The sequence below is a fragment of the Malaclemys terrapin genome, chromosome 16 (genome assembly GCF_027887155.1).
Source record: "Malaclemys terrapin pileata isolate rMalTer1 chromosome 16, rMalTer1.hap1, whole genome shotgun sequence".
In the NCBI taxonomy this organism is placed as follows: domain Eukaryota; kingdom Metazoa; phylum Chordata; order Testudines; family Emydidae; genus Malaclemys; species Malaclemys terrapin.
The window spans coordinates 14165388-14226075 of NC_071520.1; the positions used below are offsets into that span (position 1 = coordinate 14165388).

Genomic DNA, 60688 nt, shown 5'->3' on the forward strand with positions numbered 1-60688 from the left:
TTAAAGATTTCCACAGCTCTGCTGCTGTGTCCCAACAAAACCAGTAACATAACTGTCCCGGATGGTCTTTTTCGATCTGGCTCCTTACTCCTCTTAAGGCAGCCTGTTCGAAAGAGCCATACGAAGGCCACCTCATCTCCGGGTTGGCCAATACCGCGGTATACCCAGTCCAATTCCTTACACACAGTGTGTACAACTTTCTCCTAGACATTCCTGTCTGTACTGGGAGTTTCCCTTCGTTCCATAACTTATTTACAATCCCCAACGGACTCTCAAGAGGCACGCTAGTCCCTTGACCCATGGTGTCTGACAGGAGCCCTCCAACTGGCGTTTACCCTGCTGTCCAGTACACGACCCCTCAATATTGAATTGGCTGGGAGAAATCTCCCGTGGCGCCTGCCAATTCGTATATGAGTGGTCTGACCACTGGACAGAGGCACCGCACCAGAAGGAAATCCCGGACGAGCCCCCAAATTGTTAGGTAAAAAGCAAGTCCTCTCTCACCTCTCCAGCACCCGAGTTCGTGCGGAGTTGGTATGGGGCTCACAATCTGTCAGAGACCAGACAACAATTCGTTGATCAACGGGCTCACACTATCCTTAGCCTGAAAAGCTTCAGAGTAAGTGTGGCAAGTTTATTAGGGGTGAGCATCAATATTTATACACAGAAGTAAACAAAGTGATTAACAGATCATAATGGTCATGTATAATCAATCAAGATTCCACAGGATAAAACAGGTTAAAATGTAAATTCAAAAAGAGATAAGGGGAGATGGCTACTTAAGGAGAGGGGGGGTGTCATGAGTAGTTCGCAGGTCAGAGCTTTGATTAAAAGTTCAGACAGAGACATCAAGTCTGGGTTAAGTTTAAGCTCATCAAAAGTTCAGACTCAACATGAGGAGTCACAGGAGTTCCCAAGTCCTAGCTATTCCCACATGTAAATATTAGCCCAGGGCGTGAGTTGGAGGGACACAATAACACGCAGCCACACTCACAAATGGCAAACTGGGCTGAATGTAGCTGGGACCTGTCATGAATCTCTCCTTCAACTCCAGAGATTGGAGAGAATTCAATGGGATGCGAGAAGCAGCTGGATTTTCCCCAGGTGCTGTAGGGCAGTATAGCAACATGATGCAGCTATGACTCTGGGCACAAGAGGGCGCTGTCTCCCTGCACTTGTGAACTGTTGGTAATGAACTACAGTAACTGTTTAATACACATTTACCTTCCAGGGTGTGTGCAACAGGCTGTGGTGATCAGAGAGCTGCATCTGTTCAAACCCCTCCTGCAGACACACTGGGTGGGGGAGGGATGAGACAGAGGGTTGACGGAACGCAGATGTATTAACTTATGTTGTAGATTTATGAACCACTTCTCAGTGTAACGATGGGATTTATATATACTCATAAACCCAGACAAGTCTGGAAACAACCGTTCCATCAGCATGTCAAGAATTGGTGAAATTAGGAAGATATGAGCCTGTTGAATGATCAAATTAAACAAGGCACAAGGGGGTTAATTCACCCCTCAGCCAATACAGAGCTACTAAGTGTGGGGGTATGAACCATACAGGCCAGAGTTCAGATAGCCTTAGATCCCATGGGGAAAAGCCCCTTACAAATATCAAAGGCAGAGCAAGGCAGCACATGGTGTCTGGGGTTGAGAGGAGCCTTTTACACCTGAAGCAAACGTGGTTCAGTTTCTTTTGAAATAACAAGGTCCAGGCCACGTTAGGAAATTGTGAGCCTGCCAATGATTGTGTTAATGGAGACCAAAGCCTCATTGAGACCCACTGAGTAGAAAGAACCTTCCTCTGCACACCCCTTCCCTCCCCGGACCCTGCCCTGTACTTGTCTGATGAGCTACAGGGGGTGCCTGGGCCCTTGATGTCCCTTGATGCAAAATATTAGAACACAAGGGGAGTCTGAAGGCAGCCACGTTCATAAGGGTAACCCTGAGCTGCGTGCAGCTGGGAACTGGAATGAATCTCTCCTTAAACTCCAGAGACTGGAGAGAATAAAATGTGATTTGAGATGCACCTGGATATTCCCCATGTACTCTTCTGCAGATGGGAGATGTGGTTCAGTTCTGACTGGGCACCAGTCTGTATTGTGAATAGTTTCTAGGGATTAAAGTAACGATTTAACACACATTTGTCTTCAAGAGCCTGGTGCACAGACCGTGGTGTTTGAACAGCTGCGTCCTTTCAGATCCCCCATTCAGACCGAGTGGTGGGGGAGGAGGAGAAACAAGAGGTCCGAGGCACCCAATTGTACTGATTTAGGTGGCAGAATTATGAACTATTTCTCATTGTAATTGCTGGATGTGTATTTGCAAAGTGTTTTTTTACTTGTATGTAATTTAACGGAGATTACATTTAATGCTGAACATCTCTGCAAAATCTGGCCCAGGAATGTCCACTAGAGGCAGCTGCATCACTGTGATTGTTATGTATCTGTATTTCTGTAGCCCCCTGGGAAGACAGGTCATGGCCCAGGTCCCCGTTGTGCTGGGCTCTGTAGAAACACAGAACACAGAGACGGTCCTATGGGTGGCAGAAGACAGCAATGAGACAATCCTGGCAGCGGGATGGGAAGGGTCTCAGCACACCCATGGCCTCACTGCTGTCAGTTTGTTTCTAGGCATCACGGCAAAGGGGAGCTGGAGGGAGGCTGGCAGGAGGGGAATGAGCTAGTTCTGGGGGTTTTCCCAGGGTGCGTGTCCACGTGTGAGGGGCAGCATGGGGGACGCTGGCCCGGCTGCACTGCAGTGGTGGCGGCAGTGACCCCTCTCCATGTGCACGTGATAGAAAATATCTGTGTGCCCAGCGATGCAAAGCTCGTCCACTGCTCTCTACACGTCAGACGTGCTGCGCTAACGTTACGCTAACGACCCCTCCCAGCAGCCCCGTAACGGCCGTTCACAGAGTAAAGGCCAAATTCAGAGCTGAGCATCCCTAGCTGTACCCCCATGGAACCGACATCCCCTTCCGCCCCCCGCTGGATTTGGCCCAGTGAGGCTGACTCCAAGGAGGGAGGGAGGTGCTGGCAGAAGCAGCTAGTGAGCAGGGAGCAGATTTGCATGAAGGGGCCGTTCTCCAGCGCTGGGGGGTTAAGAGAGAATCGGAGGGTCCCAGCCAGAGACCCGTTTGCCTCAGGAAGCCGAGCTCGTCTGGATTCCCACCATGGCCTGGGCCCCTCTGCTCCTCGCGCTGCTCACTTACTGCTCAGGTGAGGGAATTGTTTCTTCAGTGACAAAAATATGAAGGAGACTTGCAGGTGAGGAGGTTTGTCTGTGAGGATCCAGAGTCCTTGTGCTGAGTGTGTTTGTAATGTTGATTTCAGGGGTCAGTTCGCAGCCCGTGGTGACTCAGGAGCCCTCGATGTCGGTGACCCCAGGAGGGGCTGTCACTCTGTCCTGCAGCCTGAGCACTGGAGCCATCACCACCAGCAACTATCCAGGGTGGTACCAGCAGAAACCAGGCTCTGCTCCTCGGCAGCTTATATACAACATTAATAACAGACCCTCCGGGATCCCTGCCCGGTTCTCTGGGTCCATATCCGGTAACAACGCTGCCCTGACCATCACCGGTGTCCAGGCAGAGGATGAGGCTGACTATTACTGTGTTGTGTATATCGGTAGCAGTAGTAGTTGGACTCACAGTGATCCAGCCAGATGGGGAACTGAGACAAAAACCTCCCCTGTCTTCCCCCGTCATCTCCTTCTGCCTGGGCTCTGCACTGGCTGCACAGTTTGGTTCCTGCCTGCAATATGAGTAGGGCCCTACTAAATTGACGGCCATGAAAAACGGATCGTGGACTGTGAAAATCTGGTCTTGCCCCTATGAAATCTGGTCTTTTGTGTGCTTTTACCTTATACTCTACAGATTTCACAGGGGAGACCAGCGTTTCTCACATTGGGGGTCCTGACTCAAAAGGGAGATATAGGGGGGCTCACAAGGTTACTTTGGGGGGTCGGGGTATTGCCACACTTACTTCTGCGCTGCCTTCAGAGCTGAGTGGCCGGAGAGCAGCAGCTGTTGGCCGGGCGCCCAGCTCTGAAAGAAGCACCCTCCCACCAGCAGTGCAGAGCATAGGTGGCAATTCCATCCCCTGCCACCCTCACTTCTGTGCTGCTGCCTTCAGAGCCGGGTGGCCGGAGAGTGGCGGATGCTGGCTGAGGGCCCACCTCTGCAGGCAGCAGCACAGAAGTAAGGGTGACAATACCATACTAGGCCATCCTTCCTTCTGCTGCTGGTGGCAGCGGCTCCGTCTTCACAGCTGGGCTCCCGGGCAACAGCCGCCGCTCTCCTACTGCCCAGCTCTGAAGGCAGCACCGCCGCCAGCCGCAGGGCAGAAGTAAGGGTAGCAGTATCGCAACCCGCTCTACGATAACCTTGCAAACCCTCCTTCCACACAACTCCTTTTTGGGGCGGGACTCCTACAATTACAACACTGTGACGTTTCAGATTCAAATCAGTGAATTTATGATTTTTAAAATCCCATGACTGTGAATTTGGTAGTGCCCTAAATATGAGACAAGAATTGCTCCTCCTTAGGAATTTCAGCCACCCCTTGCCATCAGCAGGGGGCGCTGCTCCACCACTCCCCATTCACTCCCCCTGGGGGAGAGATCAGCCGCTCTTATGCTCTTTGCTCCGTCTCTCTAGCAGGAGCAGCTGTTCTGCCTGATAGATCCGTGTGTCACAGACCCACCACTGCCTGGGTCAAGCTGGGAGCAGACGGCCACATGTTCCTTGGGTAAAAGGACACGTCTCCCCTAACCCAGTTCCCTTGTTACCCCACCAGCCAGAGAATACCTTGAATGGTCTGAAAGTGAGAGGAAAGACCGATGAGATCATTTAGTGCATCGCCATTCCTATGCCTGGATGAAGTGTCCAGTTATACACCGCTACCTCGATATAACACGACCCGATAGAACACTAATTTGGTTATAACGCGGTAAAGCAGCGCTCCGGGGGGGCGGGGCTGCGCACTCTGGTGGATCAAAGCAAGTTCAATATAACGCAGTTTCACCTATAACGCGGTAAGATTTTTTGGCTCCCGAGGACAGCGTTATATCGAGGTAGAGGTGTAGGACATATCAGACAATAGAATACAGCAAAATCTTATTTCTTCTTAACCAAAAGTTACACCAAGAGGATCTAGGGACTGTTCAGGGTCTCTAACCACCAGTCCTGGACTAGCCGTCAGAGACACACACACGGGGGCAGCAGGGCATAAGGAAGCTGAGGACACAGGTCAAGACCATCTTGGATCCCAGACCCCCACTCCTAATCCTGGTGGCACAAACACTGCCCGTGAGACCTGGGAATTTCCCACTAACTTTCCCACTCACAGGCCCCATGGTGCTAACACAGATCTATTCTCCCACAGCTCAGGGAATCGCGTCTGGGCTTAGGTGTAAACTTTCAGCCCTGCATTACCCAGCAGGAAGAAGCAAAGCAGGGCCCAAACCCCCGTTTGAAAGCGCCCCTGGCTGTTTGCTGTGCAGTGTGGAGGGAGGCCCAGAGCCCAGTAGAATGCAGGTTTCACCAGGAAGGGAGGAGTTCTGGAGGGAAGGGAATGGTGCCATCAGCTGCTTCAGCCATTGGGTTCCCCGGCTGCTCATTGTAGAATCAGGCAGAATTTTCCTTCTTCCCATGCCAAAGCTCAGCAGTGAGGGCAGCTGTCAGGCCCCGAGCACTGGCCTGTGCTCCCCAAGCAGGGTTATAAATTGCCAGGAGCCCAGATTCCAGGGGACGAGAGATCCTGGTCACACAACGCGGCGTTGAGGTTAGAGACAATTATAAAGCGCTGAGTTAGTGATTGCTGGGAACCGCTGTAAATGTGACCTTCCCCACTAGGGGGAGATCATCGTATACAATGTCCATTGTCCAGGCCAGAAGAGCATAAGGCTACCAACAGCTGGGATACAGAGGCCTCTCTGGGGTTCTCGGGTGTGTTTTTTATCTATACAAAGAAATCTCCCATTTGCAATAGTGTGAAACCAGCCACAGGCATCCCCCCTGCCCTCTGCACTCCAGGGTCCATCCCCTCCCCAACCTGCTTCAGATTCCAAGCACCCCCCTCACCTACTTCCTGGTTTGGGGAAAAGGGCAGACAGGGGTGAGCAGCAGGCAGGCCGGTGCAGATGGGGCATGTGCCCAGAGCGGGTACGAAGCTAAAAGTCAGTGACTTTTGCAGGAACAGTTTAATTCAAAGTTCTCCTGGGACCCAGCACATGTCATTCTCGGGGGTGACACTGACCTGTCCCTCTGCTGGGATCTGATCAGAGCAGGAACACGAGCTCCCAGCAAGAGTTGTTCCAGATGGGACCCCACCAACTTTCCTCCTCCCGTCCCATCTCCACCTCCTTCCTAACGTGTCAGTCACCAGAGCTGTATCCTGTGTCCTAGAGTCTGAACCAGTCAGTCCAGGGCTTCCCCAGAGGACACGCAGGAGAGGGATGTGATGGCTTTACCCAGGGTTACTGGGACCAGAGACGCTCCCTGGTAATTCAGTGCCAGTGTGTGTGTGTGTGTGTGTGTGTGTGCGCGCGCGCAGGATGGGGTGGTTATGAAATCCCATCATTAATCCATGTGCTCCATGCAGGTAAATGAGTGACGGCACATTTCCCAGTTGGAGCTCTCCGCACTGGGATCACATTGGCTTCCCCTGAGCAAATGATAAAGCAGAGGGGCCTTTCTTCCTTCTGTCACATGGGACCTTAGAGAGCGATTCTGCCCAGGCAATCTGCAGGGCTCAGCTTCGATATGAGAAACCACCAGCATCAGGCAGATTTGCATGAAGGGGCCGTTCTCCAGCGCTGGGGGTTTAAGAGAGAATCGGAGGGTCCCAGTCACAGACCTGTTTGCCTCAGGAAGCCGAGCGCGTCTGGATTCCCACCATGGCCTGGGCCCCTCTGCTCCTCACGCTGCTCACGTACTGCTCAGGTGAGGGAATTGTTTCTTCAGTGACAAAAATATGAAGGAGACTTGCAGGTGAGGAGGTTTGTCTGTGGGGATCCGGAGTCCTTGTGCTGAGTGTGTTTGTAATGTTGATTTCAGGGGTCAGTTCGCAGCCCGTGGTGACTCAGGAGCCCTCGATGTCGGTGACCCCAGGAGGGGCTGTCACTCTGTCCTGCAGCCTGAGCACTGGAGCCATCACCACCAGCAACTATCCAGGCTGGTTCCAGCAGAAACCAGGCTCTGCTCCTCGGACACTTATATACAACACCAATAGCAGACCCTCCGGGATCCCTGCCCGGTTCTCTGGGTCCATATCCGGTAACAACGCTGCCCTGACCATCACCGGTGTCCAGGCAGAGGATGAGGCTGACTATTACTGTGCTGTGTGGGCTAGTAGTGTGAATCACAGTGATCCAGCCAGATGGGGAACTGAGACAAAAACCTCCCCTGTCTTCATCCCCTCCAGCTGGGCTCTGCTCTGGCTCCACAGTTTGATTCCTCCCTTCAATACATCAGACACTGATTGCTCCTTTTTAAGAATTTCAGCCGTTTGCTGTCAGCAGGGGGCGCTGCTCCACCCACTCCCCATTCACTCTGTCTGGGGGCGATGTCAGCCACTGTTATGCTCATTGCTTGGTCTGTCTGGCAGGAACAACTATTCCTGCCTTATAGATCTCTGCGTTACACCCACTACCTGGGTCAAACTGGGAGCAGACGGCCACATGCTCCTTGGGTAAAGAGACACGTCTCCCCTAGCACAGTTCTCCTTTGTTACCCCACCAGCTGGACCACACCCTGAATGTCCTGGAAGTTAGAGGAAATGTAGGAAAGATCTATCAGATCCCTTAGTCCATTCCAGTTGCTGGGGTTGCATGAAGTGTCCAGATACAGGGTGTAGCACAGAATGTTTGATATGATATGATATGAAGTGTTCAGATACAGATAATATACGATATGAAAATGCCTCCTTCCTAGGACCTCCTCCCTGGCCCTGTCCCAGCGGCTTTGCAGCTTCTCTGATTCTCCCCAGAAGTTCATTAGTGCCTCCCTGGCCCCTGCTCCTCCTGGCCCCTGCAGCCCAGCAAGCCACTGGCCCGTGTCCATGTCCAGTTCCCTGTGGGCCAGTCTCAGTGCTCAGGTACCGCAGTGATGGGGGCGGCATAAGAACCTCAATAGAAAAGTTCATCTGCTGGCTGCAGAGTTAGTGTTCTGCGGTGGGAAGGGCCGGGGCTGTCCTAGCCAAAGCAGGAGTCTTGGTAGCTGTGTCCCAAACCTTCCCCTCCCCTCCTTGGAGAGACAGGAGTCTGCCCAGCAGTGGAGCTAGACATTGAAATACAGGGTCAGATGAACAAGCGGAGGGTCAGCTAGTAAGAGACCTTCCCGGCCTGTATTTATAGATAGAGACTGGCCTAATGTGATGTCCCAGCCCTGTTACAAGATGGGTACTGCATGGACGAGCTGATCATAGGACGACCCTCACTTGGACACGGGCTCTTGGGCCAGGGGCTCAGAGGCAGGGCCGAGGTGCGTGGACTGGACAGCTTGGGGCAGATGGTTGAGAGAGTTGGGCAAGAGATGCCAAGTCGAATACAGGCCCTGGAGACACAGTTACAGGCGGCAAACCGAGCGCTGGGGGAGGTGAAAGCCTCATGCCAGACAATAATAGAGGAGGCTGCAAAACCAAAGCGAGAACTGATTCACACAAGACCAGACCTGGTACGAAAAGGACTGTGGGCAGCAACTCAAGCTGGAACAAGCTGCACTGTTCAACTCTCCTGCACCATCAGCAGTGGGTACCCGATCCCACACGCCACCTGGCACCAGCCGAAAATTGGAAATACTCCAAAATATCTTCTGTGGTACAAATCCAATGCTGCCAAGCACCAGGGCACTGGGGTCCCCAGTCACTTCTCCGGGTCCAAAGATGCGACTAATACAACTAGCAACCTAATCATCACCATGACCGATGTCCAAGCAGACGATGAGGCTGGTTATTACTGTGGCACAGGGAGTGGGGTGCAGCACAGTGATGCAGCCAGACTGAGAACTTACACAAAACCCTTGTGTTCCAGCAGCCCGTACGGCGCATGGCTCCAGTCTGTGTGTGTCTGGGCGCGATGCTCCTCCACACAGATGTGTTGGGGTTTAACTAGGCACATTCCAATCACCAGTGATGGCCACTACTAAGGACTATCAAGATCTGTACATTTAAGGTCAAATCTTGGGTTCCGTGACACAATGGGCATTTGTCATTTATTGTCCATGGGATGAGGATGAGACCCTTTATGAAAACTCACTGTGGTACCCAGATCCAGTGATAATCCCGAAGAAAACCCTCCAATGTTCCCTTCCCAAGTACATGCCGTGGGAGGAGAGACTCCTGTCCGTGAAATACCAGGTCACCCTGCAGTGCCAACCCAGCGAGATTCAGAGCCCAAACAGCCGGGTGTTAGGTCCCAGAGCCCAGGCATTTCACACACACAAAGCCAGGGCAGGAAAAGAACAGAGACAGGGTCCTGATAAGAACAGCCCCATTACCAAAGGCCAAGCCTGCAAAATGATCAGGCTACACAACACACAGAAGCCACATTGAGAGCAAGTGAGTAGTAAAGCCCCCAGCATTTTCACTCCTCAGTCCTGCTATCCACGTATCTGACAAGTCACCGGGTGTTCCTAAGTCCGGGCTATCTCTATTCTGAAATAGTAGCACGGGAGGGGAGTTGTAGGGACATATTAACACACAGCCACATTCATAAGACAATCTGGGCTGTCTGTAGCTGGGAACTACAATGAATCTCTCCTTTAACTCCAGAGATGGAAAGAAAACAATGGGATTTGGGAGGTACTTGGATTTTCCCCATCTACTCTTCTGCAGCTCAGTGACGGGGATCGGTTACGACTGGGCACCAGAGGGCAACGTCTCCCTGCATTTGCACTGTGAACTGTCTACAATGGAAATAAGTAACTGACACATATTTATCTTCACCTGTGTGTGCACCAGTCTGTGGTGTTCAAACAGCTGCTTCCTTTCCAATCCCTGGTGCAGACAGATTGGGTGGGGTAGAGGTGAGACAGAGCATTGAAGGAACCCCAGTGCATTGAGTTAGGTTGGAGATTTATAAATAACTGCTCTGGTGTAGCTGCTGGACACTGATTTATAAAGATTTTTTTTAACATGTACATTTAATGTCAAACTGTGCAAGAAAAAGTTGCCCAGGAATGTTCTGCAGAAGTGGCTGCATTGCAGTGGTGGGTGAAGTAATCCTGCCCATTTAGAGCTAGTATAAAATGTCTCTGTGTAATAATGCTGAGCTCTTCTGTCTTGCACTACAGAGAGTAAGAAGTGAACAGGTTTTTTCTGGTATAGGATCAGCTGTTACAAAAGAACCATGCCGCCAAGATCTAACAATCAGTTCAACAGAACTTGTAGTACTCGCTGAGATAGGCCCATCTGGTGACTCTAATAACACCTCCACTGGTATCAGTTAAATGGCCGTGAAAACTGAACTCCCCTGTCCCCCAGCGCTAACCCAGGACAGTCTGATGGCTGAGGAGCAGGTTCTACAGGTCACTCTCTGTAGGTAAATCGAGTGTAATTGTCGCCCCCTGCTGGGGTGGCTGGAGCACTGTGAGAACCAACCCTTTTTCTGGGACAGCACATGGGAGCCAGGTGGCCCACGACTCGGAGACAGGCGCTGAGCTGCAGCTACTAGGTCTTGTAGATTGTAGCACCTGGTGGGTCCCAAGAATGGCTCTGACACCCGCCTCCAGTGTCACACTCCTCCCAGCCCCCCCCCCCAGCCTCCGTGCGTCACACGTCACAAACCTTCCGCCTGTCTGCCATGGAACCTCCCGCCCTTCAGCTGGGCCCGCGGCTGCTCAGCAGACTCATCCCCCTGGGGTTTGTTCTCCCAGCCGGCAGCCGGCAGCACTGAATTCAGAACAAACCCCGACCACCCCGGGACCTTTCATCCCTAACTGTTACCACATAAACGTTCTCTCTCTTCCCTAGCCGGGGGAGGTACAATCACTGTCCCGCTGCTGCTGAGGGGCTGGGAAACAAGGAATCCACACCCATGGCAACTTATAGTAAAAATGCCACGTTGGCTTGATACAGACCTGATACAAACCTGAGCAAATTATCAACAGGAGTCGTCCCTTTAGAGACTGTCCCTGTCAGTCATTGTGTTTGGCCCCATCGTATTTGAAGTGTTCAAGCCCCAGTTTATTGGGGTCTACAAAATATTAGCCCAAAACACAAAAGGGAGAGGGCTAAAAAGAACCCAGGACTAAAAGGAGCTTAACAGAAGGTAACTAGCCAGCAGTGTCCAATAGGAGGAAGGAAACGCTCAGATCAGGAGGTGTTTGCAGTGCGGAGGCTGAGAACGCGAATGAGAACTACCCTGGTGCACACAAACTCTACAGCAGCAGCCAGTGAACAGGGAACAGATTTGCATGAAGGGGCCGTTCTCCAGCTCTGGGGGTTTAAGAGAGAATCGGAGGGTCCCAGCCAGAGACCCGCTTACCTCAGGAAGCCGAGCTCCTCTGGATTCCCACCATGGCCTGGGCCCCTCTGCTCCTCACGCTGCTCACTTACTGCTCTGGTAAAGGGGAGGGTTTCTGGTCTCAATTTAATTTAAAGTGACTTTTGACTGAATTCCTGCATATTGCTGATTCCCAGACTCCTGGCTCAGCAGGAAATGTGCAGGTGTTAACTCCAAGCCATGACGATCATGCAGAAGTTTCTCTTTCTTTCCAGGTTCCCTCTCCCAGTTTACTCTGACTCAGCCGCCCTCAGTGTCAGTGTCCATTGGCAACACAGTTAAACTCTCCTGCGCCATTGACAATAGATACACACTTGGAGGTGTCCCCTGGTACCAACAGAAAGATGGGAACAGCCCAAGATACCTTCTGAGATACAACAAAGAGTCTGACAAGCACCAGGGCTCTGGGGTCCCCAGTCGCTTTTCTGGTTCCAAAGACGCCTCTAATACAACCTGCTACTTAACCATCACCAGCGACCAGGCAGAGGATGAGGCTGATTATTACTGTACTGTATGGTCTGGGAGTGCTTCACGGTGACACAGCCAGATGGGGAGCTCAGACACAAACCTTCCCCTTCCTCCTTCAATGCTGTATGAGTTCATCATGTGTCAGCGCTAAGTTATGATCATTCACCCAGTCTGAAAGCACTGAGGTGTCCCCATGCTCTGTCCCAGTCCCCTGTGATGGCAGCTCACTAGAGTGACCAGACAGTAAGGGTGAAAATTTGGGACAGGGTATGCGGGGGTAATAGGCACCTGTAGAAGAAAAAAGACCCAAATATGGAGACTGTCCCTATAAAATAGGGACATCTGGTCACACTACAGCTCACTAACTTGTTCTGGAAATTTAAGGCAAAATGTTTGTCCCACTGAACTGAACAACAGTTTTATCATCACCTTCACTGGGGGCCAGGATTTGACACCTCCCCACATCCTCCCTCCCCCCCCCCCCACTCCCCGCCAGTGCAGTCCGGCTGCAGCAATGAGATTCAGTTATAATCCTAAAGAAAACATTCTAAAATCCAGTTCCCAGATCCATGCTGTGAGAGGAGGTAGTTTGTGTCTATTAAATACCAGCTCATTCTTCAGTGAAACTCAGAGTCTGCGGAGCGGGGTGTTAGATCCCAGAGCCCAGGTATTGCACACACAAGCCGAGCCAGGTAGGAAAGGGACGGATCTGGCCATGATACAATCTAACCGGTAGGAAAGGGTTAACCTGCCAAATGACCAGGCGAAACAAGACTCAGAAGCCACATTGAGAGCCACCTCCTAGTAAAGACCCCACCACTCGCTCCAGTCCTGCTGTACGTGTATCTGAGGAGTCACAGGGGTTCCCCAATCCTAGCTATTCCTACATGAAAATATGAGTCCAGGAGGTGAGTTGGAGGGACACAATAACACACAGCCACACTCACAAATGGCAAACTGGGCTGGATGTAGCTGGGACTTGTAATGAATCTCCTTAAACTCCAGAGATTGGAGAGAATTCAATGGGATGCCAGCTGCTGTGGGGCAGGACAGTGATGTGGTGCAGCTCTGACTCTTGGCACCAGAGACTGGAGAGAATAAAATGTGATTTGAGGTGCACCTGGATTTTCCCCATCTACTGTTCTGCAGATGGGCGACATGATTCAGTTACGACTGGGCACCAGGGGGCGCTGTCTCCTTACACTTGTATCCTGAACTGTTTCTAATTGAAAAAAGTAACTTTGCAATACAAATTTGTCTTCAAGAGTCTGGCGCACAGACCCTAGTGTTTGAACAGCTGCGTCCTTTCAGATCCCTCATTCAGACCGAGTGGTGGGGGAGGAGTGAGACAAAATTGGGGGCACCCAAATTTACTGATTTAGGTTCATGAACCACTTCTCAATGGCGTTGCTGGGTATTTCTTTGCAAAGTGTTTTTTTCATTACATGCAATTTAACCAACGTTACATTTAATGCTGAACATCTCTGCAAAATGTTGCCCTGGAATGTCCTTCAGAGGTAGCTGCATCACTGTGATTATTGCGTATCTGTATTTCTGTAGCCCCTGGGAGGACAGGTCACAGCCCAGGTCCCGGTTGTGCTGGGCTCTGTACAAACACAGAACACAGAGATGGTCATGGCTAAGGAGGGAACAATCTCAGTATGAGACAACAGACAACACGGGGCGACAGACCGGCCTGTGGGTGGCAGAAGGCAGCAATGAGACAATCCTGGCAGCGGGATGGGAAGAGTCTTAGCGCACCCATGGCCTGACTGCTGGCAATATGTTTGTAGGCATCACGGCAAAGGGGAGCTGGAAGGAGGCTGGCAGGAGGGGAATGAGTTAGTTCTGGGGGTGTCCAGGGCCTCTGTCCACGCGTGAGGGGCAGCATGGGGGACGCTGGCCCGGCTGCACTGCAGTGGTGGCGACAGTGACTCCTCTCCATGTGCACGTGATAGAAAATATCTGTGTGCCCAGCGATGCAAAGCTTGTCCATTGCTCTCTACACGTCAGACGTGCTGCGCTAACGTTACGCTAACGACCCCTCCCAGCAGCCCCGTAACGGCCGTTCATAGACCAAAGGCCAAATTCAGAGCTGAGCACCCCTAGCTGTACCCACATGGAACCGACATCCCCTTCCGCCCCCCGCTGGATTTGGCCCAGTGGGGCTGACTCCGCGGGAATGATCCAAGTTTGTTTCTCTGTCACTGTGAGGGGCCAGGAGGACAGGGGAGTAGCTAGAAAAGCCAGGGACAAGGGGGCACAGGGAGGTGCTGTAGCATCACCCTCATTCAGGGTGGCTCGCGCTTCCCCGTCTGTCCAGAACATGGCGCAGATACCAAGGACAGGACTTAGAACCCAATTTGTAAAGGGATTTAGACGCATAAAGATTTAACTAGGGACCTTTAAAAATCTTCCCCTTAGTCCTTTGGCTCAAGATATAGATGCTCCTGTTCAGCCCTACAGCGCTCCTGTTCGATCTCAGGGGGTGATCTAGCTATCAGTCACTACAGAGTGTTTGGCACCAGGTAATATTGATGTTTGCATCCATGCAGGTAGTTGCAACTGCTGCCTACAGACTAAGAAATTGGTCAGGGAGTCTAAGTAGTGATCAGATTTACTCTGCAACATGCGCAGCTTTTAAAAGTCTGTTTCCCCATAACTAACAATAAACATTTCTCCGAGATCCAGCTCCCTGCACAGGCAGTTAGAGAGAACCTGTGAGTCTGTGTGATGGCACCATCTGGTTGTGTTAAATATTATTTAAGAGTAGGTTAAAGTAAGGACCCCTTACAATAAATAATACTAGCAAAACCTATTTCAATTTGAACTTGAAATAATCATTGAAAATGTACAAATTTATAGGGAGGTACTTTTTAAAAAAAATAACAAATCTTATTTAAAATAAAGCCTAATCTAGAAGTTATATTTGAAATGTGAGTGTCTTTGTTGTTAAAACTGAGGATTAAGATTTTTTAAAAACCTGCAGGGAATGTACAGGGAGTAGATTTGCATGAAGGGGCCGTTCTCCAGCGCTGGGAGTTTAAGAGAGAATCGGAGGGTCCCAGCCACAGACCCGTTTGCCTTAGGAAGCCGAGCTCGTCTGGATCCATCATGGTCTGGGCCCCTCTGCTCCTCACGCTGCTCACGTACTGCTCAGGTGAGGGAATTGTTTGCTTTAGTGGTAAAAATATGAAGGGCACTTGCAGGTGAGGAGGTTTGTCTGTGAGGATCCAGAGTCCTTGTGCTGAGTGTGTTTGTAATGTTGATTTCAGGGGTCAGTTCGCAGCCCGTGGTGACTCAGGAGCCCTCGATGTCGGTGACCCCAGGAGGGGCTGTCACTCTGTCCTGCAGCCTGAGCTCTGGAGCCATCACCACCAGCAACGCTCCAGGCTGGTTCCAGCAGAAACCAGGCTCTGCTCCTCGGCAGCTTATATACAACACCAATAACAGACCCTCCGGGATCCCTGCCCGGTTCTCTGGGTCCATATCCGGTAACAACGCTGCCCTGACCATCACCGGTGTCCAGGCAGAGGATGAGGCTGACTATTACTGTATTGTGTGGACTGGTAGTGTGAATCACAGTGATCCAGCCAGATGGGGAACTGAGACAAAAACCTCCCCTGTCTTCATCCCCTCCAGCCTGGGCTCTGCACTGGCTGCACAATTTGCTTCCTCCCTTCAATACATCAGACGCTGATTGTTCCTTCTTTGGAATTTAAGCAACTTCCTGTCAGCAGGGGGCGCTGCTCCATGCACTGTCCATTCACTCTCCCTGGGGGAGATGTCAGCTACTCCTATGTTTTCCACTCAGTCTCTTTACAAGGAGCAGCTTTTCCTGCCTTATAGATCCCTGTGTCACAGACCCACCACTGCCGGGGTCAAACTGGGAGCAGATGGCCACGTGCTCCTGGGGTAAAGAGACACCTCTCCCCTAACCCAGTTCCCCTGTGTTACCCCACAAGCTGGACAACACCCTGAATGGCCTGGAAGTTAGAGGAAACATAGGAAAGATCTATCAGATCCCTTAGTCCATTCCAGTTGCCGGGGCTGGATGAAGTCTCCAGACACAGGGTGTATCAGATAATAGATTATAATCAAAATCCCTCCTCCCGAGAACCTGCTCCCTGGCCCCATCCCAGCTGCTTTGCAGCTTCCCCAGTCCTCTCCAGAAGTTCATTAGTGTCTCCATGGCCCCTGCTTCTCCTGGCCCCTGCAGTCCAGCAAGCCACTGGCCCGTGGCCCTGTCTAGTTCCCCATGGGCCAGTCTCAGTGCTCAGGTACCTCAGTGATGGGTGCGGCATAAGAACCTCAATAGCAAAGTTCATCTGCTGGCTGCAGAGTCAGAGTCTGGTACACAGACCGCGGTGTTTGAACAGCTGCGTCCTTTCAGATCCCTCATTCAGACCGAGTGGTGGGGGAGGAGGAGAAACAAGAGGTCTGAGGCACCCAAATGTACTGATTTAGGTTGCAGAATTATGAACTACCTCTCACTGTAATTGCTGGATATGTATGTAACTTTAGCACCCTCATGGCCAAGATGGAGTCTACTCTGCTGGCAGCTCTGGCCAAGAGATGGCGCGTGCAGGAATGCAGCAGGAGAAATCCCTTCCACCCCAGGGGCACCTGTTCCACATACCCCAGAGTGAACACACACACCCACAGGAAAAGTACAGTGGATGTAACAAGGGAAATATTTATTTACAGAGGGATGAGAGGAGAAAAACAACAAGGGGAAATATAGGGGGAGCAGTAGAACAGGGCTGCCTCCAAGCCAAGGCCCCACAGGCCCAGTGGTAGCACAGTCTGGAAGGGCAGACACTGAGCAATGGGTCTGCATACAGAGTTCAGGAGTCCTGAGCAAAGTTCCAGTCCAGTGGTGAGTCTTGGGTGCTCCTGGTCGTCTTTGGCGCCAGTGAACTTTCCCCCAACAAACCCTTCCGGTGCCCTCTTCTGCCGCTCTCTGCAAAGCCACCCAGAGCGACCCCCTCCCCACTTAACTAGCTACAGCCTCCCTCCTTGTCCCCAATGCAGAGTCACAAGCCCCAGTACTCACAGCCCCATGCATAGGGTTACCATATAAATAATAAATAAAATAAATAAATAAAAGAAGAGGACCCTCCACGGGCCCTGGCCCCGCTCATTTCCCCACCCCCAGTCCCGCCCCTTCCCCGCCCTAACTCCGCCCCCTCCTCCCTCCCACTCCCAGCCACGCGGAAAGGGCTGCCCCAGCGCTACCGGCTTCGGGCAGCCCCCATGCTTCCGGACCCTGCGCCGCTGGAGCCCAGGAGGGGAAGTGCCCGGCCGGCGGCTGGGGTCCGGAGGCAAAGGGGCTGCCTGAAGCCCATAGCGCTCGGGCAGCTCAGCTCTTGAACAGAGCCGAAGAGTCAGGGGAGGAGCAGAGCTGCCATTTTCCCGGACATGTTCAGCTTTTTGGCAATTCCCCCCAGACGGAGGTTTGAGTGCCGAAAAGCCGGACATGTCCGGGAAAAAGAGGACGTATGGTAACCCTACCCATGCAGCTCTGGGCAGCCGTGATACTGGGTCCAGCTCCAGCCTGTCCTTCTCGGCAATTCCTCCCTGGCACAGTGCTCCTCCTGGTTCCTGTCCTGGGTGTCCCTGATCGGCCTTGTCCGTCTCAGGCCTCAGGCTGGTTCTCTGCTGCTTTTCTTTTCTAGAGCCTGCAGGCTGCCTCCCCCTCTCCTTCCATCTCCAGCGCTGCCCCCTGGAGTTTCCCTCCTTTTTCTTACTCTCCCCCTCCCCCTTAGGAAAAAAATTTAAAGGGCCATGCTCTCTAAACCCCAAAGGGGTTACATGTATTTGCAAAGTGTTTTTTTATTTATATGTAATTTAATTGACATTACATTTAATGCCGAACATCTCTGCAAAATGTTGCCCAGGAATGTCCATCAGAGGTGGCTGCATCACTGTGATTATTACGTATCTGTATTTCTGTAGCCCCTGGGGGACAGGTCACGGCCCAGGTCCCCGTTGTGCTTTGGCTCAAGATATTCAGGCTCCTGCTTTAGATCTAGAGTTCTCCTGTTCGATCCCTGGGGATAATCTAGAAAAAATGCCAGGTTGGCTTGATACAGACCTGATACAAACCTGAGCAAATTAGCAACAGGACTCGTCCCTTTAGAGATTGTCCCTGTCAGTCATTGTGTTTGGGCCCATCCTATTGGAAGTGTTCAAGCCCCATATTATTGGGGTCTAGAAAATATTAGCCCAAAACACAAAAGGGAGAGGGCTGAAAAGAACACAGGACTCAAAGGGGCTTAGCAGAAAGTAACTAGTCAGCAGTGACCAATAGGAGGAAGGACACGCTCAGATCAGGAGGTGTTTGCAGTGGGAAGGCAGAGAACGCCCAATGAGAACCCCCCTGGTGCACACAGACTCTACAGCAGCAGCCAGTGAGCAGGGAGCAGATTTGCATGAAGGGGCCGTTCTCCAGCTCTGAGGGTTTAAGAGAGAATCGGAGGGTCCCAGCCAGAGACCCGTTTGCCTCAGGAAGCCGAGCTCATCTGGATTCCCGCCATGGCCTGGGCCCCTCTGCTCCTTGGGCTGTTTGCTTACTGCTCAGGTAAGGGGGAGCGCTTCTGATCTCAGATTTATTTGAAAGGACTTTTTCATGAATTCCTCCATATTCCTGATTCCCAGACCCCTGGCTCAGCAGGAAATGTGCAGGTGTTAACTCCAAGCCATGACGATCATGCAGCAGTTTCTATTTCTTTCCAGGTTCCCTCTCCCAATATACTCTGACTCAGCTGCCCTCAGTGTCCATGTCCATTGGCAACACAGTTAAACTCTCCTGTGCCATCGACAGTGGATACACATTTGGAGATGTCGCCTGGTACCAGCAGAAAGATGGGAAGAGTCCAAGATATCTTCTGAGGTACAACAAAGAGACTAACAAACAACAGGGCTCTGGGGTCCCCAGTCGCTTTGCTGGTTCCAAAGACGCCTCTAATAGAAACTGCTACTTAACCATCACCAGCGTCCAAGCAGAGGATGAGGCTGACTATTACTGTGGCACAGGGGGTGATGGTGTTGCACAGTGACACAGCCAGATGGGGAACTCAGACACAAACCTGCTCTTCCCTTTTCCAACGCTGCATGAGTTCATCATGTGTCAGCGCTAAGTTATGATCATTCACCCACTCTGAGAGCATTGAGGTGCCCCATGCGCTGCCCCACTCCCCTGTGATGACAGCTCACTGACTTGATCTGGAAATTTAAGGCAAAGACTTTGTCCCAGGGAACTGAACAGCAGTTTTAACATTTCTTCAAAGGGATCAGGGTTTGAGCCCTACAATGCAGTGTTCTGGCAGCAATGAGATTCAGTTATAATCCTAAAAGAAACATTCCTAAATCCAGTTCCCAGATACATGCTGTGAGAGGAGGTAGTTTGTGTTTATTAAATACTAGCCGATTCTTCAGTGAAATCCAAGTGAAACTCAGAGCCCAAACAGCTGGGTGTTAGATCCCAGAGCCCAGGCATTTCACACACAAGAACAAAGCCAGGGTAGGAAAGGAACAGATCCTGGCCATGATCGAACAGCACCATGAGGATCAAACCAGCCTGCGAAATGACCAGGATAAACAAGACACAGAAGGGTCTCCCCCTGGTGGGGATATTGAGAGCAATCGAGTAGTAAAGACCCCACCACTCGCCCCAGTCCTGTTATTGGCGTATCTGACAAGTCATGGGAGTACCTAAATCCTAACTATTCCTCAAGTGGATATGAGCCCAGAGGGACTAATTGGAGGGACGCAATAACACGCAGCCACACTCATAAATGACAAACTGAGCAGTAGGTAGTTGGGACCTGTCATGAATCTCTCCTTAAACTCCAGAGACTAGAGAGAATAAAATGTGATTTGAGATGCACCTGGATTTTCCCTGTCTACTCTTCTGCACATGTCACCATAGTTCAGTTATGACTGGGCACCAGGGGGCACTGTCTCCCTGCACTTGTATCATGAATTGTTTACAATGGAATAAAGTAAATGGTCAGTACAAATGTGTCGTCAGGAGTCTGGTGCACAGACCGTGGTGTTTGAACAGCTGCATCCTTTCAGATCCCTCATTGAGACCGAGTGGTGGGGGAGGAGGAGAGACAGGCGGTCCAAGGCACCCAAATGTACTGATTTAGGTTGTAGATTTATGAACCACTTCTCATTGTAATTGCTGGGTATTTAATTGCAATGTGTTTTTTTTAATTATATTTCAATTAACTGATATTACATTTAATGCTGAACATCTCTGCAGAATGTTGCCCAGGAATGTCCATCAGAGGTGGCTGCATCACTGTGATTATTGCGTATCTGTATTTCTGTAGCCCCTGGGAGGACAGGTCACAGCCCAGGTCCCCATTGTGCTGGGCGCTGTACAAACACAGAACTATGAAGGACACTTGCAGGTGAGGAGGTTTGTCTGTGAGGATCCGGAGTCCTTGTGCTGAGTGTGTTTGTAATGTTGATTTCAGGGGTCAGTTCGCAGCCCGTGGTGACTCAGGAGCCCTCGATGTCGGTGACCCCAGGAGGGGCTGTCACTCTGTCCTGCAGCCTGAGCACTGGAGCCATCACCACCAGCAACTATCCCTCCTGGTACCAGCAGAAACCAGGCTCTGCTCCTCGACTGCTTATATACAACACCAATAGGAGACCCTCCGGGATCCCTGCCCAGTTCTCTGGGTCCATATCTGGTAACAACGCTGCCCTGACCATCACCGGTGTCCAGGCAGAGGATGAGGCTGACTATTACTGTGTTGTGTATACGGGTAGCAGTGGTAGTTGGTCTCACAGTGATCCAGCCAGATGGGAACAGAGACAGAAACCTCCCATCATCCCTCGTCATCTCCTCCAGCCTGGGCTCTCCACTGGCTGCACAGTTTGGTTCCTCCCTGCAATATATGAGACACCGATTGCTCCTCCTTAGGAATTTCAGCCACCAGCTCTTGCTGTCAGCAGGGGGCGCTGCTCCACCCACTCCCCATTCACTCCCTCTGGGGGAGATGTCAGCCGCTCTTATGCTCACTGCTTGGTATCTACAATGGAGCAGCTTTTGCTGCCTTAGGGATCCCTATGCTACAGACCCACCACTACGTGGATCAAAGTGGGATCAGACGGCCACATGCTCCTTGGGTAAAGGATGCTCCACAAAGCTCCTTCAGCCTTGTCTGAGCCAGTTCCATCTGCTCCCCACTCCCAATCTCTGAGGGACTCCAAAGGGCACTGGCCTCGTCCCTGCTTCTTCCCTCTCCACCCCACTCCATGTGACGGGTTGGACCCCTTGGGAAGCCACCTGATGTGCTGAGATACCCCTGAGTCTACCTGTTCTGCCAGCCTGGGCCTCCTTTAACCTGTCTTGCTGAGCCAGGCCCTGAAAACCTCCTCGAACACACACACAGGCAGGGCCACCCCCAGCTGCAGCTCAGCTCTGGGAAGACTCAGCTTCAAGGACTTGCTCCAGCACTCAGCTGTCCCCACCTCCCTGGGAGTGCAGACCCAGAGATATAGTAGGAAATTCACCCCCTCCCTCAATGTGGAGAGAGGGCTGCACACTTCTTACCCCGCCAGTTAGAAATTACAGAAACTGGGTTTAATAATAAACAAAACTAATTTTATTAACTATCAAAGGCAGATTTTAAGTGGTAAAAGGGGTAAGAAACAGAAGAAAGCCGATTACTAAGCAAATGAAATCAAACACGCAAACTAAGCTAGTTTCACTAAAGAAATTGGTTACAAATCGTGTTTCTCACCCTAGATATTGTTGCAGGCAGGTTGCAAAGTTTCGGTGGTTCAGAGTCCCCGTTATATTCCTTTTCAGACTGGGCCCCTGTCTCAGTCTGGACTCCCCCCTTGCCTTCCCTTTTGCAGTCTTTCTTCTTGGGCAGACAGCCATGGAGAGGAGGAATCCTGTTTGCCTTCCTCCCCACCCTTAAATAGGATTTACATAAGGCAGGAGTCCTTTGTTTCCCAAACATGACCCCCCTTCCCTTACAGTGGAAAGTTACAAGAAGTCCCAGGTAATGTTTTAGTATCAGGTGACAAGACCACCTGACACTGTAGGGTCACAGCGTCCCTGAGTCAGGGGCAGTGTGGAGCATCCACAGGAGGGCCAAGCTTTTCCCAGTCTATTGTCCTCACTGATGGGCCATCCGCCCTGTCTGGCTGTTCCACTGTTGTACCTGAAGTGTTAGCAGGGGGGTCACCGAAAGTAGCATAGTTGGAATAGAGACACACAGTCACTATTCGTAACTTCAGACACAGAAATGGTACAGGCACACACACTGGATAATCACATTCAGTAAATCAGAACCTTTCCAATGAGATCTCACATGAGCCATCTTGGTAAAGTACATCTCAGTTCTGTCATATTCATATCATAAGCATCTTTTCATAATGAATATGGAGTGACACGTCACACTCCTCCTCTCTATGGGACTCCACAGGGCTCTGGCCTCATTACTGCCTCTTCCCCTTCACCCCATTCCCTGGGTGTGCGACCCGCCCCCATTACCTCACACGTCATTTCTGTGCTCGGGACTCACAAATCTCCCTCCCCTCGTGTGACTCGTCCCCCTCCAGCCAGCACCATGCATGTGGCTGTCTCTGTCTCTGACTGTTGGCTCAGGTGGTTCATTGCCAGCTCCAGCTATGCACAGCCAAGCCCAAACTTCTCATTGTAACTCCTCAGCCCTCTCCATTTCCTGCCTTCTCCAATGCCAGCAACCATCTGGGGATCATCTCGGACTCCTGCCTCCCCAACACCACCTCCTGCTCCTCTGCTCATTCAGCCTCATCAGATCTCACCACCTCTTCCTCCGCAGCACCTAGACAATCAGACACTTCCATCCTGTCCTGGAGCAAGCTGCAGGGAAGCTGGAGGGGGGAGCTCAGGCTGCAGGAGGAAGAGTTTGGAGGAGGCATCAGGAGGCCAATCTGTGGGCACATGATTGGAATGTCAGCAGCAGCTGCAGCGTCTCTGTCACTAGTTCTCTGAGTGAAGAGCCGGTTTCATTTTGGAGACATGGAATCTCCTCCTGTTCTTACCCAACACATGGTACATGAGACATGACCCAGTGGCTAAAACATGGGACCTGGCCCTGATCCGCTGTCACCCTGATTCCCGTGACATCCTCTGCTTTGGCCGCCCTGACTCTGACGTCCCGCACCTGGAGTTGATGCGAAGTGCAGATACTGAACTCGTCTCCCCTTCCTGAGACTCCGACCCCATCACTCCTCTCTTCTAATGCCGTCACCAGCCCCCTCTGCCCCCGGGGATCCCACAGGAGCTTTGTGTCAGGCTGACCTGTTCCTGCGCAACTCTGCTGCAGCCGACACGTCCAAACCTGTCTCCCATCCCCCGTTTTGTTTTGCCAGTGACACTAGCCCCAACTCCGACACCTGTCTCCGAGCCGACTCCCTGCTGCCCTCAGTCTAGGTATGCAATGATTTCCCAGCTCCTTCCCCACCCGCTCCTGTGTGTCCCCAATGCAACGTGACCCTCTCTGTCTGTGCCCAGACCAGGAGGGGTTTCCCTGAATGCTTTGCCACGTTCACACCACTTCCACCCCGTGCCCAGAAAGGACAGACAAATTCTCCCACAGTGCACTGGGAAAGAATAAACAGAGCAGCGCTAAGGCCCCTGGGACGTGCCCCAGAAGTCTCAGCACCACACACAGTGACTGCAGCTCCAGGGCAGATGTAGCAGCTCGGCCTAGGCTGGCAGTGAGTGCAGTGTTACTTTGCAGTGTCTGTTCTCAGCCAGGCGCTCCCGGAGTACAGATCCCCGGAGTTCACTGTGCAGTGCAGACCAACCTTACGGGAGGCTCTTCAAAGGGGAGAGTGTCTCTGCATCGGGACCCGTTCAGCAGTAAGCCCATTGCCACCGATAAACAAATAGTAAATGTTCCTGATTGCTCAGCCAGAGCGCCTCATCTCTGGGGCTCTGCATTCCACGCCGCAGGGAAAAAGAAACCCAGTCCCCCCCTGCTTCTGGACGGAGGGTGATTTATACAGAGAGGTTCTCCCTGTGCCTCTGCCCCTCGCATAGCAGGAGGGAGGTGCCAGCAGCAGCCAGGGAGCAGATTTGCATGAAGGGGCCGATCTCCAGCCCTGGGGGTTTAAGAGCGAATCGGAGGGTTCCAACCACAGACCCATTTGGAAGCCGAGCTCGTCTGGATTCCCCACCATGGCCTGGGCCCCTCTGCTCCTCGCGCTGCTCACTTACTGCTCCGGTGAGACACTATTACATTCCGAAGTTTCGGAACAAATAGCATTAGGTGTTTCCTTCCAAATCATGCACAGGAACAGCTCTTCAGTTTGTCAGCACGGTGGGACTTCAGTAGCAGCTAACCGGTCTTGTGTGCACAGGTAATTTATAGTCATTTATTCTCATTACAGGGTCCAACTCACAGCCCACCCTGACTCAACCATCATCAGCATCAGTGTCTCCGGGAAACACCGTGAAACTCTCCTGCACCGTCAGCAGTAGCATGAACACCATAGCCTGGATCCAACAGAAACCTGGGCAAGCCCCTCGCTTTGTGCTGTACGGTACCACTGACAGAGGCGATGGGATCCCTGATCGGTTCACTGGTTCCACCTCTGGCAATGTTGGTTATTTAACCATCACCAATGCCCAAGCAGAAGACGATGCTGATTATTACTGTAGCATGTGGTACAGCAGTGGTAGCGTAGCTCACAGTGATAGAGTCAGATGGGGAACTGAGACAAAAACCTCCCTTCCCTCAGCCTGCATTCTGGCACCGATGCTCTGCAGAGTCTGGTTTACAACCGAGGCAGAGGAGAACGTCTTCCCCTGCATGTATGTCCAGGTGGGCTCTGGTTCCCATCCCAGTAAATGAGGGGAGGCAGGAATGTAGCTATCTTAGTGGTACTAGGGGAGAGGCATGTGCTGTGGTCCCTGAAGACCACAGCAGCAGAGAAGATCACCTGGGCAACAGGATGTGAAGGTCTTTGGAGCTGGCAGATGGGATGTTCTGAGCACTGAGATGGCCAGCAGAGCACTCACAGCGTGTTCCTCCTCAGAAGCCAGAAATCAAGCTGCCAAGTGACCTTTCTTCTCACACTCAGCCCTGGGAGGTGTGATCTGAGTGTGCCCGTGACCAGAGCTAGTCTTCAATTCATGCAGGGCGTGTTCTCAGCCAGGGCACTCCTGGCGTCCCTCACACGAAGCATCAGCCATGTCCAAATGCAGCATCCCCCCAGTCAGATAGCAAACCAGCCCCGCACTGCATTGCAAAGTGCATGTCCACTGTGATGGGCTTCACCCCCATCACCTGCAAGGCGAGCGAATGCACCCAGCGAGTCACGCTCTGCACCTGGGTAAGTGAGCAGCCAATTGGCTCCCGGGCTGAGGGGGTGGAGCTAAGCCATAAGAAGCAGACTGAAGGGGCTCGGTTGCAAAGGAAACAGCAGAGGAGGCAGGTCTCTGGCAGGGAGAAGCCCAGATCCAGGGTTTAACTGGAGGATAAATGGGGGAAGCAGCTCCAGGGGCAGGGTTGGCTCTTACAGGGGCAGCCCTGAGATTGGGTTTTTGAAGGAGCCTGAGGGGGCAGAGGAATTAGGCAGTTTCATTTGCACATGTTCATGATACGCCGGGAGGGGTTTGAACTTTGTGACTTGTCCGGAGGCCTGAGGCCTGAGCCACAGCAGGTCTGGGTCAGAGGCAAACAGGCAGAAGGCAGGCCAGGACTCGAAGAAACCAGCAATGTTGCACCTGAACGCAGGGGACACTCCAAGGATGAGTGCGCCCCACCACATCTTGGTGCCAGAAATGGGGTTGGGGGACCCCCCTCTGAGGAAGGGGCAGACTGCCTCAGGGGGGTGTGTTGGCAGACACACTCAGGCTCTGTTTCTCCTTTGGGGAACATGGAGGGTGTAGTCCCCACGCTGGCCGCCCAACACGGCAGCAAGAGCAGTGAGACGTGCAACAGGCTCAGCAGGAACATTTCCTGCCATGCCCAGGGACGTGGACCTCAGGGACCCAGGTAGTTTGGGGAGAAGAAAATTCTGCCAGACCAGTGCCTGGCCGGGCAAAATTAGGCCCAGGTGACAACTCAGAGGCGTTTTGAGAGGGTAGCGAATGCAGCAGGAAGGGCAGATGAGGGGAACAAATGGGGAGAGCAATTCTTAGGCAATCCCGTACCTAACAGAGCGGAGGAGGTAGCAGCACCTCAGTTATCACGGGACAAGCCCAGGAATCAGTCAGGAGAACACGCTTGTGTGTCTCCAGTGTGGTCAGACGGGTCGGCTAAGAAAGGACTGTCCACTCCTGGGGTTCGGGTATTTGCATTGCTATCACAGCCAAGTCTGTGGCTTGGGATGTTCCCTCGGTAGGGGGCGCACTCCACTGCTAACGTGGCTGGCCGTGAAATGAGAGGACTGATTGACTCCAGGTGCGGGCAGGCGCTAGTTCGCGGGTGCAGACTCCCAGCTGTCAGACTAGATTGGCATTTGCTGGTGCACGTTTTTTGTGCACATGGAGAGTCAAGGGTGTGCCCAGCAGTGGAGTTAGACATAGAAATACAAGGTCAGATGAACAAGCGGAGGGTCAGTCTATCAAGAGACCTCCCCTGGCCTGTAACTGTAGGCAGAGACTGGCCTCATGTCCCGGCCCCGTTACAAGATGGGTACTGCTTAGACGAGCTGGTTATTTCTGTGGCACAGGGAGTGGGATGCTGCACAGTGATGCAGCCAGACGGAAAACTTAGACAAAACCCTTGTGTTCCAGCAGCCCGTACGGCGCGTGGCTCCTCCACGCAGACGTGTTGGGTCTGGGCGCGACGCTCCTCCATGCAGACGTGTTGGGATTTAACTAGGCACATTCCAGTCACCAGTGAGGGGCACTACTAAGGATTATCAGGGTCTGGACATTGAAGGCCAAATCTTGGGCCCCTTGACCCATTGGGCATTTTGCCGTTCGTTGTCCATGGGACCAGGGTTAGACCCTTTATGGAGCCTCACTGTGGTGCCCAGATCCAGTGATAATCCCCCCAAAACACTCCAATGTCCCCTTCCCAAGTACATGCCGTGAGAGGAGAGACTCCTGTCCGTTAAATGCCAGTTCACACTGCAGTGCCAACCCAGTGAGATTCAGAGCCCGAACAGCTGGGTGTTAGATCCCAGAGCCCAGGCATTTCACACACAAGAACAAAGCCAGGGTAGGAAAGGAACAGATCCTGGCCATGATACGAACAGTACCATGAGGAACGGCCAAGCCTATGAAATGACCAGGATAAACAAGACCCAGAAGGGGCTCCCCATGGTGGGGACATTGAGAGCAACCAAGTAGTAAAGACCCCACCACTCGCGCCAGTCCTATTATAGGCATATCTGACAAGTCATGGGAGTACCCAAGTCCTAGCTATTCCTAAAGTAAATATTAGCCCAGAGGGACCAATTGGACCAATTGGATGGACACAATAAGACACAGCCACACTCATGAATGGCAAACTGGGCTGTAGGTAGCTGGGACCTGTCATGAATCTCTCCTTAAACTCCAGAGACTGAGGCCTTGGCTACACTTGCAGCTGTACAGCGCTGTGAGTTTAACCTGACTTCGTACAGCTGAGTAGGGAAAGTGCTGCAGTCTGTCCACACTGACAGCTGCCCAGCGCTCCGTCGTGGCCACATTTGCAGCATTTGCTGCGCCATTGGGAGCGGTGCATTATGGGCAGCTAGCCCACAGAGCACCTTTTCCCATTCTGGCGCTGTGGGTTGCGGGAAGGGGGCGTGGGTGCGGGGCATTCTGGGTCCTGTCCCAACGTGCTGTGATGCATCACTTCGCATCCCAGAAATCTCTTTGTTTCCGTCCACCTTTGGCCCCATCTTTCAACAGTTTCTTTGCAGCACGATCTGTCTGCGGGAAATGGAGCCCGAACTGCTCAGGCGTATGCTGACTTATCTCGCCAGCACGTCACGTTTCGCTGTCGAACTATTCCTTAAGATCCAAAGTGACACTGAGAGTGAGGGTGAGGAGTCCGACGATGCTATCGAGACGCGTAACGTGTACGACACGAAATTGCTTGTGGCATTCACGGACATGCTCAGCACCGTGGAATGCCGCTTTTGGGCTCGGGAAACAAGCACCGAGTGGTGGGTTCACATCGTTATTGAAGTCTGGGATGAGGAGAAGTGGCTGCAGAACTTTCGGATGAGAAAAGCCACTTTCTTGGGACTGTGTGAGGAGCTCGACCCCACCCTGCGGCGCAAGGACACGAGATTGAGAGCTGCCCTGCCAGTGGAGAAGCGGGTGGCTATTGCAATCTGGAAGCTGGCAACTCCAGACAGCTACCGGTTGGTCGCAAACCAGTTTGGAGTGGGAAAGTCGACTGTTGGAATCGTGTTGATGCAAGTTTGCAGGGCCATTAATCGCATCCTACTCAGAAGAACCGTGACTCTGGGTAACCTGCAGGACATAGTGGATGGCTTTGCACAAATGGGGTTCCCTAACTGTGGAGGGGCAATAGATGGGACGCAAATTCCTATTCTGGCACCACCCCACCTAGGATCCGAGTACGTTAATCGGAAGGGGTATTTCTCTATGGTTCTCCAGGCGCTTGTGGATCACCGTGGGCGTTTCATTGACGTTAACAGAGGCTGGCCCGGAAAGGTGCATGACGCATGCATCTTTCGGAACACTTGGCTGTTCAGGAAGATGCAGGCCGGGACTTTTTTCCCAGAGCGGAACATCACGGTAGGGGAAGTCGAAATGCCCATTGTGATCCTTGGAGACCCCGCTTACCCGTTAATGCCGTGGCTCATGAAACCCTACACAGGGAGCATTGACAGCAGCAAGGAACGGTTCAACTACAGGCTGAGCCAGTGCCAAATGACTGTGGAGTGTGCCTTTGGCCGTTTAAAGGCCCGCTGGCGATCTCTGTATGGGAAGTTGGACTTGGCCAAAAACAGCATCCCCGCGGTTATATCCGTGTGCTGTGCCCTCCATAATATTTGTGAAGGGAAGGGTGAAAGCTTCACTCAGGCATGGACCTCTGAGGTTCAACACCTGGAGGCTGAATTTGCACAGCCAGAGAGCAGGGCTATTACAGGGGCCCAGCCCAGAGCTGCAAGGATTAGGGATGCCTTGAGGGAGCAATTTGAGGCTGAAAACCAGCAGTGACATCTGGTGCCCTGCACGGGAGTGAAGTGCAGTAGTTCCAATCTTTAGGAATCAGTGTTTGCTAAGCAGACAAGCAGACTTGCAGTGCCTGTTTATTTCCTGGGCTAAGGAGTCTTTTACTTTATGCAATAATAAAGAATGTTTTCAAAGCCAAAAAATCCATTTATTGAACAGAAACAAGGGGGTGGAGTGGGGAACGGTACAATCACAGATTCGTGTATGTCCTGTCTGGTGTGCTGTGCAGTGAGTGCTGCACTTCAGGACAGCTATACTGCATGGTGATGAGGGTTGAGTGCAGAGGGTAAGGGTCGTGGTTTTCAGGGCTGGGTGGTGAAGATACTGGTGTTGGAGGCAGCTGGTGGCGTGAAGAACACTGAAGTTGGGGAAAGTGGGTTGGAGGTGACAGTGGGGCACAACGGAAAGAGTTTTGGGACAAGGGCTGTAGGGGGAGTGGCATTTGCGTTTGCGGTACTGCTCCTTCTGCATGGCTACGAGCTCCTGGATAGCGTCTGCTTGGCGCTCCAGTATGCTTATGGGCCGATCCATGCTTTGCTGCCGGTGCTTCCTGCTTCGCCGCCCCTGCGCTGCGTTTTCCTGGCGGATCCTGCTTTCTCTCTTCCTCCAGTTCTGTGCTTTCTCATTCTCTTTAATAGATTGGCCCATCACTTCTTGCAGCATGTCTTCTTTGGTTTTTCGCGGTCTCTTCCTGAGTCTTTGCAGTCTCTGAGCAGGCGATAAGAGGGACGGCTGAGGTCTCAAGATTAATGCAGCTGTATAGGCAAAATGCAACATTTAACAGAGGCAGCATTGTTTATACCAGACAGAGTAATGATTCCCCCCGCACTTAAGGAGTAGAAAACATACAGGGTCTACACAATAGCATAATTTTCCCGTCTGAAACAGAGCGCACACATCCCACGGGAGCCTCAAAATGGTGATTAAGGGGGACTGATTGTTTCAGGGCTCCATTGTCCTCTGGGTTTCTGTGCCTTGGGGAGAGCCAACAGCTTCAGGGGGCACCTACACTGAACACTGTCGCAACATTTTCCACAGGAGTTCGTCCTGGACGATATCTCACTGCTGAGGGTGACTTGGGAAGCAAGGGAGGGTCTTCTACTGCAATGCAGCTTCTGCCCTGGCCCGTATACAGCTTGCCTGTGTACAGCAATGGTCCCCCCGCCCCTCGCGGCACAGTGGCGCGGACACGTTAGCCTGGCTGGGACAAGGACCACAGTGGCTCTCCCGATAAACCTGCGCAAGCGCATTGCACACGTTCTGGATGAGACATTTGAGGAGATTACCGAGTCCCATTACCGCGATGTGATAAACCACATCAATGCACTATTCTGCATCTAGGTATGCATGCCTAACCCTCCTCTCCCAAAGAGCCCGCACCGAAAAAATTCCTTCCCAAAAAAAAACCACTTACCAGGAACCTGCTCTTCTGTTTGTCTTCCACCAAGTACCGGCCGCTGCGACTGGCTACCTTCCTCCTGGCTCGAGAAGAGCTCCTGGCTGCATGGCTCCAGGGATTCCGGGGTGTCTCCATCCGGCCCACCACCCTCACTCCCGTTTTCCTCCTCCTCCTCCTCTTCCTCCTCCCCCCCCCCACACTGGCTCTGAAGTGTCCATGGTGGTGCTCAGAGTGGAGGTGGGGTTAACCCCAAGTATCACATCCAACTCTTTGTAGAGCAGCCGTTTGCTTCGCGGGCTTTGCAGTAGGCACTCCGCAGCTCCTTCACTTTAATCCTGCACTGCAGGGTGTCCCGGTCATAGCCCCTTTCCATCATGTCCTTTGATATCTTCCCGAAGGTATCGTAATTCCTATGGCTGGAGCGCAGCGGGGACTGTACAGCTTCCTCCCTCCAAACACTGATGAGGACCAGCAACTCGCCATTGCTCCACGTTGGGGCTCGCTTGGTGCGTGAAGGTATGGTCACCTGGAAAGATTCACTGATAGCACTCCACGCCACGCTGGACTGAGCAAACAGGAAGGGGATTTTTAAAATTCCCGGGGAATGTAAAGGGTGGGTCACATGGTTGGTTACCTGAGGCCAGGGCAGTAGAGTTTGAACTGATGACCAGAGTGGCTAGAACAGGCATTGTGGGATACTGCCGAATACTTCTGGAGGCCAGTCACAATGCATAGGGCGGCCACACTGGTGCCGCAGCACTGCAGCGGCAGCGCAATACATGCTATTCCTCTCGGGGACGTGGAGTACATGCAGCGCTGCAGCCACGGAGATACAGCGCTGCAAATGCCTTGCCAGTGTGGACGGGGAGTGAGTTACAGCGCTGGGGGCGGCTTTACAGTGCTGCAACTCGCAAGTGTAGCCAAGGGCTGTAAAGAATAAAATGGGATTTGGAATACACCTGAATTTACCCCGTTTACTCTTCTGCAGATGGGTGACATAGTTCAGTTATGACTGGGCAGTAGGGGGCGCTGTCTCCCTGCATTTCTATCATGAATTGTTTACAATGGAATAAAGTAACTGTTCAATACACATTTTTAAAGAGCCTGGTGCACAGACCGTGGTGTTTGAACAGCTGCGTCCTTTCAGATCCCTCATTCAGACCGAGTGGGGGGGAGGAGTGAGACACAGAATCAGAGACACCCAAATGTACTGATTTAGTTGGAGGGAGCAATTTCAGTATGAGACAAGAGACAACAGGGGGCGACAGACCGGCCTGTGGGTGGCAGAAGGCAGCGATGAGACAATCCTGGCAGCGGGATGGGGAGGGTCTCAGCACACCCATGGCCTCACTGCTGTCAGTTTGTTTGTAGGCATCACGGCAAAGGGGAGCTGGAGGGCGGGTGGCAGGAGGGGAATGAGTTAGTTCTGGGGTGTTCCCAGGGCGCGTGTCCACGTGTGAGGGCAGCATGGGGGAAGCTGGCCCGGCTGCACTGTAGTGGTGGCGGCAGTGACCCCTCTCCATGTGCACGTGATAGAAAATATCTGTGTGCCCAGCGATGCAAAGCTTGTCCATTGCTCTCTACACGTCAGACGTGTTGCGCTAACGTTACACTAACGACCCCTCCCAGCAGCCCCGTAATGGCCGTTCACAGAGTAAAGTCCAAATTCAGAGCTGAGCACCCCTAGCTGTACCCACATGGAACAGACACCCCCTTCTGCCCATGTAAAGGGATTTAGATGCAAAAAGATGTAGCTCGGCACCTTTATAAATCTGCCCCGTTCTCCTTTGGCTCAAGATATTGCGGCTCCTGCTTTAGCTCTCGCGTTCTCCTGGTCAGTCCCTGGTGATAATCGAGACGACAATCGTTACAGCGTGTTTGGCACCAGGTAACATTTATCTGTTTGCTTCCATGTAGATAGGCTGTAGGCAGCAGCTGCAGCTATGAAATTATTTGGTCAGAGAGACAAAGAAGTGACCAGATTTACTCTGCTATATGTGTAGCTTGTAAACATGTGATTCCCCATAACTAACAATAAACATTTCTCCTAGATCTAGCTCCCTGGACAGGCAGTTAGACAGAACTGGTCAGTCTGTGTGCTAGCACCACCTACTTGTTCTAAATATTATTCAAGAAGTAGGTTCAAGTAAAGCCCCTTGTGTTAAATCAATAACAGCAAAACCCTGTTTCAACTTGAACTTGAAATAATACATGAAAATGTACAATTTTATGGGGAGTTACTTTTTTTAAGAAAAAACATTATTTAAAATGAATTTGAGGTTAAATTTGAAACTTGAGTGTCTATGTACTTGTTAATAGTCAGGCTTTAGATTTTCAAAAGACCTGCAGCCAATGAACAGGGAGCAGATTTGCATGAAGGGGCCGTTCTCCAGCGCTGGGGGTTTAAGAGAGAATCGGAGGGTCCCAGCCACAGACCCGTTTGCCTCAGGAAGCCGAGCTCGTCTGGATTCCCACCATGGCCTGGGCCCCTCTGCTCCTCGCGCTGGTCACTTACTGCTCAGGTGAGGGAATTGTTTCCTTCAGTGACAAGAACATTAAAGGAACTTGCAGGTGAGGAGGTTTGTCTGTGAGGATCCGGAGTCCTTGTGCTGAGTATGTTTGTAATGTTGATTTCAGGGGTCAGTTCGCAGCCCGTGGTGACTCAGGAGCCCTCGATGTCGGTGACCCCAGGAGGGGCTGTCACTCTGTCCTGCAGTCTGAGCTCTGGAGCCATCAGCACCAGCAACTATCCAGGCTGGTTCCAGCAGAAACCAGGCTCTGCTCCTCGGCAGCTTATATACAGCACCAATAGCAGACCCTCCGGGATCCCTGCCCGGTTCTCTGGGTCCATATCCGGTAACAACGCTGCCCTGACCATCACCGGTGTCCAGGCAGAGGATGAGGCTGACTATTACTGTGCTGTGTATACCGGTAGCAGTAGTAATACATATCACAGTGATCCAGCCAGATGGGGAACTGAGACAAAAACCTCCCCTGTCTTCTCCCCTGATCCCCTCCAGCCTGGGCTCTGCACTGGCTACACAGTTTGGTTCCTGCCTGCAAGAGATGAGACACTGATTGCTCCTCCTTAGGAATTTCAGCCACCAGCCCTTGAAATCAGCAGGGGGCGCTGCTCCACCCCTCCCCATTCACTCCCTCTTATGCTCTCTGCTTGGTCTGTCTAGCATCCACAGCTTTTGCTGCGTTATAGATCCCTGTGTTACAGATCCACCACTACCTGGTTCAAACTAGGAGCAGACGGCCACATGTTCTTTGGGTAAAGAGACACCTCTCCGCTAACACAGTTCCCCTATGTTACCCCATCAACTGAATAATACCTGGAATGGCCTGAAAGTGAGAGGAAAGATGTATGAGATCACTTTATGGGTCCCCATTCCCATGCCTGGATGAAGTGTCCAGTTATAGGATGTATCAGAAAATAGATTATATCACAATCCCATTTGTTCTTAGCCAAAAGTTAGACCCAGGAGCTTTGGGGGATTTTCCAGGGCCACAGACCTGCAGCCCTTTCCCAGCCATTGGAGCAACACACACAGGGCTGCCAGGTGTCCAGTTTTTGACAGCTAAGTGGGGCTAAGACAGGCTCCCTACCTGCCGTGGCTCCGCATGGCTCCCGGAAGCAGCGGCATGTCCCCCCCTCTGGCTCCAATGCATAGGGGCAGCCAGGGGGCTCCCCACACTGCCCCCGCGTGAAGCACCAGCTCTGCAACTCCCATTGGCCGGGATTGGTGGCCAATGTGAGCTGCGGGGACGGCGCCTGTGGACGGGGCAGCATGAAGGGCCGCCTGGCCATGCATCCACGTAGAAGCCAGAGGGGGGGACATGCAGCTGCTTCCAGGAGCCGCTAGAGGTAAGCACCTGTACTACTGACCCTCTCCTGCGCCCCAACCCTGTGCCCCAGCCCTGATCCCCCTCCTGCCCTATGACCCCTTTGGTCCCAGCCCGGAGCACCCTCCTACAACCCAAACCTCTAATCCTCAGCCGCACCCCAGAGCCCCCACCCACACCCTGAACCCCTCATTTCTGGCCCCACCCCAGGCCCCACCCCAGCCGCAGCCCTCACCCCCTCTCACATCCCAACCCACTGTCTCAGCCTTGAGTCCCCTTCCGCACCCTGAACTCCTCATTTCTGGCAACACTCGGGAGTCCACACGCCCTTCTGCACCCCAACCCCCTGAGCCAGCCCAGTGAACATGAGTGAGTGAGTGACGGTGGGGAGAGCGATCAAGAGATGGAGGGGGGCAGGGAGTGAGCGGGGGTGGGGCCTCAGAAGAGGGAAAGGGCAGGGGGCGGAGCGAGAGTGTTCGGTTTTGTGTGAGTAGAAAGTTGGCAACCTTAGACACACATGGGGGCAGCAGAGCTTGAGAAAGCTGAGGACACAGTTCAAGACCATCTCGGGTCACAGACCCCCCCACTCCTAACCAGGACCGCCCAGTGAGGGGGCAAGTGGGGCAATTTGCCCCAGGCCTCGCAGGGGCCCCCACTAGAATGATGGAGGCTCCCCCCTGCCTCCACCTTCCCCCCCTCCCCTCTCCCGGAGCCCAGCGAGCCGTGTCTAGGCACGGCTCTGGACAGCGCTGCCGCGGCCTAGCTCCAGCAGGGCCTGAGCTCCCGGTGCTCAGAGCCGCGGGTGAGGGGACGGGGCTGCGAGCTGCGGCCGTGCGGCGGGAGCTCAGGCTCTGCTGGAGTTACGCCGCAGCAGCGCTGTCCGGGGCTGTGCCTGGACGCAGCTCCCTGGGCTCCGGGAGATGGGGGAGGCGGGGGTAAGAAGCGGCATGGTAAGCCCCTCTGAGCCAGACACCCCCCGACCCCAGCCCCCGCAGACTTGACCCCCAGCTCCGAGCCCAGCCCCTCTGAGGTGAACCCCCCGCCCGACCCCATCCCCATCCCCCCACAGCCCTGACCCCCAGCTCCGAGCCCAGCCCCTCTGAGCCAGACCCCCCCACAGCCCTGACCCCCAACTCTGAGCCCAGCCCCTCTGAGATGGGAACCCCCTTACCCCAGCCCCCCACAGCCCTGACCCCTAGCTCTGAGCCCAGCCCCTGTAAGCCGGGAACCCCCCAACCCAGAGCCCAGCTCCCCACCCACCTCTGGGCAACAGCTGCGCCACCCCAAGGCAGCGACAGCCCATTGGCACCAACCATCACCATTACCCAGCGACAGCCCATTATGTAATTGCAAATGTCTACATACCATTAAAGCATTTCATGTTCTTAAATAATGTTATTAAAATTATTTTGAATGTATTTCACTGGTTATTTTTTACATGTCCAAATACATGTTACTATAGTATTGCAACTTTTTTTTTGGAAGGGGCCCCTGAAATTGCTTTGCCTCAGACCCCCTGAATCCTCTGGGCGGCCCTGCTCCTAACCCTGGTGGCACAAACGCTGCCCGTGAGACCTGGGAATTTCCCAGCTAACTTTCCCGCTGTCTCACAGGCCCCGCAGTGCTAACACAGATCCATTCTCCCGTAGCTCAGGGAGTCGGGTCTGGGTTTAGCTGCAAACCTTTCAGCCCCATGTTATCCAGCAGGAAGAAGCAAAGCAGGGCCCAAACCCCCTTTGAAAGCACCCCTGGCTGTCTGCTGTGCAGTGTGGAGGGAGGCGCAGAGCACAGTAGAATGCAGGTTTTGGCAGGAAGGGAGGAGTTCGAGAGGGAACGGAATGGTGCCATTAGCTGCTTCAGCCCTTGGGTTCCCCGGCTGATCATTGTAGAATTAGGCAGAATTGTCCTTCTTCCCATGCCAAAGCTCGGCAGTGAGGGCAGCTGTCAGGCCCTGAGCACCGGCAGGGTTATAAGCAGGGTTATAAATTGCCAGGAGCCCAGATCCCAGGGGACGAGAGATCCTGGTCACACAACGCAGCCGTGGAGTTAGAGACAATTCTTATAAGGCACTGAGTTCTGCAGCTTAGAGTAACTGCTGGGAACCGCTGTAAATGTGACTTTCCCCACCGGGGGGAGATCTTCATCTACAATGTCCAGTGTCCAGGCCAGAGGAGCATAAGGCTACCAACAGCTGGGATACAGAAACCTCTCTGGGCTTCTCGGGCGTGTTTATCTATACAAAGAAATCTCCGATTTGCAATAGTGTGAAACCAGCCACAGGCATCCCCCGCACCCTGTGCACTCCAGGGTCCGTCCCCTCACCAAACTGCTTCAGATTCCAGGCACCCCACTGTTTCCTGGTTTGGGGGAAAGGGGCAGACAGGGGTGACCAGCAGGCAGGCCGGTGCAGATGGGGCATGTGCCCAGAGCAGGTATGAAGCTAAAAGCCAAGCGACTTTTGCAGCAACAGTTTAATTCAAAGTTCTCCTGGGACCCAGCACGTGTCATTCTTGGGGGTGACACTGACCTATCCCTCTGCTGGGATCTGAACACAGATCAGAGCAGGAACACGAGCTCCCAGCAAGAGATTTTCCAGCTGGGACCCCACCAACTTCCCTCCTCCCGTCCCATCTCCACCTCCTTCCCCAGGTGTCAGTCACCAGAGCTGTATCCTGTGCCCTAGAGCCTGAACCAGTCAGTCCAGGGCATCCCCACAGGACACGCAGGAGAGGGATGTGACACTTTACCCAGAGTTACTGGGACCAGAAACACTCCCTGATAATTCAGTGCCAGTGTGTGTGTGTGCGGGAGGGGGTGGTTATGAAAACCCATCATAATCCATGTACTTCGTACAGGTAAATGAGTGACAACAGCACATTTCCCGGTCGGAGCTCTCTGCACTGGGATCACATTGGCTTCCCCTGAGCAAATGATAAAGCAGAGGGGCCTTTCTTCCTTCTGTCACATGGGACCTTAGAGAGCGATTCTGCCCAGGCAATCTGCAGGGCTCAGCTTCGATATGAGAAACCACCAGCATCAGGCAGATTTGCATGAAGGGGCCGTTCTCCAGCTCTGGGGGTTTAAGAGAGAATCGGAGGGTCCCAGCCACAGACCCGTTTGCCTCAGGAAGCCGAGTTCGTCTGGATTCCCCACCATGGCCTGGGCCCCTCTGCTCCTCGCGCTGCTCACGTACTGCTCAGGTGAGGGAATTGTTTCCTTCAGTGACAAGAACATTAAAGGAACTTGCAGGTGGGGAGGTTTGTCTGTGAGGATCCAGAGTCCTTGTGCTGAGTGTGTTTGTAATGTTGATTTCAGGGGTCAGTTCGCAGCCCGTGGTGACTCAGGAGCCCTCGATGTCGGTGACCCCAGGAGGGGCTGTCACTCTGTCCTGCAGCCTGAGCACTGGAGCCATCACCACCAGCAACTATCCAGGCTCTGCTCCTCGGCAGCTTATATACCAAACTAACAACAGACCCTCCGGGATCCCTGCCCGGTTCTCTGGGTCCATATCCGGTAACAACGCTGCCCTGACCATCACCCGTGTCCAGGCAGAGGATGAGGCTGACTATTACTGTGTTGTACATACTGGTAGTGCGTATCACAGTGATCCAGCCAGATGGGGAACTGAGACAAAAACCTCCCCAGTCTTCTCCCCTCCAGCCTGGGCTCTGCTCTGGCTCCACAGTTTGATTCCTCCCTTCAATACATCAGACACTGATTGCTCCTTTTTAAGAATTTCAGCCGTTTGCTGTCAGCAGGGGGCGCTGCTCCACCCACTCCCCATTCACTCCCTCTGGGGGGCGATGTCAGCCACTGTAATGCTCATTGCTTGGTCTGTCTAGCAGGAACAACCATTCCTGCCTTATAGATCCCCGTGTTACAGATAGGGTGACCAAACTGCAAGTGTGAAAAATCGGGACAAGGGGTAGGGAATAATAGGTGGTGTGGAAGCAGAGAAAAGAACTGACAGAAGGGAACTGTAATGCATGACGTTTGTTAGCAAGAGTCAGGCTAACTGTAACCCTGATAACGCGAGATTTGTAGAAGCGAGGATTGTGTGAGGCGGGTGAGAAAGAACTGTGTAAGAAGTCATGATGACCTCAGCATAGATAAAGTGTAGAAGACCTTGTGTAGATAAGGTAATAGAAAATAATTGTATGTTGGCAAGAGTCAAAACAACTGAGGAAATGAGATATCAAGATGGCCTATGTATAAACAAAAATGCTGCTGTCCCTCATTATTTTTGTAATGAAAGGTATAAATGCTTGCTGTAATTAGTTACCAGTGAGAGACCTGTTTAGCTCTCTCCCTCTGCACATGTGAGAGTTAATAAAACATCTGACTTGCTGTACCTAAACAAATAGTGAGAACTCTGTTTTTCTCCGACAGTGGCTATGTAAGAAAAAGCTCCATAAATCGGACTGTCCCTATAAAATCGGGACATTTGGTTACCCTAGTTACAGACCCACCACTACCTGGGTAAAACTGGGATCAGACGGCCACATGCTCCTTGGGTAAACAGACATGTCTCCCCTAACCAGTTCCCCTGTGTTACCTCACCAGCTGGACAACACCCTGAGTGTCCTGGAAGTTAGAGGTAACTTAGGAAGGACCTATCAGATCCCTTAGTCCATTCCAGTTGCCAGGGCTAGATGAAGTGTCCAGATACAGTGTTTATCAGATAACATATGATATCCTCCCTGGCCTCATCCCAGCTGCTTTGCAGCTTCCCTGGTCCTCTCCAGAAGTTCATTAGTTTCTCCAAGGTCTCTGTTCCTCCTGGCCCCTGCAATCCAGCAAGCCATTGGCCTGTGGCCATGTCCAGTTCCCCGTGGGCCAGTCTCAGTGCTCAGGTACCGCAGTGATGGGTGCGGTATAAGAACCTCAATAGAAAAGTTCATCTGCTAGCTGCAGAGTCAGTGTCCCGCTGCAGGAAAGGCCGGGGCTGTCCTAGCCAAAGCAGGAGTGTTGGTGGCTGTGTCCCAAAGCTCCCCCTGCTCTCCATGGAGAGACAGGAGTGTGCCCAGCAGTGGAGCTAGACATTGAAATACAAGGTCAGATGAACAAGCGCAGGGTCAGCCTATGAAGCAGGGCCGGCTCCAGCATTTCTGCCGCCCCAAGCAAAAAAAAAAAAGCCACGATTGGCTCCAGAGGGAGTGAGGGACCTGCCGCCCCCGAATTGCCGCACGTGCCGCCCCTCTCTCTTGGCCGCCCCAAGCACGTGCTTGTTAAGCTGGTGCCTGGAGCCGGCCCTGCTACTAAGAGACCTCCCTGGCCTGTTTGTAGAGGGAGAGGGCTGAAAAGAACCCAGGACTCAAAGGGGCTTAACAGAAGGTAACTAGCCAGCAGTGACCAATAGGAGGAAGGACAAACTCAGATCAGGAGGTGTTTGCAGCGCGGAGGCAGAGAACGCGAATGAGAATCTCACTGGTGCACACAAACTCTACAGCAGCAGCCAGTGAGCAGGGAGCAGATTTGCATGAAGGGGCCGTTCTCCAGCGTTGGGGGTTTAAGAGAGAATCGGAGGGTCCCAGCCAGAGACCCGCTTATCTCAGGAAGCCGAGCTCGTCTGGATCCACCATGGCCTGGGCCCCTCTGCTCCTCACGCTGCTCACTTACTGCTCTGGTAAGGGGGAGCGTTTCACTGAATTTCTCCATATTCCTGATTCCCAGACTCCTGGCTCAGCAGGAAATGTGCAGGCGTTAACTCCAAGCCATGACGATCATGCAGCAGTTTCTCTTTCTTTCCAGGTTCCCTCTCCCAGGTTACTCTGACTCAGCCGCCCCCAGTGTCAGTGTCCATTGGCAACACAGTTAAACTCTCCTGTGCCCTTAGCAGTGGATCCACATTTGGAAGTGTCGCCAGGTACCAGCAGAAAGATGGGAACAGCCCAAGATACCTTCTGAGGTACAACACTGACTCTGACAAGTACCAAGGCTCTGGGGTCCCCAGTCAGTTTGTTGGTTCTAAAGACGCCTCTAATACAACCGGCTACTTAACCATCTCCGGGGTCCAGGCAGAGGACGAGGCTGATTATTACTGTGCTGGAGGTTTTGGCAGTGGTAGCACCTGGCAGTAACCACAGTGATGCAGGGAGATGGGGAATTGAGACAAAAACCTCAGCCTGTGCCCTGTTAAGGAGTGTTCAGGTTGCAGAACCTGGGGTCTTCTGGAGCAAATTACACAAGTGATCGCTCTTTGCTAGGAATTTCGGCTGCTGAGCGAAGGAAAGCCCTTCCCTCCCCCATCCATCCTCTCTGTCTCTCAGCAGGAGGAACAACTCTTCCCCAGTCCCTCTTCACTCACAGGCACATCTGCCCTTCCGCAGCATCTGTCACTCTAGTGTCTCAATGCACTTGACAAACATCAGTGCGGCCTCCCAGCCCCCTGGGGCGAAGGGTAAATACAAGAGACGGGCAAGCACAAGTGCTGTAATTTTAATCCTACTCAAATATCACGAGCTTGAAAATTTGGCCCCTTCCATAAAATGACAGTGTTAATGCCCTGCAGCGGAGGAACTGTGAGGGGAAGAGCGGAGAGACGGAGAAGAAATATCTAATGACTGAATGAATGGTCTATACAGAATACCGGGTAGTCACAGTCCCAGGCTAGTGGTTAGGGGATTCTTCTGTCCCTAATTCATTGCACAGGCTGCCTTCTGTGCATGAAAGCATTGGAAAACAGCTGGAAATACCCTAGGAATAAGATTCCATCAGGGGGAAAGATTCCCAAACTCAGACTCGTTTGTGAACCCTGACAAGGTGTCTGTCTGTAGTTTGCAAATCTTTGAACTCCATGAAGCTCACCCATCCCTAAAACCCATCACCCCCACCTCACAGATGGGAGAGTGAGTCATGGAGGGGTTTTGATTCATTCGGGGTCCTGCAATGAGTCAACGGCAAAGCTACGAACCCATGGGTGATTTGCTAATCGCTAGAGCTGTTAACATGGGGAAGGGAGTGCACGGAGCAGACAGGACACTACTGGGTTTGTTTGGGGGTTCAGTTTTTTGGTGAGGGGTCAGGGTGTTATGTGGGACCACCTAGATCCCACCAAGATGGGAGTTTTAGACTCACAAAAGTGACGGTCGTGTTGGAAAATGACCCTGGTTTCCACCAAAGCCAGGGACTGACACTGCTTGAACACACTGCTCTTGTCTCAGCTCCAGTTTACTCAGAGCAGGTGGGACCAATCCAGCCAATCAAAGAGGGCTGGGCTACAGCTGGGCCTATAAAGGGCTGACAGTGGGTAATGAGCTGAGACAGGCTGTGCTGGTGGGAGGGAAAGTCACTGTGGAGTAGAGCTAGTGTCTGTGATGGGTCCCTGGAGCAGGGGGCCTGGGCTCAGAGAAGCAGCTCTGGGGCAGCTGCTCCTGGACGGGAGCAGAGCTGAGTGAACTGAGGAAGCTGCTAGGAACAGGAGAGTCAGAGACCCTGGCAGGGTGGCCCTGAAGCCTGTGGCTAGGGAATGAGTTAAAAGACTGTTTTTCTGTTTGTTTGCTAACTTCTGCTAAGGAAAATAATCCTCCTTGTCAAGGGCTGGGTGTGGCAGCGCCTGCTTTGGAGTGTGGGAAGTAGCCTGGCCTGATGACAGGTTCCCTGGGGGTAAAGGAGAGAATTGTGTCCCTGGGGCTCCTGTATTTGACAGGGATTCTAAAGAAGGAGCAAATGAAAGTTTCCCAAGAACGTCCCTGGGAGCCCAGGCACTAGGTGGTGCCTCAGCACTAGAGTGTGGAATTCCTGCTGCACTTTTCTTTGCCAGGGCTGGAGTCTGACATGTATCCCAGATAAAGTTCCTGTTCCCTGCTGGGTATGGACACGGAGCCATCTGGTGTAGGCTGCATGCTGCCTCCCCTAACCCTGCCACTAGTAAAAAGAAGAACAGGAGTACTTGTGGCACCTTAGAGACTAACAAATTTATTAGAGCCTAAGCTTTCGTGGGCTACAGCCCACTTCTTCGGATGCATATATCATATATCTAAAACCTGCCACTAGTGACTTTTACAATGCAAAATGTCTCTTCCTGCAAACCTCTGATACCAATGGATAGCCTCTTGAAGCTGGCCACAGCTGGTTGGTTTGTTGGTCTCTTTCCTCTGTTTGGAGATACGCTGTTTATCAACCGCTCCTGCCATGTCTGGTTTAAACACCTTATAGTCACAGGCTTTAAAGCATAATATCAGTGAGTGTCCATAATACATAAGTCTTTGTCTCATTTCTTTCAATGGAACCAGTATTTGAGCCCGGCAATGAGGTGCTCCTGCAGCAATGAGATTCAGTTATAATCCTAAAGGAAACGTTCCAAAATCCAGTTCCCAGATCCATGCTGTGAGAGGAGGTAGTTTGTGTCCAGCTCATTCTTCAATGAAACTCACAGTCTGCGGGGGGGGGGGGGGGCAGTGATTCCCAGAGCCCAGGCATTGCACACACAAGCAGAGCCAGGGTAGGAAAGGGACGGATCTGGCCATGATACAAACAGCCCCGGTAGGAAACACTGAGCCTGCAAAATGACCAGGGGAAACAAATCACAGAAGCCACATTGAGATCAACCCCACCACTCGCCCCAGGCCTGCTGTATGTGTATCTGAGGAGTCACAGGGGTTAGCCCAGGAGGTGAGTTGGAGGGACACAATAACACACAGCCACACTCACAAATGGCAAACTGGGCTGGATGTAGCTGGGACCTGTCATGAATCTCTCCTTCAACTCCAGAGATTGGAGAGAATTCAATGGGATGCGAGAAGCAGCTGGATTTTCCCCAGGTGCTGTAGGGCAGTATAGCAACATGGTGCAGCTATGACTCTGGGCACAAGAGGGCGCTGTCTCCCTGCACTTGTGAACTGTTGGTACTGAAATACAGTAACTGTTTAATACACATTTACCTTCCAGGGTGTGTGCAACAGGCTGTGGTGATCAGAGAGCTGCATCTGTTCAAACCCCTCCTGCAGACACACTGGGTGGGGGAGGGATGAGACAGAGGGTTGACGGAACGTGGATGTATTGACTTATGTTGTAGATTTATGAACCACTTCTCAGTGTAACGGTGGGATTTATATATACACGTAAACCCAGACAAGTCTGGAAACAACCGTTCCATCAGCATGTCAAGAATTGGTGAAATTAGGAAGGGGTGAGCCTGTTGAATGATCAAATTAAACAAGGCACAAGGGGGTTAATTCACCCCTCAGCCAATACAGAGCTACTAAGTGTGGGGGTATGAACCATACAGGCCAGAGTTCAGATAGCCTTAGATCCCATGGGGAAAAGCCCCTTACAAATATCAAAGGCAGAGCAAGGCAGCACATGGTGTCTGGGGCTGAGAGGAGCCTTTTACACCTGAAGCAAACGTGGTTCAGTTTCTTTTGAAATAACAAGGTCCAGGCCACGTTAGGAAAGCGTGAGCCTGCCAATGATTGTGTTAACGGAGACCAAAGCCTCATTGAGACCCACTGAGTAGAAAGAACCTTCCTCTGCACACCCCCTCCCACCCTGGACCCTGCCCTGTCTGATGAGCTATAGGGGGTGCCTGGGCCCTTGATGTCCTTTGATGCAAAATATTAGAACACCAGGGGAGTCTGAAGGCAACCTCCTTTATAAGGGTAACCCTGAGCTGCGTGCAGCTGGGAACTTCTCTCCTTGAACTCCAGAGACTGGAGAGAATAAAATGTGATTTGAGATACACCTGGATATTCCCCATGTACTCTTCTGCAGATGGGTGATGTGGTTCAGTTCTGACTGGGCACCAGTCTGTATTGTGAATAGTTTCTAGGGATTAAAGTAACGATTTAACACACATTTGTCTTCAAGAGCCTGGTGCACAGACCGTGGTGTTTGAACAGCTGCGTCCTTTCAGATCCCTCATTCAGACCGAGTGATGGGGAAGGAGGAGAAACAACAGGTCCGAGGCACCCAATTGTACTGATTTAGGTTGCAGAATTATGAACTACTTCTCATTGTAATTGCGGATATGTATTTGCAAAGTGTTTTTTTACTTGTATGTAATTTAACGGAGATTACATTTAATGCTGAACATCTCTGCAAAATCTGACCCAGGAATGTCCATCAGAGGCAGCTGCATCACTGTGATGATTATGTATCTGTATTTCTGTAGCCCCCTGGGAGGACAGGTCATGGCCCAGGTCCCCGTTGTGCTGGGCTCTGTACAAACACAGAACACAGAGATGGTCCTGTGGGTGGCAGAAGACAGCAATGAGACAATCCTGGCAGCAGAATGGGAAGGGTCTCAGCACACCCATGACCTCACTGCTGTCAGTTTGTTTCTAGGCATCACGGCAAAGGGAAGCTGGAGGGAGGGTGGCAGGAGGGGAATGAGCTAGTTCTGGGGTGTTCCCAGGGCGCGTGTCCACGTGTGAGGGGCAGCATGGGGGACGGTGGCCCGGTTGCACTGCAGTGGTGGCGGCAGTGACCCCTTTCCATGTGCATGTGATAGAAAATATCTGTGTGCCCAGCGATGCAAAGCTCGTCCATTGCTCTCTACACGTCAGACGTGCTGCGCTAACATGACGCTAACAACCCCTCCCAGCAGCCCCGTAACGGCTGTTCACAGAGTAAAGGCCAAATTCAGAGCTGAGCACCCCTAGCTGTACCCACATGGAACTGACATCCCCTTCTGCCCCCCGCTGGATTTGGCCCAGTGAGGCTGACTCCAAGGAGGAGGGAGGTGCTGGCAGCAGCAGCCAGTCAGCAGGGAACAGATTTGCATGAAGGGGCCGTTCTCCAGTGCTGGGGGTTTAAGAGAGAATCGGAGGGATTCTCCCACCCAGAGACTCGTTTGCCTCAGGAAGCCGAGCTCGTCTGGATTCCCACCATGGCCTGGGCCCCTCTGCTCCTCACACTGCTCACGTATTCCTCAGGTGAGGGAATTGTTTCTTCAGTGCAAAAATATGAAGGACACTTGCAGGTGAGGAGGTTTGTCTGTGAGGATCCAGAGTCCTTGTGCTGAGTGTGTTGTAATGTTGATTTCAGGGGTCAGTTCGCAGCCCGTGGTGACTCAGGAGCCCTCGATGTCGGTGACCCCAGGAGGGGCTGTCACTCTGTCCTGCAGCCTGAGCCCTGGAGCCATCACCACCGGCAGCTATCCAGCCTGGTTCCAGCAGAAACCAGGCTCTGCTCCTCGGACACTTATATACAGCACCATTAGCAGACCCTCCGGGATCCCTGCCCGGTTCTCTGGGTCCATATCCGGTAACAACGCTGCCCTGACCATCACCGGTGTCCAGGCAGAGGATGAGGCTGACTATTACTGTATTCTGTGGACTGGTAGTGTGAATCATAGTGATCCAGCCAGATGGGGAACTGAGACAAAAACCTCCCCAGTCTTCCTCCCCTCCAGCCTGGCCTCTGCACTGGCTGCACAGTTTGGTTCCTGCCTGCAATATGAGTAGGGCCCTACTAAATTGACGGCCATGATAAATGGATCGTGGACTGTGAAAATCTGGTCTTGCCCCTATGAAATCTGGTCTCTTGTGTGCTTTTACCTTATACTATACAGATTTCACAGCGGAGACCAGCGTTTCTCATATTGGGGGTCCTGACTCAAAAGGGAGATGCAGGGGGGCTCACAAGGTTACTTTGGGGGGGTCGGGGTATTGCCACTCTGACTTCTGCGCTGCCTTCAGAGCTGAGTGGCCGGAGAGCAGCAGCTGTTGGCCGGGTGCCCAGCTCTGAAAGAAGCACCCTCCCACCAGCAGTGCAGAGCATAGGTGGCAATTCCATCCCCTGCCACCCTCACTTCTGTGCTGCTGCCTTCAGAGCCGGGTGGCCGGAGAGTGGCGGATGCTGGCTGAGGGCCCACCTCTGCAGGCAGCAGCACAGAAGTAAGGGTGGCAATACCATACTAGGCCATCCTTCCTTCTGCTGCTGGTGGCAGCGGCTCCGTCTTCACAGCTGGGCTCCCGGGCAACAGCCGCTGCTCTCCTACTGCCCAGCTCTGAAGGCAGCACCGCCGCCAGCCGCAGGGCAGAAGTAAGGGTAGCAGTATCGCAACCCGCTCTACGATAACCTTGCAAACCCTCCTTCCACACAACTCCTTTTTGGGGCGGGACTCCTACAATTACAACACTGTGACATTTCAGATTCAAATCAGTGAATTTATGATTTTTAAAATCCCATGACTGTGAATTTGGTAGTGCCCTATATATGAGACAAGAATTGCTCCTCCTTAGGAATTTCAGCCACCCCTTGTGCCATCAGCAGGGGGCGCTGCTCCACCACTCCCCATTCACTCCCCCGGGGGAGAGATCAGCCGCTCTTATGCTCTTTGCTCCGTCTCTCTAGCGGGAGCAGCTTTTCTGCCTGATAGATCCGTGTGTCACAGACCCACCACTGCCTGGGTCAAGCTGGGAGCAGACGGCCACATGCTCCTTGGGTAAAGGGACACGTCTCCCCTAACCCAGTTTACTTGTCACCCCACCAGCCAGAGAATACCTTGAATGGTCTGAAAGTGAGAGGAAAGACCGATGAGATCATTTAGTGCATCGCCATTCCTATGCCTGTATGAAGTGTCCAGTTATACACCGCTACCTCGATATAACGCGACCCGATATAACACGAATTTGGATATAACGCGGTAAAGCAGCGCTCCGGGGGGGTGGGGGGGCGGGGCTGCGCACTCTGGCGGATCAAAGCAAGTTCGATATAACACGGTTTCACCTATAATGCGGTAAGATTTTTTGGCTCACGCGGACAGTTTTATATCGAGGTAGAGGTGTAGTACATATCAGACAATAGAATACAGCAAAATCTTATTTATTCTTAGCCAAAAGTTACACCAAGGGACTCTGGGGACTGTTCAGGGTTTCTGGCCCCCAGTCCTGGACCAGCCCTCAGAGACACACACACGGGGGCAGCATGCCATAAGGAAGCTGAGGACACAGGTCAAGACTATCTCGGGTCACAGACCACCACTCTTAACCCTGGTGGCACAAACATTGCCTGTGAGACCTGGGAATTTCCCGCTAACTTTCCCGCTGTGTCACAGGCCATTCAGTACTAACACAGATCCATTCTCCCGTAGCTCAGGGAGTCGGGCCTGGGTTTAGCTGCAAACCTTTCAGCCCCGTGTTAACCAGCAGGAAGAAGCAAAGCAGGGCCCAAACCCCCTTTGAAAGCGCCCCTGGCTGTCTGCTGTGCAGTGTGGAGGGAGGCCCAGAACCCAGTAGAATGCAGGTTTCACCAGGAAGGGAGGAGTTCAGGAGGGAAGGAAATGGTGCCATCAGCTGCTTCAGCCCTTGGGTTCCCAGGCTGATCATTGTAGAATCAGGCAAAATTTTCCTTCTTCCCATGCCAAGGCTCGGCAGTGAGGGCAGTTACCAGGCCTGTGCTCCCCAAGCAGGGTTATAAATTGCCAGGAGCCCAGATCCCAGGGGACTAGAGATCCTGGTCACACAACGCAGCATTGGGGTTAGAGATAATTCTTATAAAGTGCTGAGTTCTGCAGCTTAGAGTGAACGCTGGGGACTGCTGTAAATGTGACCTTCCCCACCAGGGGGAGCTCTTCATCTACAATGTCCATTGTGCAGGCCCGAGGAGCACAAGGCTACCAATAGCTGGGATACAGAGGCCTCTCTGGGCTTCTCAGGCATGTTCACCTGTGTCCTATACAAAAAAATCTCCTCTTTGCAATAGAGTGAAACCAGCCTCACTCATCCCCCCTACCCTCTGCACTCCAGCGTCTGTCCCCTCCCCAACCTGCTTCAGATTCTGGGCAACCTCCCTCCTTCCTGGTTTGGGGAAAGGGGCAGATGGGGGTGAGCAGCAGGCAGGCCAGTGCAGATGGGGCATGTGCCCAGAGCGGGTACAAAGCTAAAAGCCAAGTGACCTTTGCAGGAACAGTTTAATTCAAAGTTCTCCTGGGACCCAGCACGTGTCATTCTCGGAGGTGACACTGACCTGTCCCTCTGCTGGGATCTGATCAGAGATCAGAGCAGGAACACGAGCTCCCAGCAAGAGTTGTTCCAGCTGGGACCCCACCAACTTCCCTCCTCCGGTCCCATCTCCACCTCCTTCCCCAGGTGTCAGTCATCAGAGCTGTATCCTGTGCCCTAGAGTCTGCACCAGTCAGTCCAGGGCATGCGGGAGAAGGATGTGACAGGTTCCCCCCGGGTGCCACCTGCAACTGGGGTACCACTGAGCCAGCCTGACCCCCCAGCCTGGGCTCCCTTTACACTGTACTGGTGTGACAGGCTCTCAAGCCCCCTCCAGCACACATACAGGTAGAGACACACCCCGCTTCAGCTACACACAGCTGCTGAGATCAGCTCTGCATGGGAAGGCTCAGCTAAGGAACTGCCCAGTTACTCAAGTGCACACCCCCCTTTGGAGGGTAAACCCAAAATTATACTGTCTTGCGTTGCTCAGAGAACTGTACAGCATAAGCTCATGAAATCCCCCCTCCCTCAATGTGGAGGGAGATCTGCAGCAGCTTTCTGCCTCAAGTTATAATTTCCACACACTGATTTTAGACAAAGCAAAAATAAATTTATTAACTACAAAAGATAGATTTTAAGTGATTGAGGGATAGCAAACAGATCAAAGCAGATTACCTAGCAAATAAAACAAACACACAATCTAAGCTTAATATACTAAAGAGATTGTATCTGAGTAGCAAATTCTCACCCTAACTGTTGATTTAGGCAGTTTGCAGAGATTCGTGAGGGCAAGCTGCACTTGCTTGCAGCTTCAAATCCCAGATATTCCTTTCATAGGCTAGAAATCCCTCTAGCCTGGGTTCAGCCCTTCTCCCCTAGTCCAGGCTCTGTTCCTCCGGTGTTTCCAGCAGTCTCCTTGGGTGGGGAGTCAGAGAAGAACCACAATGATGTCACTCCCCTACCTTGAATAGCTTTTGAATGTGGCAGGAATCCTTTGTCTCCAACTTTAGTTCCCACACCTTGCAGTGGACAAACACTGGTATTCCAAGATGGAGTCCAGTACCAGGTGACTTAGTCACATGACCCCATAGTGTCATAGCAGCCATGAGTCAGAGGCTGTTTAGTGTCCTCAGGAAGGTTCCCCAGTGAGCAATCAGCTACTGTTCTCCCTAATGGCCCTTCCCAGCCAGCCATCGAGACTGATTACATTTTTCCTAGTGGGCATTCCCCAGGTGTAAACATATTTGTAATACAGATATATAGCCAATATTCCTAACTTCAGATACAAAAATGATACATGCATACAAGTAGGATAATCACATTCAGTAAATCACAACCCTTTCAATAACAACAAGGAGTCTGGTGGCACCTTAAAGACTAACAGATTTATTTGGGCATAAGCTTTCGTGGGTAAAAACCTCACTTCTTCGGACCCATAGCTATGTATCTGAAGAAGTGAGGTTTTTACCCACGAAAGCTTATGCCCAAATAAATCTGTTAGTCTTTAAGGTGCCACCAGACTCCTTGTTGTTTTTGTAGATACAGACTAACATGGCTACCCCCTGATACTTGAACCCTTTCAATGATATCGCATATGCCTTATCTTGCACAAAATACATCATAATTATGCCATACTTGTATCATAATAATATTACAATGAAGAATAGGAGTGTGGGGCCACAATGGCTTTAGCCAGGGTTAATGGAACCACAAACGCTCCCTGCTGATTCAGTGCCAGTGAGCATGTGTGTGTGTGTGTGGGGGGGGGGCAGGGAGTTATGAAATCCCATCATAATCCATGTGCTTCGTGCAGGTAAATGAGTGACGGCACATTTCCGAGTCGGAGCTCTCCGCACTGGGATCACATTGGCTTCCTCGGAGCAAATGATAAACCAGAGGGGCCTTTCTTCCTTCTGTCATAGAGAATCTTAGAGAGTGATTCTGCCCAGCAAATCTGCAGGGCTCAGCTTCAATATGAGAAACCACCAGTATCAGGCAGATTTGCATGAAGGGGCCGTTCTCCAGCGCTGGGGGTTTAAGAGAGAATCAGAGGGTCCCGGCCACAGACTCGTTTGCCTCAGGAAGCCGAGCTCGTTTGCATTCCCCACCATGGCCTGGGCCCCTCTGCTCCTCACGCTGCTCAGTTACTGCTCAGGTGAGGGAATTGTTTGCTTCAGTGACAAAAACATTAAAGGAACTTGCAGGTGAGGAGGTTTGTCTGTGAGGATCCGGAGTCCTTGTGCTGAGTGTGTTTGTAATGTTGATTTCAGGGGTCAGTTCGCAGCCCGTGGTGATTCAGGAGCCCTCGATGTCGGTGACCCCAGGAGGGGCTGTCACTCTGTCCTGCAGCCTGAGCACTGGAGCCGTCACCACCGGCAACTATCCAGCCTGGTACCAGCAGAAACCAGGCTCTGCTCCTCGGACACTTATATACAGCACCAATAGCAGACCCTCCGGGATCCCTGCCCGGTTCTCTGGGTCCATATCCGGTAACAACGCTGCCCTGACCATCACCGGTGTCCAGGCAGAGGATGAGGCTGACTATTACTGTATTGTTTTAGCTAGTAATGCGTATCACAGTGATCCAGCCAGATGGGGAACTGAGACAAAAACCTCCCCTGTCTTCATCCCCTCCAGCTGGGCTCTGCACTGGCTGCACAGTTTGATTCCTCCCTTCAATACATGAGACACTGATTGCTCCTTCTTAGGAATTTCAACCACCCATTGCCATCAGCAGGGGGCGCTGCTCCACCACTCCCCATTTACTCGCCCTGGGGGAGATGTCAGCCACTGTTATGCTCTCTGCTCCATCTTTCTAGCAGGAGCAGCTTTTGCTGCCCTATCGATCTAGGGTGACCAGACAGCAAGTGTGAAAAATCGGGATGGGGGTGGGGGGTAATAGGATCCTATATAAGAAAAAGGCCCAAATATCAGGACTGTCCCTATAAAATCGGGACATTTGGTCACCCTATATCGATCCCAGTGTTACAGACTCACCACTACCTGGTCAAACTGGGAGCAGACGGCCACATGCTCCTTCAGTAAAGAGACACATCTCCCCTAACCCAGTTCCTCTGTGTTACCCCACCTGCTGGACACACCTTGAATGGCCTGGAAGATAAATGAAAAACCTATCAGATGACTTAGTGCGTTGCTGTTTCCACTCCTGGATAAAGTGTCCAGTTATAGGATGTATCAGATAATAAATTATGTCAAAATCCCATTTATTCTTTGCCAAAAGGGAGAACCAGGGATTCTGGGAACTGATCAGGGTCTCTGGCCCCCAGTCCTGGCCCAGCCCTCAGAGACACACACACGGGGGCAGCAGGGCATAAGAAAGCTGAGGACACAGTTCAAGACCATCTTGGGTCACAGACCCCCCACTCCTAACCCTGGTGGCACAAACGCTGCCCGTGAGACCTGGGAATTTCCCAGCTAACTTTCCCGCTGTGTCACAGGCCCCGCGGTGCTAACACAGGTCCATTCTCCTGTAGCTCAGGGAGTCGGGTCTGGGCTTAGCTGCAAACCTTTCAGCCCCGTGTTAACCAGCAGGAAGAAGCAAAGCATGGCCCAAACCCCCTTTGAAAGCGCCCCTGGCTGTCTGATGTGCAGTGTGGAGGGAGGCCCAGAGCCCAGTAGAATGCAGGTTTCACCAGGAAGGGAGGAGTTCTGGAGGGAAGGGAATGGTGCCATCAGCTGCTTCAGCCCTTGGGTTCCCCGGCTGATCATTGTAGAATCAGGCAGAATTTTCCTTCTTCCCATGCCAAAGCTCGGCAGTGAGGGCAGCTGTCAGGCCCTGAGCACCGGCCTGTGCTCCCCAAGCAGGGTTATAAATTGCCAGGAGCCCAGATCCCAGGGGACTAGAGATCCTGGTCACACAACACAGCGTTGGGGCTAGAGACAATTCTTATAAAGCGCTGAGTTCTGCAGCTTAGAGTGACTGCTTGGAACCGCTGTAAATGTGACCTTCCCCACCAGGGGGAGCTCTTCATCCATAATGTCCATTATCCAGGCGAGAGGAGCAGAAGGCTACCAACAGCTGGGATACACAGGCCTCTCTGGGGTTCTCGGGTGTGTTTTTTATCTATACAAAGAAATCTCCCATTTGCAATAGAGTGAAAACAGCCTCAGGCATCCCTCCTGCCCTCTGCACTCCAAGATCCGTCCCCTCCCCAACCTGCTTCAGATTCCAGGCACCCCCCTCACCTCCTTCCTGGTTTGGGGAAAGGGGCAGACAGGGGTGAGCAGCAGGCAAGCGGGTGCAGATGGGGCATGTGCCCAGAGTGGGTACGAAGCTAAAAGCCAAGTGACTTTTGCAGGAACAGTTTAATTCAAAGTTCTCCTGGGACCCTGCACGTGTCATTCTCAGTGGTGACACTGACCTATCCCTCTGCTGGGATCTGAACAGAGATCAGAGCAGGAACACGAGCTCCCAGCAAGAGTTGTTCCAGATGGGACCCCACCAACTTCCCTCCTCCGGTCCCATCTCCACCTCCTTCCCCAGGTGTCAGTCACCAGAGCTGTATCCTGTGCCCTAGAGTCTGCACCAGTCAGTCCAGGGCATCCCCACAGGACACGCAGGAGAGGGATGTGACGCTTTACCCAGGGTTACTGGGACCAGAAACGCTCCCTGGTAATTCAGTGCCAATGTGTGTGCGTGTGGGGGAGGGGGTGGTTATGAAATCCCATCATAATCCATGTGCGCCATGCAGGTAAATGAGTGACGACAGCACATGTCCCAGCTGGAGCTCTCTACACTGGGATCACATTGGCTTCCCCTTAGCAAATGATAAAGCAGAGGGGCCTTTCTTACTTCTGTCATATGGCACCTTAGAGAGCGATTCTGCCCAGGCAATCTGCAGGGCTCAGCTTCGATATGAGATGCCAACAGTATCCGGCAGATTTGCATGAAGGGGCCGTTCTCCAGCACTGGGGATTTAAGAGAGAATCGGAGGGTCCCAGCCACAGACCCGTTTGCCTCAGGAAGCCGAGCTCGTCTGGATTCCCCACCATGGCCTGGGACCCTCTGCTCCTCACGCTGCTCACGTACTGCTCAGGTGAGGGAATTGTTTGATTCAGTGACAAAAATATGAAGGACACTTGCAGGTGAGGAGGTTTGTCTGTGAGGATCCAGAGTCCTTGTGCTGAGTGTGTTTGTAATGTTGATTTCAGGGGTCAGTTCGCAGCCCGTGGTGACTCAGGAGCCCTCGATGTCGGTGACCCCAGGAGGGGCTGTCACTCTGTCCTGCAGCCTGAGCTCTGGAGCCGTCACCACCAGCAACTATCCAGCCTGGTTCCAGCAGAAACCAGGCTCTGCTCCTCGGCAGCTTATATACAACACCAATAGCAGACCCTCCGGGATCCCTGCCCGGTTCTCTGGGTCCATATCCGGTAACAACGCTGCCCTGACCATCACCGGTGTCCAGGCAGAGGATGAGGCTGACTATTACTGTGCTGTGTGGCCTGGTAGTGTGAATCACAGTGATCCAGCCAGATGGGGAACTGAGACAAAAACCTCCCCTGTCTTCATCCCCTCCAGCCTGGGCTCTGCACTGGCTGCACAGTTTGGTTCCTGCCTGCAATCGATGAGACAATGACTGCTCCTCCTTACACATTTCAGCCACCCCTTGCTATCAGCAGGGGGCGCTGCTCCACGCACTGCCCATTCACTCCCCCCAGGAGAGAGTATGAAGGGGCCGTTCTCCAGCGCCGGGGGTTTAAGAGAGAATCGGAGGGTCCCAGCCACAGACCCGTTTGCCTCAGGAAGCCGAGCTCGCCTGGATTCCCACCATGGCCTGGGCCCCTCTGCTCCTCGCGCTGCTCACTTACTGCTCAGGTGCTCTGAGGGGTTTGGTTTTTCCCCTGGCTCCCTGCAGATCATGTTAACTGGGGATAAAGTCAATGTTGAGTCCATTTTACCCAGTGTTTTCTCTTCCTGTCTCAGGTTCTCTCACCCAGTATGTGCTGACTCCGCCGCCTTCAGTGTCTCCAGAGCAAAACGCTCGACTCACCTGCTCAGGGAACAGCACTGAAGACTATGTGACACAACCAGATGGGAGAGTGAGACACAAACAACCGTCAAGTGCCGGGAGCCTCTAGAAGTGAGGGTGCTCCTCATTCCTGCATGGCACATGGCATCTGTCAGAGGATGTGGGGTGGAGGCTGCATTTTTAACGAGCCCCCAAATCTTCCCACGCCTGTCTAGATTTTATCCCCATGGAAACCAGCTTTCATCTCTCTCCACCAGTTGTTTACCAAACTTCTCTGTGGAGTAGGGCGGGTAATTCACAGATCAAAGGCAGCTCAGGTTTATTCTTGTTGGGCCCTGACAGGGACAAATTGTGCCCTGCCTGCTGCTTGGTTCATGTTCTTTCTCTGATCTCCCACCTGCTGTGGTATGGCTGTGGAATGAAGCAGGCAATTCCCTGGTAACATTAGACACAGCCTTTGAAACCATAGAAACCACCTTACCCCTTCCATGGGTTCCTAGAGCAATCAGCGGAATCAGTCCCTGCGAGAGACCCCTCCCCGTTCACCGTTCTGCGCACTGGCTCTCTAAACACCAGGCGTCTCTGTGCTGGGCACTGTGGGGCAGCTCATGGAGGCTAAGATTTAGTCACGGGTATTTTTAGTAAAAGTCACGGACTGGGCATGGGCAATAAAGAAAAATTCATGGCCCATGACTTTTACTATATAAATACCTCTGACCAAAACTTAGCGGCTCCTGGGGCCCCAGGCGCTGCTGCTCTGGGGGGCCACAGGACACTGCTGTTGTGGGGGACCGGGGGCCAACGGCTAGCCCCTGCACTGGCCATGGGGGCTGGTTGCCCTCAGACTCCCCTGCTCTGAGGCCCCAGGGACCGCTGCTTAGGTGCTCCCCGGGGCCACTCCTGGGACTGCTGCTTGGGCGCTCCTCGGGGCCAGCCGCCCTAGGACTGCTGTTTGGGATTTGTCCCTCTGGGCCAGCCACACGAGCTATGGCTGGTGCAGCTGGGCCCAGGGCAGCCCCAGGACCACTGCTTGGGTGCTCCCCAGGGCCAACCACCCCGGGACCGCCTGAGCAATGGCCGGTAGGCTGGCCGTGGGGCCGCTCCAGCAGCCCCTGGTGCGGCTGGCCATGAGGCGTCCGAGCAGCTGGTCCCGAGGGTGGCTGCTCTGGTGGCCCTGGGATCAGCCACACCAGCCATTGCAGCTGCGAAAGTCACGGAGGTCGCGGAAAGTCACAGAATCCGTGACCTCTGTACAGAATCGCAGCCCTAGTCATGATGGCCGCTCTCCCAGGAGACGCTTCGTGCTTCTCATCCTCGTTTTATCATTTCCCCTCATATGAATAAAAGTCATTTGAGCCCGAAAAGGATCTTTGTGTGCGGGGAGCATCCCAGGGCCTGAACCAGAACGGATAGAGACCGTGCCCCACTCCCTCCTCTCTCTCTCACATCGATTTGGGGGATTTAGATTATGGCCCATAGTAGGGCTTCAGCACTTGTACTCCCTACTAAATCCAAGAGGCCATGGCACCGTAGAGCTCTCCTCTGCCCTGACCCAGCGCCCACTGACGTCAATAGAATCCCGCCCATTGACCTCCGTGGTCCCTAGAGCACTGCTGGTGTGGTGTGTGTTGCCCTGCTCCATACATTGTTTCTGGGAGCAATGGGCAAATGTTGCATTTCAATGTTCATTAACTTCCATTGGGCTCAAACCCCATCTATGTGCTTGGATGGGATTCATTCGCCTTTCAATTTCTTCTCCATGAACATCTCTAGTGGGGAGGGAGAGAGAGACGGGGGCTTGGAAGAAAGAAACGGCGCAAACACTCCTGCGAATGCATTGGCACGATGGTCCAGGGTACAACTCTGCACAGAGTTGTGTTGAACTCTTTGATTTCTCCCCTCCTCGTTATTAAATGTCCAACCATTCCGTCAAAGAGCAGAAGTAAAACCAGGTGACCAGACAGACAACAAATCAAATAAGGGATAGGCAAAGCCCATCATTCAGGAGCGACCTGTGGGATGCGACACAGTCACAGAATGTGTTTGTTACACAAATCGGAACCACAATTGTGTGGATGATTTCTGAAGAGAAAAAGGGGATAAATGCACTGAACAAACAGGTTTCTCTGTAGAAGTTTATGGGTTGATAATTATTTGTGTTTCTGTACAGTAGAGTCCTTCTCTGTGCTATTTCTCCTGCTTTTCTCTGCCTCCTTAGTGTCACCGATGTGACAGTCTGGTATCCTTGAGGTTTTTCTTTTGACTCTCTGGGGCAATATATCCTCTGTGGGGCAACTGGGAGTCTAGGTATTGTGACGAGTGAATCTCCATTGTGGGTGCTTCTCCCTGGGTTTTCCCTGTGCATCAGCCTAGCTCAGTTCTGCTATGTTCTTTGGGTCACACACCATGTGACAAGAGTACATCAGGGTGCTAATGGTATCTAAAGCATCATCAGAGCTGTGGGGCTAATTAAGAAAAGAGCTACATGATTATATGGCTCATTAAGGTATCTCTGCATGAGTCTTCTACTACACGGCTGGGCCAGCTGTGGGGTCTGCCTTTATAAGCCAGGAGCTTGTCACTAAAACTCGGTATCTCCTCCCATGGGGCCAGCTCTGGGTGGTCACATGGCTGCTCAGAGGAGAGGCAATTAGCATAAGGGGTGGAGCTTGCATACTGCTTATTTAGCAGGTTCAGTACAAGGGGCAGATACTGCCAGGCATTCTCAGTGTGACCACCTTTGTTTCTTGCGGGAGACTGAAATCACCACACCATGCTCTGGGCTCCCCTCATTGTCCTGCTGGGGACGTGATGCACAGGTGAGAACAGGCAAAGGGGAAATGGCTAAAAGAATCCTGTTCAGTCCCCTGCAAGGTGAGGTACCAGGATCGGGTCTCTCTGAGAGCTAACACCTTTTACCATTGTATCCCCAGCCTCCAGCGCCCAGCCTGTCCTGACTCAACCGCCCTCCATGACCGCATCTCCTGGACAGACAGTCAAAATCTCCTGTTCCATGAGCAGTGGGGTCACTGTGCAGAGCTATCCCCAAAACTGGCTGCAACAGACGCCTGGCAGCCCTCTGCGATACCTGCTCTATTACTATAGCAGCATGAGCAGGGGCTCTGGAGTCCCCAACCGATTCTCAGGGTCCAAGGAGAGCTCCAGCAACGTTTGGTATTTGACCATCACCAATGTCCAGGCAGAGGACGAGGCTGATTATTACTGTGCTGTGTGGTATAGCAGCGGGGGAGTGTCTCACAGTGATACACCCACATGGGGAAGTGAGACAGAAACATCCCCTGAGCAAATCGCATCCTCTCTGGCCTGGGTCTGAGCTCTAAGCTGCGCTGGCTGCAGAGGGTGGGGTCTGGCTGTGACACATCGTCTGTCGATACCAGAGACTTGACTGCGTGACGCTCACTGTGTCCCTGTGCAGGGAGTCAGGAGTTTGTTGGGTCTGGTGCTGGTGGCATCAGGTCTTTCCATCTTTTCCTTCGCGGTTCGGTGTCAAGTGAACTCCCAAACTCTGAAAGTGAATCTGAGTCCCAGCCACTGGGCTCCAGCTGGTTTTGTCTGGACACCCTGAGTCTGCCATGATTTTACTGTCAACCCATTAACCGGCCCAGGGTTGTTCTGAGGTTTAACAGACTTTTCCATGACCCTGCTCTGAGTTTGTAAAGCAGCCCCAGAGCAGGTGAGAGTCTCTTGTGTTTGTATTTCAGTTCCTCCCCAGCCTGCAAGGAAACAGCTCTTCTTGGTCTCTCTCCCCTACCATACCCCCAGGGCAGGGCCGGCTCCAGGCACCAGCTTACCAAGCAGGTGCCTGGGGCGGCCACTCCGGAGAGGGGCGGCACGTCCAGCTATTCTGCGGCAATTCGGCGGAGGGTTCCTCACTCCCACTCGGAGCAAAGGACCTCCCGCCGAATTGCCGCCGCGGATCGCGATCACGATCGTGGCTTTTTTTTTTTTTTTAATTTTTGCCTGCTTGGGGTGGCAAAAACCCTGGAGCCGGCCCTGTCCCGGGATCCTCACTGTCTGTTAAGAGATAACAGTCAGAGCAGATATGTGAGCACTCTAAAGTTAACCACTAGAGGGAGCTCTTCATCTACAATGTATGAAAGATGTGAGAAAATCCCTTTCTACTACAAGCTGCTGAGATACAGAAGTGGGTCTGGATTACAAGGGCTTTTCATCCGTCCTAAGAAATCTCACCCTGATAGCTTCAAGTAATCCCCCTGAAGCTTATCCTATTACTAGAATACGAATGGTCTTCATTATAGAGCACTTTCCCACTAGGAACCTCAAGATCTTTACAGTTATCAATGATTTAAGTTTCCCAACACCCATGCGAGGTATTATGAAGGCCTTTCTGCAGGACGAATGACACTCACGACACACTCCTTCTACCTCACAAAACCCAAAAAATAAAAAGTAAAAAATAATCCCCTGAAACAAATTAACATGAAACAAAAATTAACCAAGCAGCCAACTACGAAAAGAAAATTAATAAACTCTCAAAATAACCAAACCCGCAAACCCTACCCCAAGCATAGTTTTTACCCCAAAATGGAAGGAAGGCCCTGCTGGCCACTGGGGACTTTCTGTGGAAAGAGCTCAGATACGATGGTGATGGGAGGCACTTTGAACCCCTAAGATAAGATCCTCATTTTATAGATGGGGAAATCTAGGCTCAGGGATGTTTAGACTTTGGCCAGCGTCATTCATCACGTCTGTGGCAGAGCTGCTAATCCAGCCTTTGTCTCCTGACTGCCAGAGCACTCTTGCAACCTGCAGGCCAGGCTCCCTCTGAAATAGTCTTCTTTGGAGTTCCATCACCCACACCTCCTCTTTCCTGTCTACGATCTGTCCCTTCTGCTGGCACCTCCTCATTCCCTTGTATCTTTATACAGACGCCGTAAACACTACAGAAATACCTTCAGTGCAGTGATTTCTCGGGAGGATACTTCGTTGGTGGTTCCCTGATACGTTTTCCCACCTGCTGAGAGAGGCTAAGCATGGATATGGACTTGGGCATTGAGCAAAAACCTGCCCAGAGTGAAATCCACCAGAGCTCCCCTGGAACTAAAGTCCTCCCTTTCCTCTTCTAGCCCACAATCCAATGGCATAAATCGCCTCTCCGAGTGCAGGTCTCTCCCTATCAGAATCAGCCCTTTGCGTCCAGAACTGCCCTGAGTGTAACTATCCAACAACAGATTATGGGTTATTATCCTGCCATACAATTAGACCAGCAGCTTCCTTCGCTAACACGGCAGAAGACTTTGTAAGGTGCAGTGGATGGTCCCCAGGTATATAAAAGTATCTCCCAATGCAGTGCCGGTGTGGATAGGATATTTCTAACCCTAATGTGTAGAGGATCCTTTTCTGGCTATGAACAATGGGCTCTGTATGGTTCAGTGACTCAGCAGGACGCCTTTGGCTCTGGCTGATATTTATACTTCGTTAAATGTTTGAATTTACGCAGAGAGGCCCTGATTCTCCTCTCACTTACACCGTTTGTACAACAGTTCAGCTGCATGAACTTCAGTGGAGTTACCCTGGATTTACACTGGTGAAAAACAGAGAAGAATTGGTCTAGAGATTGGCCCCTGGGTCTGCCCCTCTCATATGTGTGAATGAAGATGCTTGAGCAGCCAATGAGCAGGGAGCTGATTTGCATGAAGGAGCCGTTCTCCAGCTCCGGGGGTTTAAGAGAGAATCGAGGGTTCCAGCCACAGACCCGTTTGCCTCAGGAAGCCGAGCGCATCTGGATTCCCCACCATGGCCTGGGCCCCTCTGCTCCTCACGTTGCTCACTTACTGCTCAGGTGATACATGATGTTTGCTTTCCCCCTGGCTGACTGCAGAGTATGTTAACTGGGGATAAAGTCAATGTTGTTGAGTCATTTTATCCATGTGTTTTCTCCTCCTGTCTCAGGTTCTCTCGCTCAGTATGTGCTGACTCAGCCGCCTTCAGTGTCTGTGGCTCCAGGACAAAATACTCAACTCACCTGCTCAGGGAACAGCATTGGTAGCGGGAATGTGCAGTGGTACCAACAGAAACCTGGCAGTGCCCCACTACTCATTATGTATGATAGTAGGAGCAGACCCTCCGGAATCCCGGAGAGATTCTCTGGGGCCAGCTCTGGTAGCACGGCCACGTTAACCATCACTGGAGTCCAGGCGCAGGACGAGGCTGATTATTACTGTCAGCTGTGGGAGACCAGAGCTGCTCAGTATCACGGTGACACAGCCAGAGGGGAAGTGAGACACAAACCTCCCGTTTCAAAGGGAACATGTCACGTTATTTTCTTTAATGTGCGCGTCTGTCCGAGGTGGGGAAGGAGCATGAAAGGAGATTGTTTCCAGTCAACCCAGAAACCTTTCCTGCCAGCTGTGGAGTACAAGTCACCT

At 52.4% G+C, this 60688-nt stretch overlaps 3 protein-coding genes and 7 gene segments (V, D, J or C); all 10 read left to right on the plus strand.

Moving 5' to 3' along the window:
- The first annotated feature begins 3171 nt into the window (after positions 1 to 3171).
- On the plus strand, positions 3172 to 10904 carry LOC128824844 (uncharacterized). The gene is made up of 5 exons (XM_054006727.1): positions 3172 to 3229; positions 3344 to 3661; positions 6841 to 6954; positions 7069 to 7458; positions 10771 to 10904. The coding sequence occupies exons 1-5, from the start codon at positions 3184 to 3186 to the stop codon at positions 10902 to 10904; spliced, it is 1002 nt and encodes a 333-aa protein (XP_053862702.1). The 5' UTR covers positions 3172 to 3183.
- Positions 10905 to 11527: 623 nt separating this feature from the next.
- On the plus strand, positions 11528 to 12051 carry LOC128824845 (immunoglobulin lambda variable 5-37-like). The segment is given in 2 exon segments: positions 11528 to 11573; positions 11729 to 12051. Coding segments are annotated over 2 exon segments (369 nt in total).
- A 3015-nt stretch (positions 12052 to 15066) lies between these two features.
- On the plus strand, positions 15067 to 15681 carry LOC128824846 (immunoglobulin lambda variable 8-61-like). The segment is given in 2 exon segments: positions 15067 to 15141; positions 15257 to 15681. Coding segments are annotated over 2 exon segments (471 nt in total).
- A 2795-nt stretch (positions 15682 to 18476) lies between these two features.
- On the plus strand, positions 18477 to 21616 carry LOC128824545 (immunoglobulin lambda variable 8-61-like). The segment is given in 2 exon segments: positions 18477 to 18564; positions 20471 to 21616. Coding segments are annotated over 2 exon segments (498 nt in total).
- A 2541-nt stretch (positions 21617 to 24157) lies between these two features.
- On the plus strand, positions 24158 to 24856 carry LOC128824847 (immunoglobulin lambda variable 3-25-like). The segment is given in 2 exon segments: positions 24158 to 24226; positions 24393 to 24856. Coding segments are annotated over 2 exon segments (510 nt in total).
- An 8140-nt stretch (positions 24857 to 32996) lies between these two features.
- Positions 32997 to 34239, plus strand: LOC128824544 (immunoglobulin lambda variable 8-61-like). The segment is given in 2 exon segments: positions 32997 to 33072; positions 33188 to 34239. Coding segments are annotated over 2 exon segments (501 nt in total).
- A 3296-nt stretch (positions 34240 to 37535) lies between these two features.
- LOC128824848 (immunoglobulin lambda variable 8-61-like) lies at positions 37536 to 38994 on the plus strand. The segment is given in 3 exon segments: positions 37536 to 37599; positions 37715 to 37990; positions 38963 to 38994. Coding segments are annotated over 3 exon segments (354 nt in total).
- A 985-nt stretch (positions 38995 to 39979) lies between these two features.
- On the plus strand, positions 39980 to 40479 carry LOC128824849 (immunoglobulin lambda variable 5-39-like). The segment is given in 2 exon segments: positions 39980 to 40025; positions 40151 to 40479. Coding segments are annotated over 2 exon segments (375 nt in total).
- A 4739-nt stretch (positions 40480 to 45218) lies between these two features.
- Positions 45219 to 50974, plus strand: LOC128824850 (immunoglobulin lambda-1 light chain-like). The gene is made up of 3 exons (XM_054006729.1): positions 45219 to 45273; positions 45386 to 45684; positions 50573 to 50974. The coding sequence occupies exons 1-3, from the start codon at positions 45228 to 45230 to the stop codon at positions 50972 to 50974; spliced, it is 747 nt and encodes a 248-aa protein (XP_053862704.1). The 5' UTR covers positions 45219 to 45227.
- Positions 50975 to 53280: 2306 nt separating this feature from the next.
- LOC128824851 (immunoglobulin lambda-1 light chain-like) lies at positions 53281 to 57612 on the plus strand. Its single transcript, XM_054006730.1, has 3 exons — positions 53281 to 53345; positions 53461 to 53856; positions 57212 to 57612. The coding sequence occupies exons 1-3, from the start codon at positions 53300 to 53302 to the stop codon at positions 57610 to 57612; spliced, it is 843 nt and encodes a 280-aa protein (XP_053862705.1). The 5' UTR covers positions 53281 to 53299.
- Positions 57613 to 60688: the final 3076 nt, after the last annotated feature.

Coding starts and splice junctions, on each gene's coding strand:
- LOC128824844 (XM_054006727.1), top strand. CDS start 3,184: ATGGCCTGGGCCCCTCTGCTCCTCGCGCTGCTCACTTACTGCTCAG. Junction 3,662..6,840: donor CAGTAGTAGTTGGACTCACA/GTGATCCAGCCA, acceptor TGGGGGTTTAAG/AGAGAATCGGAGGGTCCCAG. Junction 6,955..7,068: donor GCTGCTCACGTACTGCTCAG/GTGAGGGAATTG, acceptor TGTTGATTTCAG/GGGTCAGTTCGCAGCCCGTG.
- LOC128824850 (XM_054006729.1), top strand. CDS start 45,228: ATGGCCTGGGCCCCTCTGCTCCTCACACTGCTCACGTATTCCTCAG. Junction 45,274..45,385: donor ACTGCTCACGTATTCCTCAG/GTGAGGGAATTG, acceptor TGTTGATTTCAG/GGGTCAGTTCGCAGCCCGTG. Junction 45,685..50,572: donor GTATTCTGTGGACTGGTAGT/GTGAATCATAGT, acceptor GTCAGTTCGCAG/CCCGTGGTGATTCAGGAGCC.
- LOC128824851 (XM_054006730.1), top strand. CDS start 53,300: ATGGCCTGGGACCCTCTGCTCCTCACGCTGCTCACGTACTGCTCAG. Junction 53,346..53,460: donor GCTGCTCACGTACTGCTCAG/GTGAGGGAATTG, acceptor TGTTGATTTCAG/GGGTCAGTTCGCAGCCCGTG. Junction 53,857..57,211: donor TGCACTGGCTGCACAGTTTG/GTTCCTGCCTGC, acceptor TTGTATCCCCAG/CCTCCAGCGCCCAGCCTGTC.